Source organism: Peromyscus eremicus, chromosome 3 (assembly GCF_949786415.1).
Source record: "Peromyscus eremicus chromosome 3, PerEre_H2_v1, whole genome shotgun sequence".
Lineage (NCBI taxonomy): Eukaryota > Metazoa > Chordata > Mammalia > Rodentia > Cricetidae > Peromyscus > Peromyscus eremicus.
Genome location: NC_081418.1, coordinates 85494374 through 85558675, shown reverse-complemented (window position 1 = coordinate 85558675; position 64302 = coordinate 85494374). Strand labels below are relative to the sequence as shown.

Here is a 64302-nt window from a genome sequence, read left to right as displayed (position 1 = left end):
TGTTCTGTCTCTCTGATTTTCCAGCATTCACCCCAATAACTGGCCTCAGGTTTGATTTTATTAATAAGAACTTTTAAGGTTCCTGCTACACCTCTGCCTCTTGAATGCTGGGATTATAGGCATGTACCCTCACCAGTGTGTGTGGCACTAGGGATGGAGCCCAGGGCTTCACGTACGTTAAGCAAGCACTCTACCCACTGAGCTACATCCCCAGCCCCATTTGAGGCCCCTGCCTAAGGACCTTAATCCCACTCCTGAGGGAGGAGACATCATGGCCTGATCCCCTCTTAAAAGTCCCGGATTTTGGAGGTGAATGCTGAGAGCACCCCTCATCTCCCTGGTTTTTCTAATAGGTCCTGTTCCTATTGGGCACCTTTAACAAGAGATTAGGGACGGGTCCTTTTTGGTAAAATCCCCTGGCCTACTTTTCTTTCCGTCACTGTTACTCTGACCGGAAGCAATTTTGGCGGGGAAAACGGCTTATTTTGTCTTCTACTTCCATGTTGCAATCCTCTATTGAAAGACCCCAGGGATAAAACTCCAGGCAAGAACCTGAAGAAGAAACCATGGAAGAACAACACTGCTCACTGGATCACTCTCTGGCTCACTCGTGTTCTTACACAGCACAGGACCACCTGGCTAGGGATGCTGCTGCCCACAGTGGGCTGAGCCCTCCTGCATCAACTGATAAAATCAAGGCACTCTCCCATAGACATGTTCATAAGGCCAATCTGACCTAGGCAATTCCTCAGTTGAGCCTTTGCTCTTAGATGATTCTAGACCAGTGGATCTCAGTACGTGGGTCGTAACCCCTTTGGGGTCAAACGATCCTCTTACAGGAGTTGCCTAAGACCATTGGAAAACATAGATACTTACATTACAATTCATAACAAGTAGCAAAATTATAATTATGAAGTAGCAATAAAAATAACTGTGTGAGCGTCATCACAACATGAGGAACATGAGGTCGCAGCAGTAGGAATGTTGGGAACCACTGTGCTAGACTATATCAAGTTCACAATTAAAGCTAATTTCCCAACATCTCCTTTCTCCTTTCCCTGAAGAAGCCCTTCCCACCTCTCCTAGGATCTCCTCATTGATCTGTTGGCCATCCCCTTCTGTCCACAGATCTCTGGACCAGACAGTGTTCTCAACTTCCCTTCCCTCTTCAGATGACACACTAGAGCTAAGCTGACAGTCCTCTTGATGGTGCATGGTCTCAGCCCAGCTAGAGAGATGGGCACACATCGGCCAGTTATGGACTAAATGAGGGGACTCAGTCAAAATTCTATAACATTGGGCTGTCACAATGACTCAGCAAGTGAAGGTGCCAGCCACCAACCCTGATATCCTGAGTTCAATCCCCAGGACCCACATGGTGGAAGGAGAGAACCAACTCCCACAAGATGTCCTCCAACCTCCTCCCAAGCACCCACAGACATGCACTCTCACATACAAGTAACTGTAAAATAAAACTGTAACATCATGATTAGAACCTGCTCAAAACCACAGAGAATTACTCTCTGATTTCAGAGCAGTGGGAAGACACGCCGCAGAGGGAAGTGACGGGGAAGCACCATCGGGTGTGCAGACTTGGGCTAAGGCCTCAGACTCTGTGTCAGTCCAACATAGCCAGACCAACTTCTCAAAGTGTGACCAATGTAAACACCTGTTGGTGGGCTTTGCTAGCCTCCCAAGGGCACTCCAGAGAAGCCTATGCTGCCTGTCAATCACAGACCTCCCTCCAAATTATATAACTTGTTTTTAAATCTTGTTGAAGGTTTCCTTTCACTGAGAGTGAGCCATTTATCCTGAGATGTGCACACTGATCCTGAAACGTGAGCTTGACATACTCCAGGGGCCTTTGAAATAGCAGGAGATGTTCTTAGAAAACGCATCTTGAAGGTTCCCTCCCTGTATCAACATCTGACAGCTGGTGAGGGCTGAGATGATGTGGAGGTACACAATGTTGCTCTCCTGGAATGCTGCTCTGGAATTATCAAGGATGGCACCCCAAACCCTTGTATATGAACATCGATGGTGCCAAAGAAGTAAGATGGTATTTCTTTCCAGATGGTCCACAAGAAAGAATTCAACTCACTTTTCTCAAAATAAAATAGACAATGTCAGGTATGTTATGGGAGAGAAAGGTGGGTCAGGAATCTGAGAAGAAAACATAACTAAAAAACAAAAGTGCATTAAGGGATAAAAATGCTCAAAGTAGGATTTAGACTTCTGAGTCCAGGGAGATCTGCCTTCCCAAAGCAGAATCCTGTTTTCCAGTCCCCATTCCAGCATTCTTCTCCATTCAAATGTCAACTCGGTAGAAAAAAAAAGCAGCAGCAATCTACATCTCTGAGCTTGCCCCATACCTGCCCTATTGATGAACTGGCCAGGAAGAGAAGGGGGATCTGAAGGATGCCAAGGATGCACCAGGTACCTGTTGAAACTCAGCTGAAGATCTAGGTCCCAGATAAACTTGATGGCCCGTGTCTTCAGAGTTCCCAAGAACAGAGGCTCTTGCTGTGTCTGTGTGTTGGAGTCACTTGCAAAGCTTTGAAGGCCGTGAGCACCTAGGTCCCACCACAGACCAATCAGAATATCTGGACACAGGATGTCATTTGTTTAGCTAGCATGTTAAAACTTCCAGTGTTCCTCTACGGTTGAAAGCATGGTGCAGATAAGCCCCGACCTCACAGCTTGCTCCTGTCCCTGCAGGACATCGACTGTCTGCTGCATTTCTCTTTTATAAAGCCTCCCAATTCAACAGCAGCAAGCTAGATTCCCCTAGCAGTCTGAACAGTGTGTGTGCTCATGGAAGGCCAGGTTTTACCTTGGAGCATCTCTCAGCAGACAGTAAGTGTCCATTTGTGAAAAGATGCTATTTAAAGAATACCCAGGACTGCTCTCAGAGTTCAAGTGTAAAGGTCAGACATACAAAAGGGTGAACTTTACATCACACAATTCAGAGGTAGAAAAATCCAGGATTAAAGGAAAGAACGGGAATACATGCCCTTTACAAAAGACATTGATTTCTGGAGCCTTTTCTGTAAGATGCTTGTCTGGGTTGGGTTGTGTGTTAATGTACAATCTGTTCTCATTACTTACGGCATATTGCATAAAGTTGATGAAACATTGAATTAGTAAGTTCTGAACCATTGCTCTCTGGGGGAAATAGAGGGTTGGGTTCCTGTCAGTCTCTGGTCTTGCCATTCTGCATCAATCAATCAAAGCAAGTTCTTAATTTATGTGCTTCTGCTGTAAGGCTCTTTGTTCAGAATGTACTGTCAAAGCTCAATGCTGGGGTTTTCTCTGTAGGTGCCTAACACCCTTCAGCTTAGGACACAGCCAGATTTCCTGGGCCACCCGTGGAGCTATTTTACAAAGTAAGATCGCCTGCCCAAAAAAGGCAAAACACAAATGGTAACTGGCCCAGGAGGCTGGGGACACAGCTCAGCTGGTGGAGTGCTTGCCTAGCACGCATGAATCCCTGGCTTTGACCTCCAGGCTTAGTGGAGCACACCTATAATCCCAGCATCTGGGAAGTGGAGGCAGGTGGACTGAGACTTCAAGTTCATCCTTGGCCACACAGCAAGTTTGAGACCAGCCTGGGCTACAGGAGACTCTGCTGTATAGATAGATAGATAGATAGATAGATAGATAGATAGATAGATAGATAGATAGATAGATAGATAGATAGATAGATAGATTAGATAGATGATGGATAGATGGATAGATGGATAGATGGATAGATCGATCGATGGACGAGAGAGAGAGAGAGAGAGAGAGAGAGAGAGAGAGAGAGAGAGAGAGCTGAAGTTCTAGTTATTTCTCCTGTTGCTGTGATAAAACTTCAACCAATCTTAAGAGGAAAGCCTTTGTTTCAGCTCACAGCTTAAAGTCCATCATGAAATGGAAATTAGGGCAGGAACTTGGAGGCAGGAGCTGAAGCTGAGACCATGGAGGAATGCTGCTTACTAGGTTGCTCCTTCATGGCTTGCTCAACTTCATTGTTTTTATACAACCCAGGACACTGTGTCCAGGGATGGCACCACCCACAGTGGGCTGGGCCCTCCCACATTATTATTAATAAAGAAAATGCCCCAAAGACTTACCTACAAGCCATTGTGATGGAGGCATTTTCTCAGTTGAAGTTTCCTCTTCCTAGATGACCCCAGCTCGTAGCAAGCTGATTTTAAAAAATTAAAAATAAAAGTAAGTGAAAAATAGAAAACACAGCACAATAAAGACACCACAAGAAAGAGAGATGTGTGCAGAAGGAAAAGGCAGGGCCAGAACATGCTCAGTCTCCGGGGGAATGCACGCACCAGTGATTCAAATTTTTCAGTTTTGCACACATCTATAGATGGCCATTGGAGCACCAGGAATAAGGATTTGCCGGTTACAAATGAACTTTAGCCAACACATAAACTTAGAAATACAAACTCCTGAAGTAGTGATAAACGGTGTTTGCATGATGGTGTGCTCAGCAGCAGCACTCCCACATTCCAAGTGCCAGACACGGTCTCCAGACATGAGATGACGAGAGGGCTCAGTCAATAAAGTGTTCGCTGTACAAACATAAAGACCGACTTCAGATCCCCAGCCCCTATATAAACAGCCAGGTGAGGAGGCACACACGGTAAGGCCAGTGCTGGGAAGTGAGACAGGAGGATTCCTGAGGCTTTAGTGTAGCCAAATTTGTGAGCTCCAGCTCAGCGAAAGATCCCATCGAATATATATATATATATATATATATATATATATATATATATATATATATATATATATATTACATATACATTGGAAATTAATAAAGACACTAGATGTTGACCTCCACATGTGCACAAACATGCCCACAGACTCCGAAAAAATCAATCTCCAAACACAAGACAGGCAAGAGTCTGGCCGGCTGAAGCTGCTCCTCACCACCCTGCCTTCCACAGCACCAGCACCTGACCAGGTCATACACACTCACGTGAGAGCAGAGTGGTGGCGACAGCCGTGAGGGACGGTCAGTGGCAAACAAGCCCACTATTCTCTGTGAGAGATACTGGCTCAGCAACCTGAGCTTGGGTTGGATACGAGGGAACAGAGACCTGGAGCTCAAGAACAAATGTCTCACGGACACCTGATCTCACAGGAAGCCTTCCCATTTGTGCATGGCCTCAATTTCTCAAGCTTCACGAATTCCAAAGGAAACCCGTCCCACGGGGCTTCAGCCTACAACCTTGTTGTTCGAAATCATTTAAACATTTCCACCCACACAGCCGGCTTTCCAGTGTAGACAAGGAGTCAGCATTCTGCCTCCGGCTCAGCCTCCGTCTTCAAGCACTTCGTCTACGCACCTCTGCACCCCATCTGTAAAAGTCGGATAACCAGTCCTGCTCTAAACCATGATCCTGCACAAACTGAGCAGGCCATTGCTAAGGAAATGGAGAGATGGAAAAAAACATCTTTAAAACAGTGTTTAAAACCTATTACTTTTTTGAAATACTTATTTTTGACTTTTAATCGTGTGTGTATGTGTGTGTGTGTGTGTGTGTGTGTGTGTGTGTGTGTGTTCAGGTGGCTGCTGAAGAGGCCTGCAGATGGCATCAGATCCCTTGGAGCTGGAGTCACGGGCAGTTGTCTGCGACAGTCACCTGATATGGGCAGGTGGAAGCCGAGCTTGGATTTTAAACAAGAGGACCAGAAAAAACAGCACATGTCTGGAACATCTGTAAAGGAGGTGAGGGGCCAAGTGAGTGTCCCTGAGAAAAGAGCATCCCTTCATCCCGGAGGTTCTCAGGAGGCAGAAACAGCAGTGCAAAGTCCCTGGACAGGATGGCTCTTGTTGGCTAGACAGCAAGGATGTCAACTTGTCAGAGAGAGACAGCTGAAGAGGAAAGCAGGGGGCAAAGTTCAGGCGGGGGAGGGGCTTCCAAAGATGGGAAGATGCAGAAGGGTCTTAAGTTGGTAGAGCAGGAGCTAGACTCAATCTCCTAAGGTGGGGCAGCCAGAGCTGGACTAGTGAGGAGTGATACGAGCTGTCTTTGATATGTTTAGAGCAGTTGTTCTCAACCTGTGGGTCATGACCCCTTTGCCAATCTCTATCTCCAAAAATATTTACATTATGATTCACAACAATGAAGAGGTTGGGGGGGTTGTCACAACATGAGGAACTGTATTAAAGGGTCGCAGCGTTGGGAAGGTTGAGAAGCACTGGCTTAGAAGGTAAAGGCACCTGCTGTCTACACTAGTGATCTAAGTTCTGTCCCCAGAACCAGCTCACACAAGCGGTCCTCTGACCTCTACTCCTATGCCATGGTATGATCAAAGGCACTAAATAAATAATAAAACAAAAAGATTTTTAAAAATCGAAAGGATCCTCTGGCAGCTATGGAGAACTCTTCCTGAAGAGTGAGCAGACATACCCAGGGAGGGTACCACCGGGATAATCTGATTCACAGAACAGAGTCAATGTTGCAGGACTGAGGAGGCGTGATCTGACGCTGGATACATTCTGGAAGGGGAAAATAGGATTGGATGACTGATACAGAAATGATGAGGGGAAAGAGTAGATTATTAAATCTACTTTAATCCAAAAAACAACTGTTAATCTTACATATTTTGCATCAGTATGGATTTCAGTTTATTGATACAAATTTAAAGTTAATTTTGGTATAATGTATGTATATTTCTACTCTTGTTTAGGATACTATGTTTATGCAGCTCATTTAAAATGTAATATATAATTAAGAAATACAGATTAATGGTCATCTATAATAGCAAACTTACAGTCATGTTAGGTATGTTTTCAAGATCACACAGAGATATAGTTTAGATGGATAGGCAATCTTTAAACACTTCAAAGACCTATAGATTATGGCATTTAAAATGTTTTAAGAACTTAGACTTTTCTCGACAGTGAGACACATCTGCTCCTGGCAGCACCAATTGCTTCAAAAAGGATGATGGGCATTGAAGAAACTCCATATGAAGTTTGTTTTCTTTATGGCAAAAGCTAGCCATGTGGACAAAGAAAATGCCCTTGCCTTGACTGCTGACAGTAGGCTGTACAAACTGGACAAGCAGGACATAAAAGAAAGCGACTACAGAACTTTGCCAAGACAACGTGGGACAGTCCTTTAAAAATCCTGCTTCACAGATAAGTCTGTCAGATATGCTAGGCCTGTAGGCTAAAGATGGGTGCCCCAACATTGCAGAGGAACTTTGGGTGACTGTCCAAGCAGCCTAATGTCCCTATCATTAGGTAACATTACATCCTTCTGGAGTCTTTGATGGAATTGAAGACTAAATAGTTATAATTATGGTTTTCCTTAGTTATAATAGAAAGTAAATTAGATACAAAACTTCAGACTCACCAAGATAAGATAGATAATTAAGTATTTTCTCTAATTTTGTCAAATGGATTAGATATTGTTGTGGTAATTCTTACTTAGTAACTGTTTTTGTTTTACTATATTAAGGTTAAAAACCTTCCTTTTTACTTAGACAAAAAAAAAAAGAAGAAATGCTGTGGGATAATGTTCTTGTACACTGTGAGGACATGTCACTTGAATTGGTTTTAAAAAATGCTGATTGGCCAGTAGCCAATCAGGAAGTATAGATGGGGTGACCAGACTAGAGAATTCTGGGAAGAGGAAGGGCAGAGTCAGGAGTTGCCAGCCAGACACAGAGGAAGCAAGATGAGAATGTCACACTGAGAAAAAGTACTAAGCCACATGGCTAAACATAGATAAGAATTATGGGTTAATTTAAATGTAAGAGCTAGTTAGTAATAAGCCTGAGCTACTGGCCGAGCATTTATAAGTAATATTAAGCCTCCGAGTCAATTATTTAAGAAGCAGCTGCCAGGTATTTGGAAACTTCCACCTACAGATAGATGACAAACAGATGAGCTTGCCTTCAACAGAGAAGTGGGAGATAGGTAAAACATGACTAGAGTGTAGAGTCAGAAGTCTGGTGTTCGCCTGTGGAGCTGACATGTAAAGATGACCCAGTGGGGAGGTCCAGTCATAGGTGCTATAAGAATCTGTAGTTTGTGGAGCTAGAACAATGGCTCAGTGTTTAGGAGTGCTTGCTGCTCTTCCCGAGGACCAGAGTTTAGTTCCCAGCACCTATGTGGGGTTGCGCACAACCACCTGGAAATATAACTCCTAATACCCTCTTATGGTCTCCATGGACACCTACACGGAGAGAAAGAGATGGAGACAGAGATAGAGACAGGGAGAGAGAGAGAGAGAGAGAGAGAGAGAGAGAGAGAGAGAGAGAGAAGTAATAAAAATAAATCTTTAAAAAAAAGAGTATGAGTCAGGAGGTGGTGGTGTACAGCATCTCTGTGAGTTCGAGGCCAGCCTGGTCTACAGAGCGAGCTCCAGGACAGGATCCAAAGGTACACAGAGAAAAAGTCATAAGACTGAGCTAGCTGACCAAGGGACTGAATGCCAACCAGAGGGGAAGAGATCTAGCCTTGGTCTGGGGCCGTCTGACATTGAGATAACAGTGGACAGAAGAATGGACAGACAAGGACGATGAGAACAGGTGGCGTGGCTTGCTGGGAAATCAGAAGGGGAGGAGCCAGCTGAGGAAAGGGCCTTGGGGGGGGAAATAAGTGGCTAGAGAGCTGGCCTCAGCACAGAGACACAGTGAAGTCGCTTCGGACCCAGACAAGACCAACTAGACCGAGTCCTGGGAGCCAAAGCTGTCCCGTGCCCACTCAAAGAACAGCAGCCTGGAGGACAGGAGGGACAGGGAACTCTGACAATGGCTCTCTGCAGGTAGAGACCCTGAGGCCCTCAAAGACTTACAGTCCTTTCTCTAAAGTCTCATAGCCACCAAGTGTCAACCACGCCCCAAGCCCAGGTTTAGTTACATCTTACGTATTTATTTATTGTGTCTGATGTGGAGGTGGGGAACAGGGTGCACATGTAGAGATCAGAGGGAGACTTCCTAGAGTCAGATCTCTCACTCCACCATGTGGGTCCCAAGACAGAAGCCAGGTCCTCAGGGCCGCTCTAACCACTGAGCCATCAACTAACATGCCACACAGTCTTATCATGCCATAGCCTGTGCTTGAAATTCATTCTCTTATCTTTTCAAAATTAATGTCCTATTATTAAGTCAAGCCACGTAATACATGTGTTGTCCCACCAACTCAGGAAGTAGAGGCAGGGGAATCACTCAAGCCCAGAAATTTAGGGCCTGCCTGGACATCAAAGCAAGGTTCCCACTCAAAAGAAAAAAAAAATTGAATAATGAAAATGACACTACTTTCTTCATCGTACTGTCAGAGCACCAGCTGAGGCTGAATCTGCCAAGGCTCTCCTCAGCAGCCCTTCCTGACTCCGTGAGGGAGATCTGCCTGAGAAACACCCACTAACATCAGTGGATCCTTGGGGTGCCATCTTTCCCCAGCCTCTCCTTTATATTTACACAGTTCTCAAGTTTTTCTGCTTATTTGTGCCTAGACTGCATTTTTTTTTTAAAAATGTGCATGTGAGTGAGTGAACTCAGGTGTCCACAGAGGCCAGAAGAGGGTATCAGATCCTCTGGACCTGGAGTTATAGGCAAGTGCTCTTAACTGCAGACCCATCTCTCTACACCCCCTATATTGTATCTTATTCACCTTTGTATTCATATAAAAAATAGTTGCCACATGCATAAAAGTTCAGAGGTTACATTTAAATAAATAAATTTTGTAGTCAAGCATAGTGACAATCTCAAGACTGGCCAGCCTCAGCTACATAGCAAGTTTGAAGCCAGCCTAGGCTACATGAGACATGTGGGGGTGGTACACGGCTGTAATGCCCATGTTGGGGAGGCTGAGACCAGATCAAAAGTTCCCAGTCGGTCTCTGATACTTCGTGAGTTTGAAGCCAACCTGTGACCCATGAGATTGGGGAGGGGGGGTGGGGGGGTAGGGAAGTGGGTAGAGAGAAGAAAAGGAACCTCATCTTCCAAGTCCTTCAACACGAGCAGCTCTGTTTTGACAAGAGAGCACCTGCTTCACCCTCTGAGCACCAGCAGCCATCCCTTCCGGCCATGGATGCTGCTCCACCAGGCACAGGCACAGCCACACACCAGCAGGAAGAGGGGCCTCTGGGCCTCTGACCTGCAGTTCTTCCCTTGCCTCGGCCTGGTGCCGAGCCCCAGCCCAGAGCACTGACCGAGCAAATGTGTCTGCCTCTGCCACCCTCAGACCCAGAGCCTCACGTGCAGAGCAGTCTGTCTCCACAAGAACAACGCACTACCGCACGTCAGCATAACTACAGGCCCCACAAGCCATGAGCAAAAGCTGTGTATCTTGGTGTTATGATTTAAAAGAGAGCAAGACTGAAAACACATTCAGTCTACATCTTGTCGCAACAGTCCTCAAAAAAGAAAGGCCTGCCTATGGCTGACTGAGATATAAAAACACGCACCCGCCGCCGGGCGGTGGTGGCGCACGCCTTTAATCCCAGCACTCAGGAGGCAGAGCTAGGTGGATCTCTGTGAGTTCGAAGCCAGCCTGGGCTACCAAGTGAGCTCCAGGAAAGGCGCAAAGCTACACAGAGAAACCCCGTCTCAAAAAAAATAAATAAAAAACAAAAAACAAAAAATAAAAAATAAAAATAAACCTGCACCCACAAATCTTAGCTTTGTAAGAGACCCTGTGTAGCGCACGCTACAAAACCAAACAAGTTCCACAGGGGCACCTGTAGACCCTCCACTCCCCACCCCATCCTAACACCTGGGATCCACAGCACCTGTGCTTTCCCAAAATGACTCTCCAGTAGCCCAGCCACCGTGACACCACAGTCAACTAGTCATGGGCTGCCATTTTCATCCAATCCATGTTTATTGAGCAGCTATTTCTGCCAGACACTGAGAAGACAGATGGAAATGCTACCGACACGTGGCTGGGACTGGACAGTCTCAGGAAGACAAAAACGCTGTGTTCTCTCACCCGTGGGCCCCAGGTTTTATATTAACGGGGTGGGAGGGGAATGACGCTGCGTGTATATAAAATCAAAGTAAGAATGAAATTATCCAATTATCCAAGGGAAAAAAACGGGCAAATGGAATGGGGGTTGAGGGGGTCAAGGAAAAGAAGGCAGGAAAAGAGGAGCATAGCATCGAGATAAAATATATAACTGCACAAACTTTTACAAAATAAAATAAAATGAGGGCTGGCTAGATGGCGTCCCCAGGTAAAAGCACTTGGCATGCCAGCTGACGGCCTGAGTTCAGCCCTGGAGTCCACATAGAAAGCCAGATGCAGTGGTTTGCATCTGGAATCCCGGCACTGCTGTGGTGAAGTGGGAGATGGAGTCAGGAGGATCTGCCTCAAAAGCAAGGTTGAAGTCAAGAGCCAACTCCCAAAAAATTGCTCTCTGACCTACACACACACACACACACACACACACACACACACACACACACACACACTTAAATCTTTTTTTAAAAGGAAAGGGGAAGAAGATTAAACAAAGAAATAAGTTGCTATCTTTAGCTAACTTTGTAGTTCTAGGAGCAAATTTAAAACTTTTTTATGAGCTCTTTCCTTGTGCAAGAGGCAGAGGTGATGGGACACACTGTCCCTGGTTACTTAAGAACTCGGAGCTGGTCTTGCTGGAGTCCTTATCTTGACTGTGGTCTGATAAAGCAAGCTGCCATAAGGAAGTTTACAGTCATGAAGGAATGATTCTGCCAATAAGCCAAATACCTCTGAGAAGAACCCGGGGCTGGCCAAGCCCCTAACTGCAGCCATGAGAGACCCTAGGCATCAGCTGATTCGAGAGCCTAAGGTCATAAACACGTGTCCTTTTTATGGCACTGGGTCTGTGGAACTGGGCTGCCCAGCAGTAAACAACAAAGCAAGCCAGTGGTGTTATCTTTCCAGAAGTTCCAGCTTGTACCACAGGAAGGTGTACTCTCAAGAGGAGCAGTCAGCACCCCAAACTGGCAGAGTCTGGGCTTAGGGTAGAGCTTAGCTGTTAGAATGCTTGCCTGGCGTGGGGCCTGCCCTTAAGTATGTGGTTCGTCTACCCAGTGAGACTCCATTGGAGCAAACCAAGTTTTCTTTTGTGAGAGTTATCCGTTGGAGATAGCTTCTGGGTTAGGGATGAGGGCTTGTGTCCACTTCCCCCTCGACACTGGGGCCACATCTGGTTCAGACACATGCATGCTGCCACAGTCTGTGAGGTCACATGATGTCAGTCCTCTTGTGTCTAGAAGGCCTTGTTTCTGTGGTGTCCTCTGTCCCCACCGGCTCCTCTGATCTTTCCAACTCCTCTTCCTAAGAGCCCTGATCCCTGGCAGGAGGGATCTGACCCCTTTTTACATTTTTCACTTGAGGACAAAATCTGCCTAAATTGTCCCAGCTGACCTTCAATTTTTAATCCTTCTGCCTCTGCCTCCTAACCAGCTCAGTATATTCAGCATGTCAACACTCTGGGCTCTAAACAGGCAACTTTTTAAAACAACAAAACAAAATCCTGGAGACTGGGGGTAACTTGGTTGGTAGAGTGTTACAGTGCTTGCTTTGCACACACAAATCTCTGGGTTCCATCCCCAGCACTCCATAAAAACCAGCCACAGTGGCACAGACCCACAGTCTCAGCACTCAAGTGGTAGACGCAGGAGGATCAGCAGTTCAAGGCCATCCTCTGATAGATAGGGAGTTTATGAACTTTGTGAGACAGTGTCATTAAAAATGGAAAATGCACTGGAAGGGTCTCTGGGTCTCTTTGTTCCTCTTCCCAGCATGACCACAACAAATAAATCTGCTGCTTCCCACTTTCAGTCTGGCCCTCTTAATTGGCTTACTGAGAACTGGAGGCCAGAGCTGACTTGGGCACAGGTTATGCCTCCCAAGTTTGATAACAAAATGTCAACCTTGACGGGATAAAGACACATTTTGGGGAGGTTTGCTCCTCACAGTGAACTGGCCCTGGACAGGGAGGAAAGATAGACATTCCCAGAAGGTGCTAGAGTCATTTACTCCGGGGACATTTTCCATCTTCCCCCCTCAGCAACATCAGCGGCTCATTTCCTCTACTTGGAGAAGCAGAAAAATGTGTTTGGATTTGTTTCAGGTTCTTGAGAAAATTTGATCCTTGATAAATGTAGCTATCACCCGCCCCCATCAAAGAAGCCTCTTTTAACAGCAAACAGAGACCATCGAAGAAATAAACAGACCATGTGGAGCTCAGCCCCAATGAATACATCTGTATCACAGCTCCAAGGGAACATCTCAGAAGAGGGGGGAAACTGTAAGACCCCATAGCAGGAAGTCTGAAGGGCAACAGACTCTCCTGTTGCCTGTGTAGACAAGACCAGAACAATGGCAGTGTCAATGGACATGTTAACATGGAAGGGAGAAAGTTTCTCAGGGTCCCACTCCCCAGACAAAGAACTACAGGCAACTAACTAATGCTAGGAGAATTAGCCTCTCCCAGGGACGAGCCGCCTTATTGGTTGTCCAATACGGAGTGTTCAACCTTGAAACCATACACACAAAAACTACAAAAACAGGCTCAGCGGGTTGTATTTATAAATATTTGTGCATTCATATATATATATATATATACATATATATGTATGTATGTATGTATGTATATATATATATATATATATAGAGAGAGAGAGAGAGAGAGAGAGAGAGAGAGAGAGAGATGTAACAACAATAAAGAAAAACATGCTATCAGCTTGACGAAGGGATGTGGGAGAGGGCGTAAGGTGACATAACTCTAGTTTGATTAAAAACATATTTAAATATCTACAAACATTATCTAAAAGGGACTTAAATGAGCTTAAGTGATCAGCAAAGGTTTAGAAGATCATGTAGTGTTAGTTAGCTTGCTGGCTTACTTGCTTGTTGAGCTGGGGTCGCTGCTCTATAGCCCAGGCTGGCCTTGAACTCAGAAGGTAGACTAGAATGGCCTCAAACTCCTGTTTCAACATCCCAAGTGTTAAAAATACAGGAGTGAAAGTGGATCAAAGACATCAACATAAAACCAGATACACTGAACTTGATAGACGATAAAGTGGGGAATAGCCTTGACCGAATTGGCACAGGAGACGACTTCCTGAACAGAACACCAATAGTGAAGGAACTAAGATTGACAACTAATAATGGGACCTCATGAGAAGCTTCTGTAAGGCAAAGGACACCTTCGACAGGACAAAACTGCAGCCCACAGAAGGGGGAAATGTTTTCATCAACCCCACATCAGACAGAGGGCTAATATCCAAAATATATAAAGAACTAGAGAAGCTAGACATCAACAAACCAAATCATCTAATTTAAAAATGGGTTACAAGCCTGGCGGTGGTGGCGCATGCCTTTAATCCCAGCACTCAGGAGGCAGAAGCAAGTGGATCTCTGTGCGTTCGAGGCCAGCCTGGTCTACAGAGCAAGTTCCAGGACAGCCAAGGCTACACAGAGAAACCCTGTTTGAAAAAAATGGGGTACAGATCTAAACAGAGAATTCTCAACAGATGAATCTCAAATGGCTGAGAAGCACTTAAAGAAATGATCAGCTTCCTTAGTCATCAGGAAATGCAAATTAAATGACTCTGAGATTCCATCTTACACCTGTCAGAATGGATAAAATCAAAAACCCAAGTGACAACTCATGCTGTTGAGGATGTGGAGAAAGGAGAACACTCATCCATTGATGGTGGGAGTGCAAACTTGAACAGTCACTGTGGAAATCAGTATGGAGGTTCCTCAGAAAATTGGAAATTGTTCTACCTCAAGACCCAGCGATTCCACTCCTGGGCATATACCCAAGGAATGTTCAATCATACCATAAGGACACATGCTCAACTATATTCATAGCAGTTTTATTTGTAATAGCCAGAAACTGGAAACAACCTAGATGTCCCTCAACTTAAGAATGGATAAAGAAAATGTGGTACATTTACACAATGGAGTATCACTCAGCTGTTAAAAAAAAATAATAATATCATCATGAAATTTTCAGGCAAATGGATGGAACTGGAAAAAAAATCATCCTGAATGAGGTAACCCAGACCCAGAAAGACAAACATGGCATGTACTCACACATAAGTGGATATTAGCTATAAAGTAAAGGATAACCATGCTGTAATCCACAGACCCAGAGAGGCAAAGTAACAAGGAAGGCCCAATGTGAGAAGCATGGATCTCCCTGGGAAGGAGAAATAGAATAGATTTCCTGAGTAGACTGGGGGCAGGTGGGGACAGGAACAGGATGGATTAGGTGTGAGAGGTGGAGGGAGATATGACTGGAATTGGGGGACATTTCAGACGTGAGGTAGAAACCTAGTGCAACGGAAACTCCCAGGAATCCACGAGGGTGACCCCAGCAAAGACTCCTAGCAGTGAGGGATATGGAATCTAAACCGGCCATCTTCCGTAACCAAGCAAGGCTTCCCGTGAAGGGACTGGGACACCAACCCAGGTACGAAACTTTCAGCTTACAAGTAGTCCTGCCTGCAAGATGTGCTGGGGTAAAAGTGGTGCAGAACTTGTAGAAGTGGCCAATTAGTGACTGGTCCAACTTGAGGCCCGCACCAGGAGAGGGAGCCCACACTTTATACTGCCTGAAGGGCCAGGAACCAGAGTCTGGATAGCCCAGAGACCAAAGATAGAACCAAACGGGGGGAGGGGGGGGGAGGGGGGAGCAGTGAAATGATTCCTGGCGATACTCATAGGCCAGAGCCCAGCATAATCGTCATCAGAGAGGTTTCATCCAGCAACTGATGGAAACAGATGCAGAGACCCACAGCCAAGCATCAGGCAGAGCTGGGGGAATCCTGTGGAAGAGAAGGATTGTGGGAACCAGATGGGTCAAGACACCACAAGAAAATGGCTCACAGGATCAACTAACCAGGGCCCAGAGAGGCTCACAGAGACTCAACTGACAACCAGCGAGCCTGCATGGGTCCAACCTACATCCTCTGTGTGTGTATATGTGTGTGTGTGTGTGTGTGTGTGTGTGTGTGTGTGTGTGTGTGTATGATTGTGTAGCTTGGGGCTCCTGTGGGACTCCTAACCATGGGAGCGGGCACTGCTTTGGGGACCCTTCTCCTACTCCTGGGTTGCCTCATCCAGCCTTAATATGAGGGGAATGTGCCCAGTTGTATTATAACTTGACATACCATGTTTGGTTGATATCCCTAGGAGACTTGCCCTTTTCTGGAGGAAGAGGAGGAGGGGAGGGTCTGTAGGACAGAGGATGTGTGAGGGAGGGACTGGAAGGAGAAGAGAAAGGAAAAACCATGGTCGGGATGAGAGAAGAATAAATTTTTAAAAAATTAAAATTAAAAAAATCTGGAAAAAAATACAGGGGTGAGACACCACACATGACATAATAGATAAGGTTTTTCTAGTATTTTATTTTATTTTAATTGTGTGTGTGTGTGTGTGTGTGTGTGTGTGTGTGTGTGTGTGGTGTTTGTACGGGTATGTGCACACGAGTGCAGTGCCCCCCGGAGGCCAGAAGCGATGGATTCTTCTGGAGCTGGAGTTACAGGTAGGTGTGAGCTACCCAAAGTGGAAACTGAACTCAGGTCCTCTGGAATAGAAGTATACACTCTTAACCAATGAGTCATCTCTTCACCTCCAATGGATGAGTTTTTCTAGTTTTTACTAAAAATTGATGACTGTCCTATTGCCCTTTAAGAATGCTTACCTTGGTATCATATGCATGCTCAGTACACACTGATTTTTGTTCTTTGGGTACTCTTCATCCCTTCTAGAAGCTTCTTCAATCATTTATTCAGTACCCTTACTAAATGCCTGAGTGCCTCAGTATCAGGTGATACTGAGGATGATATTGGTGATGGTGACAGGTATGACTCTTGGCCCCAGGGAACTTCCTGTTCATCTCACTATTTCTGAACATACCTTGGGACCTTTCAAAGCTACCAGAGCTCAGCCCTGTCGCTGGTTAGTTAACCCAGAGTCTTCGGGGAAATGTGACTAAAACACCAACAATTTAAAAGCCACACTAAGGCTAAGGGGTTGGCACTGTGGGTAAAGGGCTTGCTGCACAAGGGTGAGGATCTGAGTTCGAGTCCCCAGAACCCACATAAAGCTGGACACGTAGCATGCATCTATAGTCCCAACTCTTCTACATGGAGATGGGAAGTAGAGACAGAGGAAGGCCAGGAAGCTCTTGGATTAGCTAGCCTTGTGTATACAGCAGTAAACACAAGACCCTACCTCAAACAAGATGGAAGGTAATGACAGGCAACCTCAGGTTGTCCTCCGGCCTCCACACATGTGCTACAGCATGTGTGTGCCTTTACTCCTACACTAGAACACACATACACCAATAATAATAATTATAATGAATTAATAATAATAATGATAATAAACTAAATTAAACTTTTCCTGGTCATTTTAGAGGGCAACCAGGCAACCAGGATCTAGAAGCAAACAGATAATAGCATCAGTATGCTAAGACTGTCCTTCCAGAGTTTTCCACTGGAATGTGATCCAGACAAAAGCCAAAACTTCAGAAGAGTTTACTGAACAGCAGCATTTCAGGAAGAGGAAAGTGTCAGTGAAGGCCTGGAGGTCTGAGGGAAGGAGCGTGGTTACAGGACTGAATCAAGGCCATAATGGTGAGAGGGTGAGGCAGTGAGGCCAGAGGGCAGGGCCTGGGAGCTTCAGGGTAGGGAGGTGAAGGCCCTGCTGAGCCCAGCAGAGGTTTGCACAACCAAACGCAAACTTCGCTCAGCTCACTGAGCTGTAGCTGGAAAGGAAGTCGGAGGGATCGAAAGCAGAACTGGTAAAATGAATTAAGAGATCTGGGAGAACTGGGTGAGGCTCTGGCAGAGCTATAGGGGAAATGGCGACTTTACAGAAGTCACGGCCACCCTATTCCATGGTTGGCTGGGTGTCAGGAGAGAGAAAGAAATAGAAACTTCCTGGAATTAGCATCCAGGAAGATCGGCAGATCCCTACCTCTGGTGTCCACACTGCAGCCACAGTGATATTAAAATTCAGAAACACACTAGGTCTCCAATTGTATGAGCATCTCCACGGTCCTTGGTTTCCCCACGCTCCCAGCACTGACTTGCCTCCTAAGCATTTATGTTGATCATCTAGTTTAGTGCTGCTCTCAGCCTGGGTCGGAGAAGCTCCATTTTTCAGAGGGCAACCGTCAACGCAGAGACTCACTGTCAAAGTGCTGAGACTAAGTGACCGTGGAGTGCTCAGCCCTTAACAGAACATCTCTATCACCCTCTCCAGCACTCAGGGAACATGGAGGAAGATGAGGTGGAAAGATCATAAGAGCTGAAAGGTGGAGAGGAGTGTTCTGAAATGCTGTCTTCTAGAAGTGGCATGGCTGTGGTAATCACAGACACACAACAGATGTGGTCACCAACACAAGGTCTGCCCACAAAAACTAAAAAGGCTTGGGAATAGGAGGGGGCAGTAGATGGGGAAAGGAACTCAAGTGGGAAAAAGAACACAGGGTATGGGGGATATATCACAGTACATTTATCATGTGTGTCAATAGAATAACATATTGACTTAAAAACAAAGTAGGCAGAGTGTGATGGCTAACCCTTTTAATTCCAGCCCTTGGGAGATGGAGGTAAGCAGATCTCTGTGAGTTTGAGGCCAGTCTTGTCTACATGGTGACTTTCAGGGTAGCCAGAGTTACACAGTGAAACCCTGTCTCAAAAATGAATTAATCACTTAATTAATGAATTTAAAACAAAATAAACAAAAGCATAAACTTCCAGATCTCCTCCCTGGAGAGTTTTTCCCCTGCCTTCTAAAGCTTTTTAATCACCTGTAGGCTTTTCCGGACCTCCTACCCTCTGCAGAGTCCTATCTCAGGCAGTCTGCCCTCTGGCCTGAGCACTGTAAAAAACGAACTCTAGCCTAGGAAGGGTCAGAACTGGTCTCCTCTTGTCCCTTTAGCCCGGCAGCCTCAGGCAAGCCACGTAATTTTCTGAACTTTGCCTTGGTCATCTACGGAATGAGTAACAGGGCATTTGTCCCAGTGCTGGGATGTCAACCCCCATGCCTGGATGTCGAGATGTCATAAAGGCTAGCCGTAACGGAGAGTGGAGCGAGCTCACACCTGCACTCACAGTCCTCGGGAGGCTGAGTGAGGACGATGGCAAGTTCCAGGTTAGCCCGGGCTGCAAGAGTGAGACTGACTCAAACAAAAAGCAGAAAAGAAAAAAAGTACTCCTGGCAGAGGCAGGTGGATCTCTGCGAGTTTGAGATCAGGCTGGTCCGCAGAGCTAGTTCCAAGACAGCCGGGGCTACACAAAGAAACTCTCTCAGAAAATAAATTTATTAATTATATTATATATATACACTAATTAAGTAAAATTAATAAATTCTGGACAGTGATGATGATGCCTGGCCCCAAAACGGCAGTGTACTTAATGTGCCCTAATTGCACAGTGTACCAGTCATCAAAATGCTCCAGTTTATGTTACAGATATTTACACAATTGAAAGGTAAAAGCCAGGGCCAGTGAGATGGCTCAGTTGTTAAAGGTACATGCTACCAAAAATGATAACCTGAGTTTGATCCCTGGGACCCACTCTGACTTACACACACACACATACACATTATGCTATGCACTTGCCCACAAACACATACCCAGCATAAATAAATAAATTATTTTTAAGATTAATATTATTTAAATAATAATAAGTTAATAAAAGCCAGCTAGGGCTATATGAGACCTATCTGAAAAAAATAATTAAAATGAAATAAAAGCCAGGCGCTAAAGCCAGGCATGGTGGCACACGCCTTTAATCCCAACATTCGGGAGGCAGAAGCAGGCAAATCCCTGTCAGTTCAAGATCAGCCTGTTCTACATAGTGAGTTCCAGGACAACCAAGGCTACATAGAGAAACCCTGTCTTAAAGAAAGAAAAAATAAATAAAAAGGCCAGACACTTAGGAGGTAGAGGCAGGAAGATCAAAACTCACCTTCAGCTACGTGACCAGTTTGAGGACAGCTAGACATATTACGTGTGATCTTGTTCTCTCTCTCTCTTTCTCTCTCTCTCTCTCTCTCTCTCTCTCTCTCTCTCTCTCTCTCTCTCTCTCTCTGTCTGTCTCACTGTCTCTCTATCTGTGTGTGTGTGTTTGTATGTGTGTGTGTATATAAATATTATTTTCAGACATGGTTTGACTCTGTAGCCCAGACTAGCTTAGAACTTACTGTGTAGCCCAGACTGGCCTCACACTCATGATCCTCCCTCAAACTCCCAAGAGCCAGGATCACCAACATGTACCTCCATGCCCAACTGCGATAACTTAAAAGCAAATTAAAACCCCTGGGTGCATCTCCACCTCTCAAACCAGTGAAAACAAAAGCCTGTCAACAATGAACAGGGACAACAAGGTCTTTTGTAAGGCACTTGGCACCACTTAAAATGTGCGTGCCTTTTGACCTCCAAATTGCACAATAAGAATCTGTCCTAAGGAAATACTGACTCCAGTGTGCAGATATAGGTGAGAGAGATGCGGAACGGGGGAAGGAGAGAAGAGATAAGAGAGAAAAGAGTAAAAGAAGACGTGAGAGAAAAGAGAGGAGAGGGAGAAGAATAGGGAAGAGAAAGGAAAGAAAAGAGAGAAGGGGGGAGAAGGGGAGAGAGAGAATTTGGAAGTTATGCTGGGTCACTGCATTTCTGTAACAGTGGAAAGCAGCAGATGGGCCCAGCATCGTACAGTATCCCGTCATAAAGAATGCTTTCAGGAATGAGGAAGTGAGGTCACCGGGCCGGCAGAAAGCCTGAGGATTATCACTCTATTGCCTGTTGGTCCATGCTGCAGCTGCTCACCAGGCTGGAATTCTGTGAAGTATGCCATGCACTGATCTCCTGCCCTGCCCGTCTCTCGGACTGGCTGCCTGCCTGTGACCACCAGCTGCCTCTGAGATCCCACCAGCCTTGGAACGCTGCCCTGGCATCTTGCAGCTGACAGAATTATGCCTGGGCCACTGGGAAAAAGAAGGCCTCTTCTCAGCTTGTCATCTTCCTTCTTCCTCGTCTGGTTTCTTGGGTAGCAGGTCCCTTTTGTCTGTTCCATGAATAGTGCTCTACCTGGGGCCTGGTCTCGTAGACCATAGAACCGTAAATAGCCTTAGCTGAGGGTGACTCAGCCCAGAACCTTGACTTCAGGCTGTGTGTCAAAAACTGCTCTGGCCATGGAGGGCCTCTGTGGAATCTTCTTGTGTCCTGTATGTAATTCCAGCCCAAGAGAAGGCTTCCCTCCAAGTGTGCCAGGATGTGACTCCAGGGGAAGCACTGTCTCCACAAAGATCACTGCTTACTGCCTCCCCAAATGAGACGACAACAAAACCACTCTGCTCTTTCAAGTTGACCCATGTAGAGAGCATGGATGCACAGACACAAATGTAGCTTACTTCATGCCACTTTTTATTCAGTTGCTTGCTGATTGGTTGCTTATTGGTTGGTTGGTTGGTTGGTTGGTTGGTTGGTTGGTGGTTGGTTTTTGAGACAGGGTCTCTCTAAATAGCCCTGGCTATCCTAGAACTCACTTTGTAGACCAAGCTGGCCTCAAACTCACAGAGATCACCCTACCTCTGCCTCCTGAGTGCTCGAATTAAAGGGGTACACCACCATGTCTGACTGTTTGCTTGCTTTTTGACATAAGGGTGTCCTTTGCAGCCCTGGTTAGGTGGTGCTTACTATGTTTGTCTGTTTCTGACCCCTTTTCCCATAGGGGTCATGTAGCCCAGTCCAGCCTAGCTGTGTGTAGCTGAGGTTGGCTTTGGTGCTCCATGTCCCAAGTGCTAGGATCGCAGGAAGGTACCACCACATCCCATTTATGCAGTGCTCGGGGCCAAGCCCAGGGATTCCCGCACACTAGGCAAGCGCTCTACCAACTTGGCCACATAGCCAATCCTGGTCACATCTTTAAAAGGAAGTGGTTCAGCTGGACAGTGGTGGCGCACGCCTTTAATCCCAGCACTCAGGAGGCAGAAGCAGGCAGATCTCCAAGTTTGAGACTAGCTTGGTCTACAGAGTGAGTTCCAGGACATCCAGGGCTACACGGAGAAACCCTTTCTCCAAAAAACAAAAACAAAAAACAAAAAACAAAAACAAAAACAAAAAAAACTAATAAGGGCTGAAGAGATTATTCAATGGTTAAGAGCACATGCTGTCCTTCCAGAGGACCTGGGTTCAATTTCCAGCACCCACATGGCAGCTCACAACTGTCTGTAACTCCAAGATCTGACACCCCACACACAGACATACATGCAGGCAAAACACCAATTCACATTTTAAAAAAGTATTAAAAAAACTAATAAGTAAATATAGAAGAAAGTAGTCTATTAAAATGTTATATTTCATATTTCCTATCAGGAGTCTAGAGAGCTAGCTCAGTTGAAGTTCTTGTCAGGCAAGTATATGCCCACAGTCGATCTTGAGAGCCCACCTAAAAAGCTGGCATGGAGGCACATCACAATCTCAGCACTGTGGAGGCAGGGACAGAGCATCCCCGGGGCTCCCCGACCAGCCAGTCTGGCCAATTCAGTGGGCTGCAGGCCAATGAAAGTCAGTGTCTCAAAGGTGGTGGGTGGTACCTGAGGAACAACACTTATCTTCTAACCTCAACACAGAGGAACACGCACACACATACACATACATGCATGTCGCAAACATCAACACGTGCACAAAGGTGCACATACACACAAGCTAAAGAGAAAAGAAAGAGGGCAGATGGGCCAGAGAAGCAGGGGTGGCTGGGAGACTCCGGAAGGAGTTCATTCCACTCCAGTCAGTCTCTGGGGTCCTCTGGAACAGACCCTGCACAGATTCTCAATCGGGACAGGACTTGTCCCCGCTGTCCAGAGAAGTGACCAACAGAGAGCACTTGGCCCTCCCTAGAGCCACGGCAGCCCATCTAGAGAGGACTCCAGTGCCAGTGGCCCGTGGGGTGTCAGAGGAACAGGGGTAGTCATCCAGCAGGTGTTGACAGCACACTTGGACTTCCTTTCTCTCTGGACTAGTCTGTTTCCTTCCTCTCAGGAGGCGAGGGAAGTCCTGAATAAACACGCCGACTTTAAATCTGTCTGGAAACCCAACGTGCCAGAGCCCCTGACTTCAGGAAGCCCAAGTCACCATACCAAATCTGGAGAGTCCTCACGTTGAGACTGTAATGCTCCCTCAACCTCCTTTATAGAAAATGACCCAGGATAGACACATGACTAGTGGCACGTGACAAAGGCTTGTAAACTGCATGTGTCTGGAGGAGAGAGCGAACTCGACAGAGTCAGACCCATTTCGGGGAGAAAACTCTCTCGTGAGCTCTCTCTCTCTCTCTCTCTCTCTCTCTCTCTCTCTGTGTGTGTGTGTGTGTGTGTGTGTGTGTGTGTGTGTGTGTGTAAGCTCTGTGTGGAGGTCAGAAGGGAACTTTGGGTACTCAGTTCTCCCCTCCCACCATATGAGCCCCGAGGACAAACTTGGGCCATCAGAATTGGCATTAGTGCCTTTACCTGCTGAACCATCTGGCTCACCACCCCCCCACCCCACCCCCTTTTTTTTTTTTTTTTTTTTTTGAGACAAGGTCTCTCATTGAACCTGAAGCTTGATGATTTAGCTAGACTGCTGGTCAGCAAGGTCCCGGGATCCTCCCGTCTTCTCCCCTCCATCGAGGTTACTGGTGCACACCACCGTACCCAGATCTTTTATGTGGATTCTACAGATCTGAATCAAGTCCTCAGGCTCACACTCTGTGCTGGCTGGTTGTTTTTGCTGCTGCTTTTGTCCACTCGACACAAGCTAGAGTCATTTAGACAGAGGGGACCACAACTGGAAAAATGCCCCCGAATCAACTGGCCTGTGGGCAGGTCTGGGGGGTTCTCTGTTGATTGATCTGGTAGGGCCCAGCTCACGGTGGGCAGTACAGTCTCTGGGCAGGGGGTTCTGAGTTGTATAGGAAAATGGGGTGAACAAGCCAGGAAGAACAAACCACTAAGCAGCACTCCCCCATGGCTTCTGCATCAGTTCCTGCCTCCAGGCTCCTGCCTTGAGGTCCCTGCATGATGGACTACAAGCTGCAAAATAAAATAAACCCTTTCCTCCTCCAAGATGCTTTGCTCGTGACACTTTACCACAGCAATAGAAACCACAACTAAGACACACTGCAAGCCCTTTACCCACGGAGCCATCTCCCCAGCCCCTAACAGTGTCCTTTCTATCTCCAGGAGAGCTTGGTAGCTGCTCCAGCAGATGGGGTGGATCAAGTCAGTGTGATTGGGTCCCTTCCTATTTGAAGTGATCTCCTAGGGCTTTGCTTAACCCCTCTGACAGGAATGGGCTGTCTTTTTAAAGGGAAGGGACTGTCTTTTTAAAGGGGAGGGGCTGTCTTTAGGGGTTTCTTCCCCCTCACTCTTCTCCAAGGAGGCAGGGGTTTGCCAGCCTGGTGCCAGGCAGGCAGACAGGAGTGCCAGGCTCTGCGGCCAGAGCCTCTGTTACTGGCCTTGCTCAAGGCTGCTTTCTCTACAGAATGGAGGTCCAGTGGTCCCCTGAAAAAAAACGTACTCAGTGGAGCTGAAGAGATGGCTCAGCGGTTAAAAGCACTGGCTCCTCTTCCAGAGGACCAGAGTTCGGTTCCCAGCACCTGCATGGCAGCTCACAACCACCTGTAACTCCAGTTCTAGGGGACCTGACAACTTTTTCTGGCCTGCATGGACAGAACACATGCACATAGCATATAATCACACAGATTTGACAGACAGACACACACACACAAACACACACACACACACACACACACACAAATAAAAATTAAAATAAGGAGTGGAGAGATATCTCTGTGGTTAAGAATGCTGGCTGCTCTTGCAAAGAACCAGAGCACTCTTCTGGCCTCTTCAGGCAGCCACGTACATGTGTGCACCCACACACAGACATGAACAAAATAGATTAGGTAATACAGTAAACCCTTAAAAGCAAATAAAAAAGATCTTTTTTAAAAAAAATACGTTCTATGGCATTATCTCACCAATTCAGTCAATTCCCTCATTTCTCGGGTGAGGAGATTGACACTGACTGTCCACACACCAAGGCCTGGTAAGTAATGATGCCAGCACTTGGACCCAGGACTCATGATCCCATGTGTTATTCAAGGGAAACTATTTTCATCAGAAAGGAGAGTATGAGCTCGATCCCAGGAACACGGCCGGCAACAGGCCTTGCACTTCCCCAGCCGCTGATGTGTCAGGGTCAGTCTCCACCAGTGGCCAAGGTCCCCAGCCACTGCTGAAGAAACAGATGAGACCTGACTAGAGAAGGCTCTCACTGTAGCAGCAGCAGGCCCAGCAGCAGGAAATCTTCCGTTCTATCAGTGTTGGAGGCTCTTCATCCCACAGCTAACGGAGTCTACAAACCGTGGTAGAGGTCGCCGCCCAGACCTTTATTCGGAACACTAACACTGACAAGAAACAAAGGAGCAAGGAGAGCCCCACACAGCACTTGGACATATGCCTGGAGGAGTTCTACAAACTGGGACCAGCTGGAGCTGTGCCTGCACCTGGCCCACAAACACGTTTCACAAGGCTATGGTCATGCCGGGCACTCTCAACATTGGTACCCACAGCCATCAAGCCAGAGGCCAGGCAACCTGACCACCTGTCCTACTCACATTACCTGGTCATCATCAGATTACCTGTGCCAAAGACTCCCATACTGCCCTGGTGAACTGTACAGACAAGGTCACCTGCAAGACACCAGCACCTTCAAGTGGCCCTGGGGACAGCCTCTAAGGTCCTGGGCAGGAGGTAGGGTGGGTGGTGGGAACTGGGACAGGGAGAATGAATGGTCTAAGGCAAAAAAGAGGGAAGGTTACCTGAAAGCATACATTCCCCTCCCCATTCTTTCCTGGGAGTACAGTAATGAGCGAAACTTTTATTCTACTTGTCTGTTACCAATTCTTACTCCTTGCCCAGTGAACTAGGCATTATCTTTATATGAGATTTGATTGATGGAAAGAGAATATGATGTGAGCCACCATAGTGGTGTTATCACGACAGAGTTTGGAATCACCTAGGAGACCTATTGCTGGATGTGCTGTAAAGACGTTTCCAGAAAGGCTTAGCTGAAGAGGAAGCCCCAGCCTGGATACGGGTGGCATCATTCTGTGGCCTTATTCCTGAACTGAACAAAAGAAAGGGAGGAAGTGAGCTCAGCATTCACAGCCCTCTGCTTCCTGGTACACTGTGGCCAGCGGCCTCATAATCCTGCAGCCGCCAGGCCTTGACTGCCATGCTCCGCTGCACCCCCAAACTGGGAGCCCAAATAAATTCTTGCTTCCATAAATGGCTTTCGTCAGATGTTTTTGTCATAGACATATAAAAGTAAATGGGGTTGAAGGAGCAGAGCTCCCAGCCAAAAAGGCAGCACATTGTCCCGAAGGGGTCAGAAAAAGAATGCAAATTCCAAAAGGAGCAAAATAACTATCAAGACGATGGGTATTTTGCATTTTCATTAAAGACAGGGATAAACATGGGACGCAGAAGGGGACCATTTCAGGACAGTTATGTAAACTAAATGGAAGTCAGATGAGGATGGGTGCAAATCACATCTAGAGTAAAGACACAGCCACAGGCACGGGTCTTGGCTGGCTGCCTGGCAGCGCTGTTCAAAGGGATAAGTAAGCTCTCTTCAACCCAGGCAGGAGGGGCCAGCAGCGTGGAGGAGGTGCCTCCCCATACACAGCTCTAAAACAAAGCTTCCCTGCCCCGTGTCCCCGAAACAAAGAATAACTGCACCCCAATCTCGCAGAGCTGTGTAGGGTTAGGTGCTCCCGGGACACAGAAACTGGTACAGCTCCAGTCGGAGTGATGTGAGCATTCACCCGAGAAATCCGCACTCCGGCCCTTCCTCTCAAGGCTCCCCAGCTGTTCTAGGGTTTGTTTTCCTCCAGCTCATCTTCCTGTCTTCTGCTCCATGGTTCCAGAAATTACCCCCAGGAATTCCCAAGGCGGCAGCAATGACTCAGCCATCAGGAATTAGCAGTCTTCCAACAGTTGCGTAGGACAGCTGAGAGAGATTTTGCTGTAGTACGTAGCTCATATCCCACTTAAATATGGGCTCATGCTGACCTGGACATAACACACAGAAAGTGAGACGGATTCCTCACATTGGCCATAAGACAGAATGCTAAGATCGCAACAAGAGTTTCATTTTATAAAATCATTTGTTGAAGCCGAGCTTAGTGGCTCACACCCATAAGCTCAGCACTCAGGAGCTTGAGGCAGGAGGATCACCTTAAGTTCAAGGCAGGCCTGTGCTATGTAGTGAGTTCTAGGTCAGTTTATGACTTCTGAGTGAGATCTTGTCTCAAAAAAAATTAATTAATTATTAGAATAAAATTATTAATTGACCACATTCACACCTGGAAAATTTTTAGTATTTCATTTCTGAATAATTGTGATTGACATCTCTACATTAATAAGTACTTGTACTTGGTTTTAGAATAGTAGACAATGAGTGGTAATATCATAAAAGAAAATAATTTTAGCGTATTTGAAAAAACTGTTACGTGGTGCCGGGAGCAGGATGGACAGATTCTGTGTACTACCGGAAGTGCTAGCGAGTGTCCATAAGAGCACAAGAATCTGAGATTTACTGAAGAGGGAAACACTGTATATTAAACTTCATTCATTTGTTGTTGGTAATTCTGGGGATTGAACGCAAAGCCTCACATGTGACTGGCAAGTGCTCCACCTCTGAGCTGTGTCCCCGCCAGCAACTTTTTACTTTCTGTGATAGGTTTTCACTAAGTTGGCCACACAGGTCTTGAACTTATTCTAAGGCCAGGCCAGCCTTGTAATTGTAATCCTCCTGCCTCAGCATCAAGTGTGGTTGAGATTATAAGATTGCACCCCCAGGCCCAGAGCATAGGAATTCAATTTAATAACCCAACATTCCTTCTTTTTTTTTTTTTTTCCCCTCTCAGGTCTTTTGTGATGATCTGTTTGGGAGGACAGAGTCTCTGTAACTCAGGCTGACCTTGGGTTTGCTAAGTAGCCAAGTCTGGTCTTGAATTCCTGATCCTCCTTGCCTCCATCTTCCTAGTGCTGGGATTACCTGTGTATACTACAATGTCTGGCTAACAGTACATTTTAAAATAAGGCATGTTCAACAGAAAAAGACATGAAACAAAATTATATATTGATCATTTGGTGAAAAAGTGGCCAGAGGCTCACAGGAAGCTTGCTCGGCATTTCCTGTAGGTAAAATGGCTCAGTAGTCACCAATTTGATGTTTACAGCAACTTTATAGAAAATGGGGACCACAAGTCACAAGAATTTCAACACTATGAATATAATTACATTTTTTTAATCTTTTATATCATTATTATATAAGGAAAACAGTTGTATGAAAAATCATAATGTGATCATAAAACTAACTATGCTCAAGTGAAAATAAGAAAAATGTGGAACAAGTAATAACAGTTTACTGGGGTAGAACAGTTTAGTAGGGAGATGGGGGGAGGAGGGGGGAGGAGGGGACTGACCAAAACTAAGGATGTGGGAAAAATCCACAAGGAAACCTGATATTGGCAAGCTTTTTTTAATTATTTTAAGAAGTTTGAATAGAGCTACCGTCTGTGGGTAGATAAGGTTGCTCCCTGGAGTCATAGTGAACTTTCATAATGAAAATCCTAGTGCCAGAGGTAGGCGACCTCCCTCTGAGGTCTGAGAAGACACTAAGGATCCCAAAACCTCACAGGCAGTTGCCACCTGAGTTGATTGCCTACCCAAATTTATGGTAAGACCTTGTTGTTGAAGACACCGTGTGCTCTGGTCACAGGACATAGAAAACTCAGTCTGAAACTGCAGACTAGCCCTCATAGTGCCAGAAGGTGCCATGTTAGCGACTGGGAGAATACATCATCAACAGTGACTCAGCCATAGACTTTACGCTCTACACCACTAACCAGACAAGCAAGAAGCATCCCGCAGTGCAATAGGAGCAAGTCTGTTATGGAAGAAACCAAACGCTTCCTGATTAGATAGGAGGCCTGCTCCACAGGAGGGAATTCACATCTGGTACTGCAAACTTGCTCAAAATCCCATGACTACACTGGGCCAGAGTGGCGCACGCCTTCAATCCCAGCACCCGTGAGGCAGAGGCAGGCGGATCTCTGTGAGTTCAAGGCCAGTCTGGTCTACAGAGTGAGTTCCAGGACAGGGCCACATAGAGAAACCCTGTCTCCGGGGACAATAAATAAAAAACAAACAAACACGGCTGGGCACATCACAGGCTCCAACGGGAAAGCTACCATCCCAGTTAGCCTTTTGTCGGCTTGACTCACGCGACAGTCAAATGGGAAGAACCTAAACTGAGAAAACGCCACCATCACACTGGCCTGTAGGCAAGTCTGTGAGATAGTTTCTTGATTAGTGATTGATGGGGAAGGCCCAGGCCACTGTGGACAGTGCCATCCCTGGCAGATGGTCCTGAGTTGTATAAGAAAGTGGGTCGAAGCCGGGCAGTGGTGGCGCACGCCTTTAATCCCAGCACTCGGGAGGCAGAGCCAGGCAGATCTCTGTGAGTTCGAGGCTAGCCTGGTCTACAGAGCGAGATCCAGGAAAGGCGCAAAGCTACACAGAGAAACCCTGTCTCGAAAAAAACCAAAAAAATAAAATAAAATAAAATAAAATAGTAAAATAAATAAATAAATAAAAAATAAAAAAAAGAAAGTGGGTCGAGTAAATAAGGAGCAAGACAAAAAGTGGGGTCCCTCATGGCCTCTACTTTAGCTTCTGCCTCCAGGTCCCTGCCTTGAGTTCCTGTCCTGGCTTCCCTTCCCCATGGACTACACTGCAAGCTGAAACAAACCCTTGGTCAAGGTGTTTATCACAACAACAGAAACCTGGTTGTGAGGGTTTGAATGAAAATGGTCCCATAGGCTTATATATTTGCACGTTTAGTCCCCAGTTAATGAATGTTTGGAAAGGATTAGGAGGTGTGGCCTGGTTGAAGAAGATATAACCTTGTTGGAGCAGGTGTGTTACTGGGAATGGGCTTTGAAGTTTCAAAAGCCGACCCTAGGTCCAGTGTCCAAGTCCCCGCCTGCTACCCACAGATCAGGGTGCAAAGGTTTCTGCTACTTCTCCAGCACCACACCTACCTGCATGCCACCATGTTCCCCGACATGGTGATCCTGGACTAACCCTCTGAAACTGTAAGCCAGCCCCCAATTAAATGCTTTCTTTTATAAGAGTGACCTTGGTCAACCAGGCAGTGGTACATCCTTCAATCCCAGCACTCAGGAGGCAAAGGCAGGCTGAACTCTATGAGTTCAAGGCCAGGATGGTCTACAAAATGAGTTACAGGACAGCCAGGATTGTTAAACAGAGAAAACTTGTCTTGAAAAACCAGAAGAAAGAAAAAAAAAAAAAGAGTTGCCTTGGTTATGGTGTCTCTTCACAGCAACAGAACAGTGAGTAAGACACTAGTTAAGACAATTATTGCTAAAGCTTTGCTAAATGAACATGATACGCCTGTCAAATTGCCTTCTAAATAACTATGCTCATGTCCAGGGAACAGTGCTACTGTCCACTTAGGCAGAAAGCTCCCATTTGCAATGGGTTGCAGAGACTCTCTCTATTAGTTACTTTTCTACTGCTGTGATAAGATGCCATGACCAAGGCAACATATAGAAGAAAGGGCTTATTTGGGGCTTGTGATGTCAGAGGGTTAGTCCATGATGGCGGAGCCACCCTAACACGCAGCAGGCAGCTGGAGCAACAGCTGAGAGCTCCCGTCTCCAGCAGCAACCAGGAAACTGAGAGCTAACTCAAAACGCTGGGAGTCTTTTTGAAACACCAAGGCCTGCACCCACTAACACACCTCCTCCAACCAAGCCACACCTCCTAATCCTTCCCAAACAGCTCCATCGACTAGGAACCAAGTATTCAAACATGTGCCTATGGGGGGCCATTCTCATTCAAACCACCACAGGCTCATAACTGGCAGTGTGCTTAGAACAGGTAACTGTTGAATGTTCGGCTCTAAATGGGGACATCTGTATCACTCCTCCAGTGCTTAGGGAACATCACAGAAGAGAGGCCACAAGGAATAGGAGAGCCCAAGGATGGGGTGGAGTGTTGGAAAACAATGACTTCAGGGCACAGCATGGTCCCAGCACTCTTGAAGTCACAAAAGCTGGGATTACTTGGGCAAGACCTGTGAAAGATTGGACTGATAACATCTTATCACGGAGGGAGAATGGATTTATGAGGCCCCACCCCTGCCTGCAGATTGATAGGCAGTTAATGGTTGCTGAGGAAAGTGTCCCCATGCTCCAGTAAATAGTATCTCATCCATGCTCCTATAAGCAACCTTAATGAAACTCATTAGGTCACCAAAAAGACCTGACAGTAGAAGGGGGTGAGTTAGGAGAGGGGAGGGGTCATCAGGAGTGGGAGGGCTCAGACAGGGTAATGGGGTAAATATGTTACATACATGCGTAATAATGTCATGCTTAACGTATAAATAATATATGCTAATAAAATGTAAGACAATAACGATTTGTGAATCATGTATGTTTTCATTTCTAGTTCTTCAAAACATCCACAGCCCCTCAGTGAAATATCCAGGCATGTAAGTGTTATTAAATGCAGTCATCTGTGGTAGTTGGCTCACTTCTACTCATTAAAAAACAAAAAAAGTTAACTCATATAAAAACCAAAAATGTTGGTAGGACAAGTGGGATGGCACACGCCTTTAATTCCAGCACTGGAGAGGCAGAGGCAGGCAGGTCTCCCTGAGTTTGAGGCCAGCCTGGTTTATATAGCAAGTTCCAGGCCAGACAGAGCTACATAGTGAAACCCTGTGTCAGTGTATTTTATTTAGCAGTACGTTAGCTTATTTTATACCCTAAACATTTATTCATGTGGTTTATGAGCCTTCCTTGATTATTCTTGCCCTGGGCCCTGGAAATATTAAAGGCAGCAAATGCTGAGAACAATGCAAATAAAGAGAAATATACTATTGATTCAATAATGCACAGTACATATATATATATATATATATATATATTAGAATTGGATGCAAATTTCTATAAGACACATAAAACAGGGCTCGGAACAAAACTGTTTGGGTTCAAGTTTGGCTCACTAGGTATGAGACCTTAGTTATTTGAGCTGTTTTTGCCTCCTTTTCTACATCTGAAAAGAAGGAAATAATAGGACTCTGTTGATTAGTTTATTTGTTGTTTGAGACAGGGTCTCACACAGCCTAGACTGGCCTAGAACGTGCTAATGTAGTTAAGGCTGGCCTGGAATTCCTGATCATCCTGCCTTCATCTCCAGAGTGCTGGGGTTACAGATGTGCACCGCCCCCCAGCTCAGCTGCTGGCTGAAGGATTAAAAGAATCAATGCAGGTTATCCAGATGGCTCAACAGGTCAAAGAATTTGCCGCCAAGCCTGACAACCTGAGTGTACTCTCTAGGATGAATCCACACAGTAGAAGGAGAAAACCGGTCCCCACAAATTGTCCTCTGACCTCCATACGAGTACTGTGGTACATTCTCAAACACAAACACAGACACAGACACAGACACAGACACACAGACACACACAGACACACACAGACACACACAATAAATAAGGGTTTTTGGAGGGATTTTGTTTTTTAGTTTTTGAGTTTTTTTGTTTTTTCAAGACAGGGTTTCTCTGTGTAGCTCTGGCTGTCCTAGAATCCACTCTGTAGACCAGGCTGGCCTCGAACTCACAGAGATCTGCCTGCTTCTGCCTCACAAGTGCAGGGATTAAAGATATGCACCACCACCACCTGTCAATACAGGTAATTTTTTTAGTTAATAAATAAATAAGACAGTATATATGAGCACAGTACTACAGTAGGTAATCCAAGCACTCTGAAAGCTGAGGCAGGAAGAAATGTTAGTTCAAAGCCAACCTGGGCTACAGAGAAAGACCTTGTTTTCAGAAAAAAACACAAATAGGCAAGAGAATGAGGAGTGAAGGACTTCTCTTGGCTACATTGTGAGTCTGAGGCCAGCTGTCTTAGAAAGGAAGGAAGGAAGGAAGGAAGGAAGGAAGGAAGGAAGGAAGGAAGGAAGGAGGGAGGGAGGGAGGGAGGGAGGGAGGGAGGGAAGAAAGAAAGAAAGGAAGAAGGAAGGAAGGAAGGAAGGAAGGAAGGAAAGGAAGGAAGGAAGAAAGGAAGAAAGAAAGAAAGAGAAAGTCATAAAATTAAAAGGCAAAAATAAACCAGAAAAAAAAAAATCAATATCCTGACCTCAGCTCACTGGAACAAAAGAAACAAATGAGAAAATGTGATTCCCAACGTGTTTCCCAGAGATTTTGATACATTCAGGGCCAGTGTGTAAAAGGCTCAGGAGGGAAGAGCGGACTCCAGTTGCTCACACACTTACATAGGCAGAAAGCTGATCCCGTGTCTGAGGCTGGGGACCGAAGATGATGTCTAACAGTGAGACAGAGGGGTCTGGGAACAGGGTTAACGAAAAACAGCCAAAATAAGACTTCGATGATAATGACTGCACAGCTCCATAAAATTTAGTAAAGAAAACTGAGTTATGTATTTATAAGTAAATCTTATGTTATAAATTAAGCATTAAAAATAAAAATAAGTAAAGGCGTGCACTGCAATCTTAGCACTCAGGAGGCTGAGGTGGGAGGCTTCCCAGTTCAAGGACAGACCCTTAAGCTACATAGACAGACTGTCTCAAAAACAAAAAAGCAAGTCAATCCACGTACGTGCTCAAAGCTGTGAGGGTCTCGTAGCGTGTATACAGTTAGCTATCAGCATCTGTATGAAGGTGGAAAGGGAAAAATGCAGAGTAACACGTTGTCATTTGTGAACAAAAGAGCTAAGCAAGGCACACACATGGGATCCCAGCACTCAGGAGGCTGAGGCAGGAGGATCACGAGTTTGAAGCCAAGAACCTCTCTCGACAGGTGGGGGGGGGGGAATAGATTAAAAATAAAAACAAAACAGGGCTGACAAGGTGGCTTGGCAGATAAAGGCATTTGTCACAAAAGCCTGGTGACCAGAATTCATCTGGGGAACTCCCCTAAAGGAGGGAGGAGAGGACCGACTCCACACAGTTGTTCCCTGACAGATACGTGTGTTCCACGGCATTCACGCTTATACATGTGGCTGGGCTGGAACTCACTATGTAGACCAGGCTGGCCCAGAACTTACAGAGATCCGCTTATCTCTGCCTGCTTCTGTCTGCCTCTTTCTGCTTCTGCCTCTTCATTGCTAGGGTTAAAGGCATTCACCACCAGACTCAGCAGAAATAATGCTTTTTTATTAAATTTTTTAATCAGAAATAAAGAAAAGAAAATGCATATGCATACATACATGCTTGGGTCACACTGGTATATACATATTCAACTATCTCTGAATATCATGCCCAAGAAATTAATCACAGGGACAGCTTCTAGGGAGAGAAAACAGAATTGGGATTGGTGGTGGGCAAAAGACTACCCACTGAAGGTTACAGTGACTTTGGCTTTGTAACAAATCACACACACACACACACACACACACACTCCCCAGACTCAGTGGCTTAAGAGGTGGGGACGTGGCTCCTTGAGTAACAGACAGGAGGATCTGCAGAGCTCACTGGCGGGCCAGCCTAGCCAAAAGGGCAAGCTTCTGGTTCAGCAAGGGACCCTGTCTCAAAACAAGGCAGAGGGCAAGAGGAAGTCGTCCAACTTGCATCCTGCTCTGGTCTCTTAATGTGTGTGCCACAGGCACACACACATGCAATACTCACATAAGTGCATGTGCGCGCACACACACACACACACAAAGAGCACACGTGCACAAGCACAGACACACACACCACAAAACCAAAACCATATCTGTATGGTATCTCAGAGCTTTTGGGGCTCAGGAGACCAGAGGGAGACTGCCAGAGATCACTTATCTCTGCTCTGTGGCGTCTACGCTCCTACTGTTTGTTGGGTTTTGTTTTTGTTTTTTTTGCCAAAAATAAGTAAAATAAGACAAAATGAATGCACGTGTGTGTGTGTGTGTGTGTGTGTGTGTGTGTGTGTGTGTTCACTCTGTATTACCCACAAGCCTGTGCACTCAGAAGGATCTTGGTGGAATAAATAAAGAGAATGACAGAATTCATTTTCTCTACCTTCCCTCTACTCATCAATTCCTGATCCCCTACATCGATGGTTCTCAACCTGTCAGTCACACAGGACCCTTCAGGGGGTTGAAAGACTTTTTCATAAGGATCGCCTAGACTACCAGAAAAGACAGACATTTACATTATAGTTTATAACCGTAGCAAAACTACAGCGATGAAGTAGCAATGAAATGGTTTTATGGCTGGGGTCACCACAACCTGAGGAGCCGTAGGAAAGGGTCGCAGCACTAGGAAGGTTGAGAAGCGCTGCTGCACATCCTTCCTTCCTCCCCAGTACCAGAGCACAGAGCCTGAAGGCCACACCCTAGAACAACGCCTCCTCTGTTTTCAAGTGACACATCTTGTATCATTCTGACTTTGCAGAGAACTGTATCTGCTTAAAGTCTGGGGCAGAAAATAGAGGGGGGATTGTCCTTGGTCAGTGCTGGGACAGACTTCTCACACAGATCCAGACAGGCAGAACCCAACAGCTGGAGAGTTAACATCCAGATGTGCACAGAGAAGGGAAACAGGGTCTTATGTGTCTCAGGCTGGCTTGGAGTTCATGTCTGTCCTCTTGCCTCTGTCTCACACATGCTGGAACTACAGGTCTGCAGCGCCTGCCTGTGTGTTGAGACAAGTCTCCATGTGTAGACCTGGCCAGCCAGGAACACTCTACCTCCACCTGGCTAGCCTCAAACTTACAGTGATCTTCCTGCTTCCCCCTCACAACACTAGGATTACAGGCACACCCCACCTCAGCTAGCTCCAAAGAAGTGGCCACAGGGTTGGGGATTTAGCTCAGTGGTAGAGCGCTTGCCCAGCAAGCACAAGGCCCTGGGTTCAATCCTCAGCTCCAAAAAAAAAAAAAAAAGAAGTGGCCTCTGAGGGCTGACACTACGCCATTGTTAGAAATGATGGATCCACTACAGCCGAGTTTGAACCACTGGTCCCAACCAACTCCCCGGTAATTAAATCAACTGCACAGGTCACAAAGGACATTTTTAATGAAAAAATACAATGGAGAGAAATCATTTAACACCACCAGCCACCGAGGAAATGGAAATTAAAACCATGGTTCGAAGGTTCTCTTTGACAACAACTAAAATATTTAGATGGTTTAGGACAACTAAAATCAAAAGTAAGACAATATGTAGCTGAGAATGGAGCTCTTATTCACTGCCAGTGAATGCAAAATAGTACAGCTACTCTGCAAAACTGTTGGGCAGTCTCTTATAAAAGTAAAAATACTTCCCATATGACCCAAGAAATGAAAATCTGTCCACACATACATATGTATCAATTACGTAGAGGTTCATCCCAGCTTTCGTGTGAAAGCCCAAACTGGAAATAGTCAAAATGCCCTTGAGGAGGTGGTATATCCATACCACGGGAAAGGAATACTATTCAGGAATAAAAATGAATGAAATTCTGGGTATGGTAGTTCACATCTATAATCCCAGCCTGCAGGAAGCTGAGGCAGGAAGAGCTCAAATTGAGCCTAGCCTGGACTACACAAGAGCCCATCTCAAAAAGCAAATAAAAGTGAATCTGATATATTCAACAATGTGGATGGGGCCTGTGACGGCTGGTGTTGACTGTCAACTTGATGGGATCAAGAGTTACCTAGGAGGGACCGGAGAGGACTCAACAGTTAAGAGTACATACTGCTCTTGCAAAGGATGAGAGGTTTGAGTCCAAGCATCTGTGTAAAGCAGCTTCACAACTGCCTTTAACACCAGCTCCAGAGGAGCCAACACCTCTGGCATCCTCAGGCATCGGCACACACTTGTGTGCACATACCCACACATAGATACACACACACACACACACACACACACACACACACACACACACATAATTAAAAATAATAAAGTCTTTAAAAACTTTTTAAAAACATGAATCACCCAAGAGACAAGCCTCCAGGAGCACCTGTGGCCTGCCTGTAAGGGATTTTATTGAGCAGGTTAATTGATGAAGCTCCACCTTCTCTGTGGGCGTGGGCGCTCCCTGGGTTAGGGGTCTGCACAAAATAGAGAAAGTGAGCTGAGCACCAGGATCCATTGCCCTCTGCTTCCTGATTGCGGGTGTGACGTGACCAGCTGCAAGGCCCTTCAGCCTTAACTTCCCTGCCGTGATGAACTGTGTCTCAGAACTGTGAGCTGGAGTAAATCCATTCTCCCTTAATTGGCTTCTGTCAAATTATCCAGCAACAGGACAAGAAACAGACCGTAAGGACACAATGGAGCAGGAGAAGCCAGTCTCAAAGGAATCCATACTCTTGTTCTCGTGTGTGTAATAGTCCCGAAGTGACAGTATTTCAAGAGGTGGAGAACGTCTTAGTGGCTGCTGGGGTCACGGTGGGATGCTTTAAGCTTAACGGGATAGCATGAAAGCCCCTAGAGGTGATGGGGAAGCTCTGTGTCTGGACCATGGTGGTGGTGGACGGTGAATTCTTCACCGTGACCACACCTATGATAAAGCTGCAGAGAACTTCACACACGTGGACACACGTGAGTGTGTGTGACATTGGTGAGAGCTGGAAAGAGTCTGTCATGGATTGCATAAGTGGGCTTTGATACTGCGTTAGAGTTTTGTAATTAGGGGAAACTGAAGGAAGGTGGAAGAGACCTCGGTAGATTCTTTTCTACAATTTCCCGTAAGTCTATAATTACGTCAAAATAAAAGACTTAAAAACCGAAAAAGGAATGAGGCAGAGGTCAGAGTCTGGCTCACAGCAAGGGCGAGCATTTTTCTGGTGGCAACTTCATTTCATTTTGTGCTCATGTGAGCTTGATATCACCCTGGGAAATGTCCTTAATGTTCTTCTTGGGGTGAGATTTTTAAAAAAGCTTGAAAATTACTGTCTGATAGCAAATCTGGCTGGCTCCAAGGCTATCGGGGCTGGAGACGTGTGAAGACCTGTGGCCTTGCTCATCAAAACTGTTGTCACTCACCTTACCCATATCCTGGTCAAAGCTAAAGCTATGGCAAGTGGAGAGAGTGTTTCCATCCATCAGTTAGCACGTTCTTGGGGCTGGAGAACAGCTCAGCAGTTAAGAGCATACACTGCTCTTGCAGAGGGCCCAAGCTTGATAGCAGCACCCACACAGTGGTTCACAGCAGTCTCTAACTGGAGCTCGTTCTGATCTCCGTGGGCGCCAGGCCCACAAGTGGTACACAGAGAGACATACAGGTGAATCACCTGTACATAGTGACGACCTAGAATGGCAGACGCCCTTACCGGATGCAGAGAGCAGTCTTTAAACCTCACACAAGCCCCTTCCTCCCCGTCCTCTTTGGCTGAATAATCAGGAGGGCTCAATCTCATACCTCATCTATTGTCTCTGCTTCTGCTTCTTATGTTTGTCTTTTTCTGAACAGACTATACACATGTTCACCTATTTTCTTTTTTGAGACAGGGTTTAGAGACAGTGTGTAGCCCTGGCTATCCTGGGATTCACTCTGTAGGCCAGGCTGACCTCAAACTCACAGAGATCCACCTGCCTTTGCCTCCCAAGTGCTGGGATTAAAGGCGTGCACCACCACCACCCAGCTCGTTTATGTGCTTTACATCAGGTTTGTGTTAAAGTTTACCGGGAACATGATTTTGTCAGGTCTGCATGGCATCAGGCAAATGCAGCTGTTGGTAATTTTTTAATCCAAACTTCTGGGTTGGGTTGGGTTAGTTAGCCAGACTAACAGAGTTTGGTTGAGGAGAAATAACTAGCTAGCCGACTCTATCAGGCTGCAGTGTTTTCTCTATTTGGATCTCAGGTGGCTGAAGGCACTTCTGTTTATCAGCTGTTAGATTTTATTTCTCACAACATTGGCTTTGACTATCTTTTCTTCCTCACAGCTTTTCCACTTATTTTAGTTTTGTTTGTTTGTTTTAAATTATGTGTCTGTGTCTAGGCCTGTACACCTGTGTGCAGCTGCCCCTGGGTCCCAGAAGAGGATATCAAATGCCCTGGAGCTGGAGGTACAGGAGGTACAGTACTGTACTGGGAGTTGCCCAATGCAGATGTGGGAACTGAGCTCAGGTCCTCTGGAAGAGCAACACACCATCACCTCTCCCTTTCAGTTTTTTCTTTTGTTTTGATTTCGGCACTGAGGATTGAACCTCGAACCTCACACACATGCTTGGCAAGCACTGTGGCACTGAGCTATATCCCCAACCCTCCACTTCTTCTTTATTGTGGTAAAATATACATAATACAAATATTATCATTTTAACTGTTTCCCAGTGTAAGGTTCAAGGGCATTAAGTGTACGCTGATGGGCAACCATCACGATTTTCCTCTAATTTTGTACCGTGAAATAAGAAGTCCCTATATTAGTTACTTTTCTCCTTGTTACGACAAAAATCACACACACACACACACACACACACACACACACACACAAAACCACTTGAGGTTGTCAGGACTTATTCGGCTCACATCTGAGGGTTCAGTCCATCGTGGTGGGAAAGGCATGGCTGCAGGAACACGAATGGCTTCTTGTCACATTGTATCCATAGTCCAGAAGCAGCAAGACCAATGTTGCCCCTTAGATTCAGGCCAGGCCCCCATCCCACAGCATGGGGCCATCCACACTCAGAGCGAGTCTTTTCTCTCCAGCTAAACCTGTCTGGAAACAGCCTCACAGTGGACATGCCCAGTCTCCTAGGTGATTCTAAACGCACTCAAGTTAACAGTGAGGAATAACCATCACACTCCCTGGGGCCGGGGGTATAGCTCAGTGGCCGAGTACTTGTTTGAGCACAAATGTCTAGCGTAGATCCACAGCATAAACAAACAAGCACTCTTTATTCTCTCTTCCCCCAGCCACTGTTCCATTTTGTCTCTGCACATTTTCTCTCTACTTTTGAGACTGGAATAACTTATCTGTTATTGGATACTAAATTATCCTAAAAATTTGCCACATAAAACACCAAAATTGGTTCGTCTTCTCAGTTTGGGGGAGCAGTTTAGCTAGATGGTTCTGGCCCAGGCTCCTGAAGCTGCACGTGATACGTCATGAGTTTCTCAATCATCTGAGGAGTCTCCTGGGGCCAGAAGCCACACTATCTAGTTTACATCAGCAAGCCTCAGCTTCTCACCAGCTACTGGACAAACACTTACATTCTTTGTCACACAGACCTCTCCAAAGGGCTGCTCATATCATGACAATTGCCCTTCTTCATAATAGGGGCAGGGAGGGGATGACACACATCAGATACCCATATGGAAATATGGCTTCATCTAAAGAAAGACAGCTCTCCTGACTCTGAGGGCATGGGCATAAGGGAGCTGGCTGACAGGGGTGGCCCCAGTGGCCTGGAATGACCAACTCAGCTGCCACCCAGGCCCACAGCTGGGCCTGGGATTGGTCCACTCTAACATCTACCCCATCTAGGACCTGCTGGAGCTTGTGAAGGGACTGGTCCTGGGGAACGATAACCACAGGATCTTCATGACTTGGGGCGGCTGTGGGATATTCCAGAGGAGTTTGGGTGAGGATCCAGTGATGATGGTGTGCCAGAAACCAGAGGCCTTGAACCAGACCAGTGCCTCGTTGCAGTGAACATTTGCCAGTGAAGCTGATTGGACCAAAGGGTGTACTGTGTGACACACCACAGCTCCCAACGCCACCAGGACGAATGAAGAGGTGTTGGCGAGGCGGGAAGGATGGAGGAGCAAAGAGGATTTTTTGTTGTTTTGTTTTTGTTCTTTTGAGTTTTTGTTTGTTTGTCTCTTTGTGTTTGTGTTTGTTTGCTTGGTTTGGTTTGTTTGTTTTTTATTTTCATTGGAGAGGCTGCTTCAGCAGGGAGGGGAAGATATGGAGGGACTGGGAAGTGAGTAGAATTGGGTTGCAGGATGTGAAATTCCCAAAGATTCAATAAAGAAATTATGTTAAAAAAAAAAAAAAAAAAGACAGCTCTCTCCTCACAGTGCTGTTATCGCTGATGCTCAGGATCTGGGTCAGGGGCTTCCATGTTCCTGTCTCCTTACTCCAAGAATTAAAAAAATAAATAGCCGGGCGGTGGTGGCGCACGCCTTTAATCCCAGCACTCGGGAGGCAGAGCCAGGCGGATCTCTGTGAGTTCGAGGCCAGCCTGGACTACCAAGAGAGTTCCAGGAAAGGCACAAAGCTACACAGAGAAACCCTGTCTCGAAAAAACCAAAAAATAAATAAATAAATAAATAAATAAATAAATAAATAAATAAAAGCCCACACTTAATGCAAAGTATTGAGGAAGCTTTATTCAAAGCAAAGCTACAGCACAGGCCAGAATCCACTACAAAAGAGCAGTGAGCCTTACATTGGCAAGGAAGTGCTCAAGGGCCCAAGCGTTACTGAGGGCTTGCTTGGAAGGATCCAGGAGAAGGAGGAACTTGGTTCCTACTGGGCACAATGAGAATGGTTCTGTTCTGATTGATAGGTTATGTCGTATAATCACTTTTAAACTGTGTATGTCCCTTCTCAGAATGTGCCTGGTTTGTTTATGTACACCCCTGATCTGTACAGGCACAAGACTGTAGCTAGGGGATCTCCCTGAGATACTAAAAGGAAAGCCCTTGACAAGAGTGGTGGGTATTCACCTGATAACCCAGCATTGGGTAAGCAGAGGCGGCAGTTCATGCCTGTCTGGACCACATAGCAAGTTCAAAGCCAGCCTGGGCTATCTAGCAAGACTCTGTTTCAAAAACCAAAAAACATATAACATACATTCATATTTGGCCAGGGAGATGGCTCAGTGCCTCAAGACACCGGACACCAAGCCTGAGATCAATTTCAGAGGCCCACACAGGAAATGGAGAGAACCTCCTCCCACGGGTTCACAGGTTCTCCTCTGTGAGTATCTTCTGTGACCTCCACAGGCCTGTACATGCATGCTCAAGCACACACAGACACAGACACACACACACACACACACACACACACACACACACACACACACACGCATACATACTGTAATAGCTAAAGACAAAGCATATCAAGGGGGCAGAGACAGTTCAGTGGTTGTGTACAGCACTCTCAGAAGTCTAAGTTTGGCTCCCAGCACCCACATCAAGCAGCTTTCTAAATCCTTGTAACTCCAGCCACAGGAGATCCAGCACTCTCTTCTAATCTCCGGGGGTACCTGCATGAATGTGGGGCTCATAAATAACTCTTTAGAAGAAGCAGCTGAGGGCAGGAGTGTGTGCAGCTGTTCAGCCCTGCCCCCTTCTCCAGACCAGGGAACAGCAATATGGGCAGTGGGCAGGTCTTCACACCTTAATTAATGTTATCAGGATCATTTCCCATAAGCATGCCCAAAGGCCCAACTCGAGGTGATTCTAGACTCTGTCCAATTGACAACGCTCCCCATCAGACACAGGTTCCATCCTGGTTTGTTTCCCAAGTTTCTATCGTCTGATGTCACACAGACGGCAAAACTAATCCCACAATGTAACCCCAGCTCGAGAGGTGGCAGGAAGGTAGGTGTGTTGACTCCTTGTGAGAGCCTCTCCCATACTGCCTAGCATGTGAGCATGCGGCACAGAGGTATAAACCACTTTTCTAACAGTCCAAACAGCTGCTGTCTTTTCACTGGCTGCCTCGAATCAGAGAGCTCATCACCACTCCCGTAAGAACTCATTCTGACTGGGAAACGTGAGCATTCGTTCAAAAGAATGCTGACTGAGCAGGGACCGTGTCAGACAATGCATTCGGCACCGGGGAAATGGTAGCAAAGAAGACAGATGAGGTTTCTCATTTCCTGTTGTGGGATATTGAAGAAAATGAAAATAGAGCATGTTTGGTTATGTGCTGGCTAGAGGTAGAGTCCATAAAGAAGACAAGATGAACTACAATAAAGAGTATTGGTATAAATACAATAAATACACAATAAATGACAAGGGTATTGTTACTATGTAAGGGTAGCCGAGGTTCTCTGAGGAGAAGGGCATGTGAACAGCCTCCTAAACAAAGGCTGAGCAAAGTCAAAAGCCCTGAAGCAGGAGTGAATGACTTCATCATAGTCAAAAATAGTCTAGTGCTAGGGATGCCTGTCAGGTAGGTGAGTGCTTGCCTAGCATGAAGAAGGCCCTGGGTTCAGTTCCTACCACCACATAAGCCAGGCATGCTGCCATACATCTGCAATCCAGTACTTGGGATGTAGAGGCCAGAGGATCAGAAGTTCAAAGTCTTTCTTAGCTACACAGCAAATTCAATATCGACCTGGGCTACATGAGACCCTGTCCAAAATAAAGGCAGTCTGGACTCTATCCACAAGGCCATAAGTCATAGCCACCACATCCATCACTGGACCCTTGTCTTGGAAGGGTTGATGGCCAGGCCAAAAGCCTCAACAGTGGTCCCTCAGCTCAGCAGCTTTTATAAAATTACCATTCTGTCCATACCTTCATTCCAGCCTCTGATAAAAATGTCATGCTTCAGATACGAGCTGTAGCTCAGTTGGTAGAGTACTTGCCTACCATACACAAAGCCCTGGGTTCAATCCCCAATACCAAACGAAGAGTCTAGTGTCTCACGTTGTAATCCAACACTACAGAGGTGAAAGCAAGCAGGCCAGAAGTTTCAGATCATCCTTGGCTACACAGCAAGTTCCAGGCCAGCCTGAGACTGTGAAGACCCTATTTCAAAAGAAATAAAAGCGAACAAAACAAAATGCCAGGCTGGACAAGTGGCAAAAGGCTCTTCCCATCTCCCTGCCCTCCCTCCCCTGCTGGCCATCATAAGGCCCTCTGAGGTCCCCACTTATTCATTCTCCAGTTCCCCAGCATCCTTCTCAACAAAGAAGGTGGAAATGTGATTGTTTATGAGTTAGGCAGCCTACTCCAAGCCATCTGTGAGCAGTATCCAGTCTGTTGTAAGCAGCAGGCAGAAATGTCATCACTGATAAGAACAGCCCCAGCCGTCAGTGAACACGAAACAGGAGCCCTATTGATGGAATCATTCTCTACTCGGAGTGCGTCTCTCCATCACCTTCCACACTCACAACACTGCTACACACTCCACAGACACCCAGCAAATATTGATTTAAGTGTGTGTGTGTGTGTGTGGGACCTGGGGATCCTGGCACCCCTAGGTTCTGATTTTTTTCTGCCTTGTGGTGTTCCGGTTATTTATTGCTCTGTAACAAAACGTTCAGAAACTTAATAACTTGCAGCAGCTGCAATGTCTGTCTTGCTCCTGAGTTCAGCTTGGCCAGGGACAGCTTGTCTCTGCTCCCCTCTGGAATGCAGGCAGGCAGCCTTTCCTCCCAGATGCTGGATTCTCTCGGAGCCTGGAGGCACCACCCTTGCAGGCAGTGGCTCAAAGCCATGTGGTCCTTTATGACCTGGCCTCTTAAAGAAAAAAGGTTCATTTCTGCCACATTTACTAGAAGATAGTCACTTGGCCAATCTATAGGTAAGAAATGGTAGGAGGATGGTTGAAGTGCATGTGGGGATTTTAAAGTCTATCAGATCGAATGAGGCCACTAGATTGGACCATCACTTTTGCTAACTTATTTTTGGTTTGTTTTTGAGACAGGATATCAGGTAGCCCACATTTGCCTCCAACTCACTCTGTAGCTAACGCTGGCCTTGAACTCCTGATCCTCCTACCTCTACCTCCCAAGAACGAAGATTATAGGCTTCTCACTCAGCACCTCAAGTATGTTAGGCAAGCACTCTATCAACTCAATCACATCCCCTGCCTGGCCATAGCTGTTAGGCACAAACGCTAAAGAGGGTGTTCTATGTCTACAGAGGAGTCACCGAGCTGAACTTAGTAAGAACAGGGAATGTCTGCAGGTCAACTTAATGAGCTTTTGTTTGGGAATCCTGCATGCTCACTCCCCCCATCCCCCATCGACATCTCGTCTCTGTGCCTATGCCTACAAGAGTCAGATTCCTTTCCTAAATAACGAGAGGTTGGGATTGGAGTTCACCTTGGGCCCAGACTTGTACAGCTGAACATTTATTCACTCACTTCAAGGTAAAGCACAAGAAGATCAAGCCAACTTATGGTTTCCATCCCACAAGGAATCTCGTGCTAGTAAAACCCTCCAGAGAGATCCTGTCTCTGGGTGTCTGGATAGTTTCATGCTCACGTTTAGCAGATCCTTCAACAAGTAAAGATTGTGTCAATCCACCCAGGCCAGCTTTCCTTTTCTCCAGGGAACAGTCAGACTAGATTTCCTGGAGTTAAGGTGAGACCATGTGACTAAGTCCAAGCCAAGGAAATGAAGGCAGAAGTAAAGGACCTGACCTGACCCTGGTCCATAGAAATCTAGTGTGGCCCTTTACCCTCTTTTCTTTCCTGGTCCACTGTCTGGATAGAGAGGATGGAGGGGGTCCAGAGTACCAAGAGAGAGGAGGCTTGAATGCCAGAGTTACTGTGTGGCGGAAAGCACAGAGCAGGCATGGTAGCACAGGCTTTTAGCCCCAAGATTCAAGAGACAGGCTAATCTCTGTGAGCTTAAAGCCAGCCTGGTCTACATAGTAAGTTCCAGGTCAGCCAGGGCTACGTAGTGAGGCCCTGTCTAAAAGAAATAATAATTAAAAAGAAAGAAAGGAATTAGCACAGGATCTTGTTGCGTAAGTAAAAAATGAACTTCTTTTAAAAAACTTCTTTTTATTTCATGTGCATGTGTTTGCCTGCGTGTACATATGAGTATGCACCACACGCATACCTGATGCCCAAGGAGAAGAGGATGTCGGATCCCCAAAAACTGGAGCTACAGAAGTCTGTGAGGCACCATGTGGGTGAGCCAACTCTCCAGGCCCCCAAATGAACTTTCATTACCTCAAGCCGCCTAGCAAAGATGTTTTGGTGGTTGTCTGTCTATCTGGACCATGAAGTTTGTCATTCAGGAAATGGTTCTCCTCTCCTATCAGTGGAATATGCTCCACTATTCGACACTGGAAATGGGAAGGGACGGTGAGGTTTCACCCCTGGCTGAATATAATAGAACTTATTTTCTAACAGGGTTACAGAAGCTGAAGAGGTAACTTTCCCAGGAATGCATTATTCCAGTCCTGAAATGGGTTAACAAGAAAAGCAAAGTTTGCAGGCACACTGGCTTTTTTCTTTTTCTTCTTAAAATCACATTCAAGGTTAACTGAAGGAGGAAAACCACACCCTCTGATACAGTGTTCCTAAGAGGCCACTGAGAGAAGGAACAGTGGAGCCCTCCCGGGACTCCCACCTCCACCCTTAGACAATGCCTGAAACAGCGTGTTTTTAGAAGCACCAGCCACAAGAAAAGAGAACGGGGCTCTAGAAAGGCAAATGCAAGAGACTCGGGGCGACGCGGGTTGGGTGTCTCCCACGAGCAGGGCTGCAGCAGAGCGCGCGTGCTCGCCCGCACACCCACAACCCCACACCACATACACACGCAACAGAACCCCAAGTCCTTCCCCGCGAGGTGAGCAGCAGGCGCCTGGGTCCTGGGAGAAGAAGACACAGCAGGGCAAGAGACCCCGGGGAGCGGGTGTGTGCCACCCCCACGCGGGAGGGCAACGGGCTCCGGGCGCGGGCCGAGAAGGGCGGAGCCCCGGCAGCCCGGAGATGCTGAGCTCCCCCACCCGACGCGCGCGCTGGCCACGCCCCTCACGGGCTGACCACGCCCCCGCTGCGGCGGGCGAGAGGCGGGGCGGGGCGCGGTGTATATAAGGCGAGGGGCGGGCGCCGCTCTTTTGTCTCTTGCTGCAGCAAGGCGAGTGGGAGCACCTGGAGCGCGAGCTCGGAACGAGACTCCACGGTGAGGCACAGCCCTGGGTTTGGGGCCTACCCTGGGTGGGGTCGGGACAGCTTGTGGCTGGCGGGCGCGTCCCCCGTGGGTTGCAACAGGCGACCCGGCGGTTTGGAACATTCCGAGGCTGGCTGGCTGGCTGGCCACGCCCTGGGACTTCGGAGGGAGGGTGTGGTGGACGAGCCCCGATTCCTCGGCCTGCGGGCTACAGGAACGCCCCGGCCCGGGAATGCCACGTCGAGAGGCGTCCGCGGAGGGCGCGGGATCCAGGGAGCCCTGGTCACCCCCAAGCCTCGGGCCACCCACTATCGCTTTGGTTCGCCCATCAGGGTTGTAAGAAAATGGCAGACAAGCCGGACATGGGGGAAATCGCCAGCTTCGATAAGGCCAAGCTGAAGAAAACCGAGACGCAGGAGAAGAACACCCTGCCGACCAAAGAGAGTGAGTGTCTCCCCCCCCCCCCCCCAGGTTCCCATCACAGCGCTCCACCCTTCCCTGCTGTGCCAGCCCGGCACCCCCACCCTCATCCAGCCACTATCCTCCCACCCCGAATCTGAGAGGCCACAGCCACCCTTCCAGTTACACAAAGCACTTTGTCCCTTCCAAATCCCCTCCTTGTCCCCAGGCCTCGTGGGTGACTCACCCACACCAGGTTGGGTGGTTGGGGGGGAGGGGAGTCTGCAAGGTGGGTCCATCCTCCAATGCCCGCATCCCGCCCTTTGCAGCCATTGAACAGGAAAAGAGGAGTGAAATTTCCTAAAAGCCTAGACTGGAGGATTTCCCCACCCCACCCCACCCCGTCATCTCCGAGACCCCCTCGTGATGTGGAGGAAGAGCCACCTCCAAGATGGACGCGAGCCACAAGCTGCACTGTGAACCCGGGCACTCCGCGCCGCTACCACCGGCCCGCGGGTCTCTGAAGGGGGGCCCCCCACTAATCGGACTGCCAAATTTCACCGGTTTGCCCTGGGATATTATAGAAAATTATTTGTATAATTGATGAAAATAAAACACACCTCGTGGCATGGCTGGCGTGGTCTGAATCTTTTAGTTGAGTATGCGTGGGCAGAGCGGCACTGGAAGTGAGTTGTGCCGCAGAGACGGGTGGGGGGGGTGCATTATTTTATTTTGGTTTTACGTGCTTCGCCCTAAGGTTTCCTGGGTTCTGGTTGCTCGGCTCTTAATGCAACCCCCGTACATTTTAACCCCATTTTGAAAAATGCTGCCCCAAAGATTTGCATTTGATCAGCTCTTCAAACCCCGCCGCCTCTTCCGCCCTGTAATCTCACGCATACCAGAAGCAGTGATTGAGGGGGAAGGGGGCAAAGAAGCATTCTGGAATGTTGGAAATTGGGCGAGGTCGGGGTTCGTCCCTCACACACACATGACAAGGTTTTCCTCCAGATGGTACAGAATGAGATCAAATAAAAACAAAGGCCGGATCTAGTGAAACAACCGTGTGTTTTATCAGAACTTGCAGAATGCCCATCAGAACTACAGCCACGGGGAACAGGCTAGGTTTTGGGGGTGGGTAGTTTTGGTTTGGGTTTTTTTCTTTTTGTCTCTGGACCTTCTGCGAATACGTTCGCCTTTAGTGGGGAGTCTTGGCTGAGCTGGGAGCCTCATAGGGGGAGTCTCAAGGGCTGAGATCTGCTGGAAGGCTGGAAGTGAGGGGAGGGAGTGTGGTCGCCTTGTGGCGGCAGAACTGAAGGAGGTCACACCCTCCAATGACCCGTGGGGAAGGGGTGGAACTAGGCCTAGTGGAGGAGGAGCCCAGGACTCCTGGGCATGAAACCGACTTAGGAGAGAGAGAGACAATCGGACAGGGTTTGCTCCACATTTTTGTCTTACCCCCAAGGGACTCGATAAATGGATGAGGGCAGTTAGTTCAAATGAGGTGTATCCTCCAGCAACAAGAAATTTAAAACCTAGTAGTGAGACAAGCAGTCAGGGTAGATGCAGGCAGGTTGGGGAGGCTGTACCTAGTTTACTTAAAGGAGCAACATGACAGACCTACACTCAGTTCCTTCTGCTGGTACCCGGAGGCCTGAATCACCTTTGAATGGGGAAGGATTCTTTTTCACTGATAGTAGTGATTCCCCCAGACACAGCTTTTGTAGAGACCCAGAATAGGATGGGGCTGATCAATAGTCCCATGCTTGAGTAAGAAATCTAGTTGATGCCCTCATAAGTGGGCCTAATCTCATTAGTTCAGAAGAAAAAAAAAAAGAGAAAGAGAAAGAGAACCCACTGAAAATCGTAACTAGCCTCTCCTACTCCGTCTTGGTCACGCTAAACCCAAGCAACTCCCATGATTCCCTTCCCCTGCACTGGCTTGTTGACTCTGGTACTTGATTGGCAGGGCCTGAGCATGATGAACCCCTGAGGATTCCTATGGTTTAGGGAAGCCAAACACACTCATTTCCCTCCCTGGGGCCAATCCAGGGTCCGGGAGGAAGGAAGTACTGTTGGTTTACAATTGAGGCTAATGACGCAAGGCTGTCTACTCCATTAGTCAGCTTCGCCACTAGGAGAAACACCTGTGAGATGGTCTTCTTTTGTCTCAGAAGTCCCAGTCTGCATTCTGCTGACCCTGCCTTGGATCTGTGGTCAGGCCCACATCAGAGTGGGTTGCAGAGCGAAGCAAGACCTCTCACCACCAAAAGAAAAAAGAAAAAAAGAAAAAAAAGCAAGACCTCTTACCACCAGGGAGCAAAAGAGAAAGAGGAAGGAATGGGGGTCCCACAGTACAGCTTCCATGTGGCCCCAGCTCAAAGGTTCCAGCACCTCTCAACAGTGCACCCTGAGGATCAAGCCTCCAACATGTGGAGCCTTGCTACCATCTCAAGATCCAAATTATAGGAAGAACCATGTACAGGTTAGGAGATATTTTGGAGCTAGACGTGGTGGGTGGTGCATACCTATAATCTCAACACTTGGGAGGTGGGGTTAGGAGGATTTGGAGTTCAAGGTCATCCTCAGCTACCCAGTGAATTCAAGATCTGCAGCAGGCTACTTGAGACCCTGTCTCAAAAAATAAAAAAATAAGGATACTGGGGTGCTTGTTTCTACAACATTTAGAGGTCGTGTACAGGCACCATCAGTGTACTGAGTCTGCAGAGTTTTGTTGTTTTGTTTTTTAAGAGCAAGTAACTGCAAAATGCTCGATGAAAGACATGCTAGAGACATGAGCAGTCCCCTTGGGGAAAGCAGACAAAGAAGTTAGCTGTGAGAGCCGCTGCCTTGGTGAAAGAGGAAGCATGTGAATGAAGACAAGAAGTGAGAATGAGTGGGGTTTGTTCAGCTGTAGGCTCCTCCCCCCACTGACACCAGAACAGTTCAGTGAAGGGAAAGAGCAATCACTAAATGAAAACAGAAGCAACCTCACAATGAACCCAGGAAGGGAGGTGGGTGTGTTGTATCCTGTAGTCATTTGGAGGTCACTCTAGATGTGGGGGCCAAAACAAAGTGATCTGAGAGGCATGTGTGGGAAGACACAAATAGTAATCACCAACAGCAGCACCTGCCCCCATCACCACCATCTCCACCAAACCAACCCCATCATCACTAGCACACTACCACTACCATAACCAACACTTACACCATGCCTGCACCTCATCACACCCCCACTATCCACAACATCTATCCCATCATCACCACCATCACCATCATCACCATTACCTTCATAACCACCATTACCACCACCACCACCATCACCAACACTACTGTCACCTTTTCTGTCACCACCCTCACTACCATAATCACCATCACCACATCAGTACCATCATTCTTGATGCCCACGGCCAGAAGACGGTGTTGGATCCCCTGGAACTAGAGTTACAGATGATTGTGAACCACCATGTGGCTGCTGGGAATCAAACCCAAGTCTTCTGGAAGGACATCCAGTGCTCTTAACCACCAAGCCATCTCAACAGTTCTTGTTTTTAAATTTCTTTTTGTGTGTGCATGTGCATATGTGCAAGAGAGTGTGGATACACGTGCCCATACTTGCACATGTAGAGGCCAAAGGTCAACATGGGGCATCTTCATCTACTGCATGCTCTCCACCTTATTTTTTTATCGTTGTTTGTACGTGTATGTGTTCCTGTGTGTGCTGTGTAAATACGCGTGCGTTTGAAAGTGCAAGCGTGCACACAGCAGTTGTGCGAAAGTCAGAGGACAACCTTCAATGTCAGTCTTCACCTGTAAGCCAGGTGTAGCTGAAGTTGTCCTGGTCCTGTCTGGCTCCCGCGGCCCTGTGGTCACACAGAGGCTTATATCAGGCTCACTGGCCCGACTTCTAGAGCATCTCCCATCTCCACCTCCAGTCTCCTTGTAGGGACACACAGGAATTACAGATGCTTTGTACTGCTGTATCCAGCCTGTTAGCACGGGGTCTGGAGATCCTAACTCAAGTCATCAGGGTGGTGAAGAAAGCTCTTCACCCACTGATCCATCTCCCCAGCCCATCTCCCCCTTATCTTTTGAGGCAGGATCCATCACTCACCCTGTAACTCACCGTTTCAACTAGACTCACTGGCCCATGGGATCTGCCTGTCCACAAGCACTGGAGTTACAAACACATGCTGCCACACACAGCTTTTTACACGGCTACTGAGCATCTGAACTCAAGAGTTCACACCTGTGCAGCAAGCACTTTAGCCACTGACCCATCTCTCCAGCCCTTTTAAAAAGATTACGTATTTCTTCTATGTGTATGAGTGTTTTGCCTGCATGTATGTATATATACCATGTGTGTGCCTGCTGGCCTTGGAAGCAAAAGGAAGGTATCAAATCATCCCCTGAAACTGGAGTTACAGATGGGTGGTGCCACCTCTGGGCCACTGTGGGTGGTCCTGCGTTGTATAAGAAAGCAGGCTGAGCAAGCCAGGAGGAACAAATCAGTCAGCAGCATGCCTCCATGGCTCATGCTTTTAGTTCCTGCCTCCAGGTTCCTGCCTCAAGTTCCTGCCCCAACTTCCCTCAGTAATGGAGTGTAAACTGAGAGTTGTAAGCTGAAATAAATCCTTTCTTCCCCATCTTGTCTTTGGTCATGATATTTTATCACAGCAATAGAAACCAAGATAGCCCCCAAAATCTCAATGATTTACAGCAACAGAAATACATACCTTGTTCATGTTGCTTTCTACTCGGTTTCTCGTCTGCACCCCTCTTTCATTCTGAGAGGCAGGCTGAACAAGCAGGCCCTATCTGGGGCACAGCGCCAATGGAGAAGGTTATACAGAGTCGCTCAATGGTGTTTTCCTCTTCTCAGACTTAACTTCTATCCAGTCACACAAAGCAGAGCAAATCAGGAAGCAAGGAACTGTCAATCACAAGCCATCAGGCTATGGTGTCTAATTCTGTCATAGGGAGAACAGGAAATAACTGGTACCCTGGGGTGGTTTGAGTAGGGGATGTACCCAATAGGCTCATGTATTTGGACACCCAATCCCCAGCATATGGCCCTGTTTGGGAAGGTTATGTCACTGAGGGGCAGATGTTGAGGTTTTATCACCTGAGCCCATTTCCTGTTCTTTCAGCTTCCTGACTGCCACACCAGCCTAGGTTTCTCCTGCCTGCCTTCCCCACCATGATGGACTCTATCCTTCTGGAAAAACAAACCAAAACAAACCCTTTCTTTCCTAACTTCCTTCGTATCGGGGCATTTTATCATAGCAACAGAAGAATAACTAATACAGATGTATAATACAATTTATTGTATGTACCACAATGCATATACATAGAAAATTTTATAAAGTATCTTTCTTAAATCAGACACATTGGTTCACACCTGTAATTCCAACACTGCAGAGATGGAGGCAGGAGGATTAGGGGTTTAGGTCACCTTGGCTACTTCGTGAGCTGAGAACATCCAGGGTAAATGAGACCCTATCTGGAAAAAAAAAAAAATGTTTTTTAACGATTACCTTTTTTAGCTGGGAATGAGGCATGACGATACACGCCTTAAATCCCAGCACTTAGGAGGCAGAGACAGGTAGATCTCTGTGAGTTCGAGGATAGCTTGGTCTACAAAGTGAGTTCCAGGACAGCCAGGGCTACACAGAGAAGCTCTGTCTCTAAAAACAAAAAAGAAACAAACAAACAAAAAGACTATCTTTCTTTAGTTCACCTTTATATTCTAATGGAAATCATTTTGATTTGTGTTTTTACAGTACATGGATACACTGTAAAGTTATCCTTAATTTTTATTTCAAAAAAAGAAGTATCATCAAATATTTGAGAGATTAAGATATTTGGTCGCTGAGGGTTGGTGATGGCTGTTGCTTTGTTGTTGGCTGACTCAGGAATAGGTGTGGACTGTGATTCTAGCACAGGAGCCATGGGAGGAAATCTGCTTGAAGGCTTCTGGGGAAACTGTCCGTAATAAAAACATACAAATACCACTGGTGAAGGATGTGGTGTTTGAACCAAGACAGTCATCTTGAAACCATTAAAGGAAATTGAGCTGAACAAGGAGGTAACGTTAAAACATGGAAAGGATGTAGGTACTGGCTGAGCCCTGGAGTCACAGTTTCCTAAAAGACCTTTCTTTGTCTTTGAACTGCTTGTGTGAATAGTAAATGTCCCTGTGTCTAGTGAGATGGTTGGCATTTAGTGCTCCAGCCACACAAGCTGGAAACAGAGTTCCAATGCTGCACTTCAGTGGCCAGAAGGTGAGACACAGAATCCCTTGGAGCAAGCTGGGCAGCCAGACTAGCCTTATGGGCAGGGAGCTCTGGGTTCGGCCCGACAGCTTTACTCAATGAGTAAGGGAAGGAGTGATTGAGGAAGACTCCCAAATTCAACCTCAGAGCTCTACACGCACATACACACATGTGCACATGCACACAAATGAAAACATGCGTACCCACATGAGGAAAATAGATAATTTTCTCATGTTTAGAAACTCTGTAGTTGGGTTTTCTGTTACAGTCGAAAGAACTCTAATACCTGCCATCCGGAATAAGAGAAATCTGACATCGGAAGCAATGCAGACTCAAACAAGAGGAAGACCAGCAGATAGCGGTTCGGCTGTAGTGTCTACAGTCAGCAAGAGGGTCCGACAGGTAAAGGTGCTGCCACCAAGCTGGCAGCCAGAATTGATGCCCGGCAGCTGGAGTTCAATCCTCAGGACCCACGTGGGGAACAGAGAGAACTGACTCCATCATGTTCTCCTCTGGCCCCCGTACATGCTGCAGCATACACACATACACATAAATAAGCGTTATTTAAAAACTTTAGGAACTAGAGAGCTGGACAGGCAGTGCTTATTGCTCGTCCAGAGGACCCAAGTTCAGTTTCTAGTTTCTAGCACTCACATTGGGTGGGTGGCTCATGACTACCTGTAACTTCAAGTCCAAGGGATCCATGCCCTCTTCTAGCCTCTGTGAGCACTTGCTCACATATGGTGCAAATGCACACACACACACACACACACACACACACACACACACACACACACACACGCACACACACACACAGTGGACAAATTTTAAGGAATTGTCTGGCGCAGGTATGGGGCCTGGAAAATCTGAAATCTGCAGACTGAAAAACTCCAGCACCAGCTTTTGCATGTTATAATCTTTGTTATTTATTTTTAATATATTTATTATTTTATATGTATGAATGTTCTGCCTGCATGTACATATGTGCACTGTGTACAATTCTGGTGCCCGTGGAGGTCAGAAGAGGACGTCAGATCCCCTGCAACTGGAGTGAACTACCATATGCTGGGAATTGAACCCGGGTCCCCTGCAAGAGCAGCACATGCCCTTAACTGTTGAGACATTTCTCTAGCCCCTTATTTATTTCTTGAAACAAGGCTTCATGCTGCAGCACCAGCAGGCCTAGATGTTACTGTCTAGCCCAGGTTGACCTCAAACTCACAATAAAATTCTTTTGCCTTAGACTCTTAAGTTACGAGATGTTAGACATGATCCTCCACACCAACCTCTGCTTTATATTGAAGTCATGAGTGCACTGTGTGTGTGTGCGTGTGTGTGTGTGTGTGTGTGTGTGTGTGTGTGTGTGTGTGTGTGTGTGTTTGAGGTAGCCCAGGCTATCCTCAAGCTTGCTATGTAGCTGAGGATGATACTGAACTTATCTTCCTGTCTCCACAAGCTCTGGGATTACAGTGCTAGGGATTGAATCCAGATATATGTGCATGCTAGGCAACCACTAACAACTGTGCATATACTCAGCCCTTTATTATGGCCTTCACATAGGATTCCTTCTCAGAGAAATTACTTTTGCTCTTAAGGCCTCAACTGACAGGATGCCATCTTCCCACAAGCTAATCTCCTTGTGACTCACATCACCAAAACACCTCTGCGGCAGCTTCTAGACTGTGGGGGACTAAATAACTGGGCACCAGACCCTACCCAAGTAGACACGTGACATGAGCCACCGCAATGCTGAAAGGATAGTTCCCTTTTTCTCCTTGCAGGCTCTAGATTTGCCTGCTTCTGGTCTGACCTGCTTGGAAAGCACGAGAATGCAGAGACCAGCTCCTGCCCGCATTGGGGCCAGGAAATGTCTCACCCTGAGGACAGAAATCAAATGCTGTGGGTAGAGTGCAGCGGAGACCGAAGGAGGAAAGGAGCCTCACAGTCACTCTGCCAGACCTTGGGTGCTGCTCCCAGACTTCTTCCTCCAGCACAGAAATAAGCTCTTAGAATTTCACTCCTTGGGTTTTCCAACTTATGTAGCTCAGCCCAATTCTATGCAGCACAAAAATCAGAAAATACAGTTTAAGGAAAGCAAGAAACATTCTAAACTTTTTAACATCTGTTTATTCGCGCGCGCGTGTGTACGTGTGTGTGTGTGTGTGTGTGTGTGTGTGTATGTATGTGTGTGTGTGTACGTGTGTGTGTGTGTGTGTGTGTGTGTGTGTGTGTGTGTGTACATGTTTTCATGGGTCAGCTACCCTTCCACCATTCCACCATGTAGGACTTGGGGACCAAACTTAGGTCCTCAGTCTTGGCAGCAAGTGCCTTGACTTGCTGAGTCACCCGATCAGCCCTTATCTTTTTACCATTTTTGTTGTACATGTGTATGTGTACGATGGGGTGCACATATGTAGAGGTCAGAGAACAACTTTATACAGCTGGTTCTCTCCCTCTCACGTGGTTCCAGGGGACCCCACTCAGCCGATTAGGCCTGTCATGGCGAACACCTTTGCTGGACCATCTTCACAGACCTGGAGACATTTGTAAAGAACACGATTCATGACGACAGAAATAAGACTAAAGAAAACTCGGGGGTCGGGGGCAACAGCTGGGAATGTTGCTCAGTTTGTAGAGTGCTTGCCTAGCATTCATGAAGCCTTGGGTTTTATCCCTAGAGCCACATAGACCAGGCATGCTGGTACATGTACAGAAGCAAGAGGATCAGAAGTGTGAGGTCATCCTCAACTCCGAAGCAAACTTAAACCCAGCCTACGATGATACATGAGGCTCTGTCTCAAAAAAAAAAAAAAAATCATGCATAAATCCGTCTCTTTCTGCACAGAATCTGTCCCACCTACACACAAGCGGGCACGCATACTTTGTTAACACATAGGAGAGCGCCAGGCCCAGATGGTTTCACAGATGATTTCTTTCAAAGCTGCAAGAAAACAATAACTTCAGTACCTCAAGATTTGTTTCGGTAGCTAGAAAAGGACATATGTCTCCCATGATGATTAATCTTGGGTGTCAGCCTGACTGGAAACTTAAAGCATTAGTTCTGGGTGTGTCCTTAAGTGTGCTTGCAGAGGACACGGGCATGTGTTAGGGGGCTGAGCTGGGAAGAGCTTCACTCTATGGAGATGGGCACCATCCAACCAGCTGTGAGCCCAGATAAAGCAAAAGAGCAGAAAACAATTGGATTCACCCCGCCGCCACCACCCTTTCCTAGAGCTGGAACACCCTCCTTCTGCGGCCTTTGGGGATTTGGCCCATGCTTCAGACTGAAAATTACAACATCACTTCCCTGGTTCAGAAGCTTTGGCCTTGGCCTAAGCCAGGTCTCCAGCCCACAGAGAGCCTGTGGTGGGATGTCTTGTACCCATCGTCAACCACCCCAATAAATCTACCCTCAGGCACCTGTATCTACCCAGAGGTGATTGGATCCATTTCTGTGGAGAATCCTGGAGAGTTCAAATGGCAGCTTTGATGTTAGTCTTCTCTCTTCCTTTTTAGAAGATTTCTCTATTTTCATTTTATGTGTATGAGTAAACATACATACGTATGTACGCATGCATGCATGTAGTATATATATATATATATATGTATGTATGTGAGAGACACAGGCTCCCTGGTAGGGAGAGGGGCCATGGCCAGACAATAAGGGTGTCTAGCTTCCAAGATGGCCAGCTTCTTCCTCACCTTCCTGGCAGCTTGAAACAAAGGCCTTGTAAGATTTCATTTCCCGGCCAGCAGACCCCTGCTGATAGACTTCCTCAACAAGTTTGAAGCTGGATTAAGACCTGTTACACAACAGTTGTGGCCAATCCTGTCTTTCTTCAAACTGACCAAGCCTAAATTAGGGGAGAAAAACTCTTCCAAGACTTAAAATTAAAAAAAACAACCTTGAGAAAAGACTAGAGTTTTCATCTATCTGATCTCCCCGGCCCCTCCCACGAAGCGGCCACCACTGCCACCCACCTCCCCATGAGTCTTTTTCTCTGGGTGTTCATTGTTTGCTACACAAGTGTCTTGACTCACCCCAGTAAACACTATTCTCCAACTGCTGACTCTGTCTCCCCCACTCAGCTTGCTGCCAAGCTTGATGACTGGTGTGTGATCCCTGGGCCCCACATGAGATCTGGTGTGTATGGGCATGCCATGCTGTGAATGAATGAGGAGTCAGAGAACAACTTGTAGAGATCATTTCTACTTCTACCATGTGGCACCCAGGGATCAAACTCAGGTCACCAGGCTTGACAGCAAGTGCCTTTACCACAGAGCCAGCTCGCTGACCCCTTAAGATGCTCCTTGCTCAGCTGGAATCTCCAGCTCACTCCTGCTTAATCCAGCCATTCCTCCCTCTCCAAACCCCACCCTCTCAGAAACACCACCTAAAGTCCAGTTCTGTAGCAATGGCGACTACTCCCCCAAAGCTGCTAGCTGCTCAAGACCCCACCTAAAGGCATACCATGTTGGGTACAAACCCAGCCTGTGGCTTACGCATCACTATCCCTCAGCTACAGGGTATTTAAGGCCCCTCCTTTAGACCAGCCACATGATTTTTTTCCTACCCTCTTCCCCCACCTCGATCTCTGGGGGCTGGACCCGGGAGTGCTTTGCCCAAATAACCTGGTCTTTTACTTTTAATTTGGCTTGATCTTGCGTACTGTGTTGGTGAAGAAACCTACTATCGGGGTACAGAAACCTATCACTCCTCCAGGTGTTTGTCATAGGAAAAAGAAGAGAAGTAAAACACTCTAGCCACTCAGCGGTATCAGGACACAACAAGGATGCTTGACCTATCACCTCTGGGTTTCTGTAAGTACAACTAATGATGTAATGACGTCTGATGAAATAGCTTACTGTTGGATTTCTTAGAATGTGCCTCGACATTAACTACACATGGCTATGAGGTATGCCTGTCACATCTGCGTTTCTCTAAGGAAGGACATTTCCCTAGACAAGGGAAGGCATGGCTGTGGGTCTCAGCAACTTGAGGAGACTTCAGACTTCAGTCCTTCCCACTCATAGTCTTTCTAAACTTCTGTGCCTTTGCCCTGACACTATAGGAAGCATAGTTTATAACTCATTTTATCTATCCTTAACTCTAAAGCCAGAATCACATGGCTGAAGCTGCCAAGTTCTGCTGCTTGCTGGGGCTAGAACATGGCCCCCTCATTCAATTGCATCTTCACTAGCTTTCTGTACTTCATTACCTAAGCTTGACTGTCCAGATCTCTATACCAGGCTGGCCTCAAACTCAGAGATCCACCAGCCTCTGCCTTCCCAGTGCTGAGATTAAAGATATGCCCCACCACACCTGGCTCTAAGCTTTTCTTTAGCTTCTTTTCACAAGTTGGAAACTTAGCTGGGTGGGATCTTGTCCTGTGGTCACTGCTCTGGGATGGTCTTTCTGTATGCTGTGAATATGTGTTGCACTCATTGATTGATAAATAAAGCTGTTAGGCCAATGGTGAGGCAGAATAAGATTAGGTGGTACATTCAAACTGAAGACGGAATTGAAGAAAGATGAAGTCAAAGATACGCCATGCAGCTGCCTGAGGAACAAGATGCCAGCAGACCAGTAATGCCATGGTCATGGCAAAATACAGATTAATAGAAATGGGTTAGTTTAAGATATCAGAGGTAGCTAGCAATAAGCCTGAGCCTTAGACCAAACAGCTTGTAATTAATAAGCCTCTGTGTGTTTATTTGGGACTGAGTGGCTGCAGGACACAGGAGAACTTCCACCTACAGGTCACCACTCCCTTTATTCCATTTCTTAATCCATTTATCTCCTTGAACATAGAACTTAGCTCCATTCCACTTCCTAGAGCCCCTTTTCTCCTCAAATTTTACATTTTGTAATTTACCCTGCTCAACTTGCTCCTTTTCATTATAAATCTTAATTAGGGTTAACACTAATCATCACACAACAGTGTCTGTACTAGGCTGTTTTGAGATTTCCTCTACCAATGGAATTAATCCAAAACTCTTCACTTTAGCCTCAGGCAGACTCTTCACAAGGGCAAAAAGCAGCCACATTCTTCACCAAAATATCACGAGAACGATCTCTAGGCCACATATTAATATTCTTCTCCTCTGTAACCTCTTAAGCCAGGCCCCCAGAGTTCATCAAATGACACTCAGCACCACTGTCTTCCATGTTCCTACTAGGATGGCCCATTAAGTGTAGTGCTTAACACATTCCACTGCTTTCCTAACTCAAAGTCCCAAAGTCTAAATTCCTCCAAACAAAAGCATGGTCAGGTCAGTCACAACAATACCCCACTCCTGGTACCAACTTCTGTCTTAGGGTTTCTATTGCTGTGAAGAGACACCAACACCACAGCAACTCTTATAAAGGAAAACATTTAAGGTGGCAGCTTACAGTTCAGAGGTTCAGTCCATTATCATTATGGAAGGGAGCATGGCAGCAGGCAGACATGGTGCTGGCTACATCTTGATCAGAAGGCAATAGGAAGTGAACTGAGACACTGAGCAGTATCTTGAGCATATATGAGACCTCAAAGCCCACCTCTACTGTGACACACTTCCTCCAACAAAACTGTGCTTACTCCAACAAGCTCACACCTACTAATAGTGCCACTCCCTATGAGATTATGGGGGCCAATTACATTCAAACTACCACAACCACATACCCCCAAGAAGAGAAAAATGCTATCTGGTGGCTGGCCAAGGAGATAGTCCCAGAAAAAGATGAGCCAGGGTCTCATTTAACATTGTATGCCTGATGGCAGTATTTACAATCTCCCAAGAAGCAGTTTCCTCTCAGACTCCAAAACAAATGGTATGCCTTGGAATTGAACAGTAGGGTGGCCTTGAATGGACCTGTCCCAGAGGTCCCTATAGATTATGAAAGAGAGGAAGGAAAGAAGGCCCTGCTGTCCAAGGACACATGCCCAGGACAAAGGACACAGAAAGGCATAACATAGTAGCCAGGCATAAGATGTGTGGGACAAGGCGAGATAAGTATAAGAATACCTATGGTGGCCCAAGGGTAGGTAAAAAACTAGAGTACCATACAGATAAAATTTTTTTTTTTTTTTTTGGTTTCTCGAGACAGGGTTTCTCTGTGTAGTTTTGCACCTTTCCTGGAACTCACTTTGGAGACCAGGCTGGCCTTGAACTCACAGAGATCCACCTGCCTCTGTCTCCCGAGTGCTGGGATTAAAGGCGTGCGCCACCACCGCCCGGCCAGATAAATTTTTTAATATAGCTTATAGATGTATGCTTTTATTTTGGTTTTGTTGTTGCTTGGATTTTTTATTTGTTTGTTTGTTTGTTTGAGATAGGGCTTCTCTGTGCAGCTCTGACTGACCTGGAACTCACTCTGTAGACCAGGCTAGCCTCAAACTCACAGAGATCCACCTGCCTCTGCCTTTTGAGTGCTGGGATTAAAAGTATGCACCACCACCACCACCACCACCCAGCTAGATGTATGCTTTTAAACCAACAATGTTCTAAGCAATTTTGATTGTTTGTTTTTTGAGACAGGATCTCACATACCTGAGGCTGACCTGGAACTTGCTATGTAGTTAAGGATGACCTTAAACTTCTGATCTGGCCTCCACCTCCTGAGGCATGTGTTATTGGGATCAGACTAGGGCTTTATACATGTTAGGCAAGTACTCTACAGACGGAGCTACATCCCCAGCTTGTGTGTATGTGTGTATTTAGTTTGGGCTAAATAGTGAGGCCTTGAACTCACTGCATAGCCAAGGCTGGCCTAAATTCGAGGATTAGATTCCAGAGGTGAGAAACTACAACCAGCTCTGTTAAGTTAAAAAAAAAAAAAAAAAAACAAACCTGAGACAGGATCCCATGTAGCCCAGGCTGGCCCTAAATTCATTATATGGTCAACAATGACCTTGGGCTCCTGGATCCTTTTGTTTCCACCTCCCAAGAGGTAACATCACAGCCGTGAGCCACCATGCAATTTCAAGCAATTTTGAACTTGAATACCTTTATATGGCACTTGCCCTCTCACCAGACCCCACCACTACCCCCTAGCTGCACCCTTATGTTGTCAATTGCCCCTGAGGTGCCTGCCTTTGTGACCTGGAAGGCTGCTGAGTAACCTTGTGTGGTATGGCTGCAGTCCATACGGTGCCAGCATCCAGTTCCTCTCAGTGATGTGTGAGCATGGCCCCTCCATCATTATCACTGTACAACAACGTCAAGTGCCCAGGCTTGACAAAGTCAAAGAGTACTGAGCTAAACCGTACCTGGCTTCAAACACAGAATTGAAGGGCAGATGTCCCATCCTCACTTTCATCATCACTGTGGTGCCCCATTTCTAAGATATGGTCACCCTCCTTCAACTGGGATTCCATTCTGCCTGGGAATGCTCAGAGAATCTGGGTGGTTTTGAGGAGAGACATCTCTAATGCAAGGTTACAAGGATCTCAACCCACCAAGGCTGCGGGGACCTGGCTCCTACATCAAGCAAAGACCAGACCTCAGAAGGGAAGAGGTGCACCATCTGGTGGTCCTTTCTGGAATGGCAGCAGATAAGTGGGACACATTCTGTATTGGCTTTTCCATGATCATGAGCAAAACTTAAAATCCAGAGACTACTCTAAAACTAATGACCACACCAGACCAGAAACAGTAACAAAAGGAAACACCAAAAGAAGTCCTTTAGAACCAAGCACAGAGGCACAGGCCTGTTATCTCAGCACCAGAAAGGCAGAGGAAGGAGTTCCCACAAATTCAAGGCCAGCCTGGTCTACATACTGAGTTTCAAGACAGCCTGAACCTGTTTCAAAAAAAAAAAAAAAAAAAAACCTATTTCTGTTTTATTTTCATACTCTTTTAAAAATTGTACATGTATTTATTTATGGGACAGGGTGACTTGAACACACGACACCATGCATGTAGAAGTCAGAGGCCACTTTGCAGGAGTCCCTTCTTCTACCATGTGAGTCCTGGACATTAAACTTAGTTCATCAGACTTGGCAGTGAGTGCCTTTACCACCTGAGACATCTCAGGCCCAATTTCCTGTCTCAATTGATCCAATAGCTAATTGTCCAAAGTTACAATAACAACAGTATCAACAGTCCAACAATGCATCTGTCAGTTACCGTGCATGGTAAGTGAAGTAAAGGATGCCAACGTTTATAAAAAGGTACCAAGTCCGCATTAACTCGTGGGGAGGTGATAACCGCTGTCAAAAACCAAAATGTCTCAGTCTTGGCTTCCAAATCAAAAATGATACTGAATCCATGTAGGTAAGGTTTTCTCTTTGGGACATAGAAGGGGAAATGTCAGAGAGTTAGGGGAGAGAGATCTGAGGAGGAACTGGGTGGCTAGAAAAATCAAGACATGTCCCAAGCTACAGAAGTGTTGGGAACACAGATGGCAACCTGGAGGTTCACATGAGGGTCTCAGAGGTGAGACCCTTCCTAATGCAGCTGGGGGAGAAAGAAAATTCGGGAAGCATTCCAGTGCCCCCAGGACAAGGACCCAGAAGGGAAGGATTCTTCCAAGGACCAGCCAGGTTTCTCCCATGGGAAAGGAGCCACAGAATAGCCAAGCCAGTGGGAACCATTACAATGCATCCAGTTGGAAGCTGCCATGGAGACCAGGCTGGCCTTGAACTCAGAGATCTACCTGCCTCTGTCTCTCAACTGCTGGGATTAAATGTGTGCGCCACCACAGCTGGACTCTTGAAGCATCCTCTTTGATGATAAGGAGACTGGGCTAATCACACACCACCCGATGGGATGCTTTCTGGTGTATGTGTTTCAACCAGGCATGCCATTCCAAGCCTGCCTTTACTGACTGGCAATAGAGAAGCACCTAAATTATCACGCTCTTCTTATCCTGTATAGAGGATAAGTGATTGAGTGATTGTATGTTCCTTAGATTTTTAGAAGAAGGAAAGAGGATTGATAAATGAGTACGTCAGAGTAACTGAGACAAATTGACTTTTACTGACAGAATGCCAGATTTTTTTTTTCCCTTGTCAGGGTCCTACATATCATAGTTTTGCCTCTAACTTGCTATATAGCCAAGGGTAACCTAGAACTTTCAACCTTTCTGCCTCCATTTCCTGAGTGCTTTGATCTGGTTAATACGGTGCTGGGGACTGAATCCAGGGGTGTGTGTGTGTGTGTGTGTGTGTGTGTGTGTGTGTGTGTATGTGTGTGTGTGTGTATGTGTGTGTTAGACAAGCACTCTACTAACTGAGCTGGTAATGGGAAGTTTTTCTCATTGCTCAGTTCCCACCACTGAAAATAACCAGCACATAGTAGGTGCTTAGTATAGATTTGCTGACTACAAAAGTCTTTCTGCTGGTATAACTGCAAAATTAAATAGCATTATGTGTATGAAAACCTGTGTGTGTGTGTGTGTGTGTGTGTGTGTGTGTGTGTGTGTGTGTGTGTGTGGTGTAACGTTTGCTCACATATATATGCAAGTGCATCAGGTGTCCTGCTCTACCACTCTCTGACCTGTTCCACTAGCTAGTTTTTTGTCAACTGGACACAATCTTGAGTCATCTGGGAAGTCAGGTCCTCAATTGAGAAAAAATCCCATCAGATTCCTGTAGGAAAATCTGTGGGGCATTTTCTTGATTAATATTGGTGTAGGAGGACCCAGTCAACTCGGGGCAGTACCACCCCCGGGCAGGCGGTTTTAGGAGGTATTAGAATGCAAACTGAGTAAGCCGTTGAGAGCAAGCCGGTGAGCAGCACTCCTCCACTGCCTCTGCTTTGGTTCCTGCCTCCAGGCTCCTGCCTCG

At 46.6% G+C, this 64302-nt stretch overlaps 1 protein-coding gene across 1 annotated transcript; it reads left to right on the top strand.

Annotated features, from left to right (window-relative positions):
* Positions 1 to 46738: 46738 nt before the first annotated feature.
* Positions 46739 to 47887, top strand: Tmsb10 (thymosin beta 10). The gene is made up of 3 exons (XM_059256722.1): positions 46739 to 46871; positions 47192 to 47303; positions 47588 to 47887. The coding sequence occupies exons 2-3, from the start codon at positions 47204 to 47206 to the stop codon at positions 47620 to 47622; spliced, it is 135 nt and encodes a 44-aa protein (XP_059112705.1). The 5' UTR covers positions 46739 to 46871; positions 47192 to 47203; the 3' UTR covers positions 47623 to 47887.
* Positions 47888 to 64302: the final 16415 nt, after the last annotated feature.

Excerpts from the sequence above, each read along its gene's own strand:
- Tmsb10 (XM_059256722.1), top strand. The coding sequence starts at position 47,204 with ATGGCAGACAAGCCGGACATGGGGGAAATCGCCAGCTTCGATAAGGCC. Across the intron at positions 47,304-47,587 it reads CACCCTGCCGACCAAAGAGA|CCATTGAACAGGAAAAGAGG; the intron begins GTGAGTGTCTCC and ends CGCCCTTTGCAG.